The sequence below is a fragment of the Oenanthe melanoleuca genome, chromosome 1 (genome assembly GCF_029582105.1).
Source record: "Oenanthe melanoleuca isolate GR-GAL-2019-014 chromosome 1, OMel1.0, whole genome shotgun sequence".
Classification (NCBI taxonomy): Eukaryota; Metazoa; Chordata; class Aves; order Passeriformes; family Muscicapidae; genus Oenanthe; species Oenanthe melanoleuca.
The window spans coordinates 88,565,153-88,637,074 of NC_079333.1; the positions used below are offsets into that span (position 1 = coordinate 88,565,153).

At 41.7% G+C, this 71,922-nt stretch overlaps 1 protein-coding gene across 3 annotated transcripts; it reads left to right on the forward strand.

Moving 5' to 3' along the window:
• Positions 1 to 1,122: 1,122 nt before the first annotated feature.
• Positions 1,123 to 28,139, forward strand: IRS2 (insulin receptor substrate 2). 3 transcript variants are annotated; one of them, XM_056489340.1, is made up of 2 exons: positions 1,123 to 5,033; positions 25,581 to 28,139. In XM_056489340.1, exons 1-2 carry the CDS (start codon positions 1,525 to 1,527, stop codon positions 25,585 to 25,587), a joined length of 3,516 nt encoding a protein of 1,171 aa, XP_056345315.1. In that variant the 5' UTR covers positions 1,123 to 1,524; the 3' UTR covers positions 25,588 to 28,139. The 3 variants fall into 3 exon arrangements, with proteins under 3 accessions (XP_056345315.1, XP_056345325.1, XP_056345305.1); XM_056489350.1 differs by having other exon boundaries at positions 1,123 to 5,029; positions 25,574 to 28,139; XM_056489330.1 differs by lacking the exon at positions 25,581 to 28,139 and adding an exon at positions 6,244 to 11,536 and having other exon boundaries at positions 1,123 to 5,029.
• The last annotated feature ends 43,783 nt before the right edge of the window (positions 28,140 to 71,922 follow it).

A 71,922-nucleotide genomic window follows, 5' to 3' on the forward strand; every position in this document is an offset into this window, starting at 1 on the left:
TGCAGCCTCTTCCCTCCACCCTCGACTTCGGCCGTCGCTGCCCTCCCCACACCGCGACCGCCCTCATGGGGGGGCGAGAGCGCGGCATTGACCGCCCTCATCGGGGGCGAGATCCCGGCTCCCCGCCCCGCAGCCCCCTCCAGGGCCCCTGCGCTCCCCCGCCTTCCCCGCGCCCGCCTCACGCAGAAAGCGCGGGCTGGGCAGACCCCCGCCCCTCCTGCCGCGCCCCCCGGCCGGGCCCCTCCGCCGCCCCCGCCGCTCCCTCGCTGCGGCGGAGGGCAGAGAAAGGCGCTCATTGATCCCGGGCGCGGCCCGCCCGCTGACGAGCGTGCGGCTCCCCTGTAAACAAGCGGCACCTCGCACCCCCGCCGTTCCCCGCCCCGCGGAGCCCGCGGTGAAGGAGCGGGCGGCGGGGGGCTCTGGGGCCGCTCGGCCCCCGTCGCCGCTTGTTCCGTAATCACGGCGATGCCCCAGCGGGGCCGGGTCGTTTCCAGAGGAAATGCGGACGCTGCCCCCATTCCGCACTGGAGCGGAGCGGCCGGATGAATTAGCGCCGTTTAATGGGCACGGACAGCAGCGGCAGCCCCTGCGGGGCGGGGGCGGCGTGGGCGCAGCGGTGACACAGCGCGCGGAGGAGCGCGCGGAGCCGCCGCGCGCGTGCGGGCAGGGCTGACGCACTCGCGCGTGTGTGCGGGGGCGCGCGGGGGGCGCCCGGCGCTCGCGCACGGCCGGAAGCTCCGCCCGGCGGCTCCGCAGCACCTGATATGGCCCGGGCGAGCTCCGCCGGCGCCCCGCCGAGCCCCGAGGGACGGCGAGGGGCAGCACCGGGGCCCGCCGGGTCTCCCCGCCGTGCCCGCGCCCCCGGCACGTTCCGCGCTGTGTGAGCGCAGGGCAGCGCCGGGCTGCGCTGCGCCCGAGGGGGGCCGGAGGCTGTGGGCGGGAAGGCGGAGGGGCGGGAAGGGGGTGGGGGGCGAGGCTCCGCCGTCCAACGGCGTCGCGCCGCCTCGCCGCCGAGAGCCCGCCCCGCCGGCCCATTGAGGGCCGCGGCCGTCCTTCGCGCGGCCCGGCGGCCAATGCGGGGCGGTGCCGGCGGCGGCGGGCCCGCCCCGTCTCGGTGTGTGAGCGCCTCGGTGAGGCGGCGGTCACGTGTTGTTTTGCTCTTTAGTTGGGGCACTCGGTGCGCGATGTGTTACTTACGGCGAAACTCCCGCCGGCGCCGGCAGCAGCAGCGGCGGTCGGGGAACCTCAGCAGCGTCGCCGGTACTCGAGCCGGGGAGGACGCCGGGCGGCCGCCGGCAGCACCCGCTGCCTAGGGGTGACAGCGGAGGATCCTGCTGCGGCTCCGAGCACCGCGCTCTTCTGCGAAGGAATAACTTTATTTTACCTGCTTCCCTTCATCCTCCCTTTTTTCTTCCATTTTTTTTTTATTTTTTTCCTCCCCCGCGGCGCTCGGGCACCGGATCCGCTCAGCGTCGGCGACAGCAGCCGGAGGAGCCGGGCGGCGTTCCCGCCGCGGGGCTGGGGATGGCGAGCCCCGCTGTGCTGGGGCTGCTGCCCCCCCTGAGCTCCCCGCCCGGCCCCAACCTGAACAACAACAACAACAACAACCAGGGCGTCAGGAAGTGCGGGTACCTGCGCAAGCAGAAGCACGGCCACAAGCGCTTCTTCGTGCTGCGCGGCCCGGGCGGCGGCGGGGAGGAGGCGGGGGGCGCCCGGCTGGAGTACTACGAGAGCGAGAAGAAATGGAGGAACAAGTCCGGGGCGCCCAAACGGGTGATCGCCCTGGACTCCTGCCTCAACATCAACAAGCGGGCGGACGCCAAGCACAAGTACCTCATCGCCCTCTACACCAAGGACGAGTACTTCGCTGTGGCGGCCGAGAACGAGCAGGAGCAGGAAGGCTGGTACAGGGCTCTCACCGACCTGCTCAACGAGGGCAAGGCGGCCTGCCAGGGGTCCCCCTACCGCCACCTCGCCTCCCCCTTCTCCGCCTCCTGCGGCGCGGCCGCCGCCTCGCTGGCCGCCGCCGGCGAAGACCTTAACTACGGGCTAATCGCGCCGGCCACCGCTGCCTACCGGGAGGTCTGGCAGGTGACGCTGAAGCCCAAGGGCTTGGGGCAGAGTAAAAACCTCACCGGCGTCCACCGGCTCTGCCTCTCGGCCCGCACGATTGGGTTCGTGCGCCTCAACTGCGAGCTGCCCTCGGTCACGCTGCAGCTGATGAACATCCGCCGCTGCGGCCACTCCGACAGCTTCTTCTTCATCGAGGTGGGGCGCTCCGCCGCCACCGGCCCCGGCGAGCTCTGGATGCAAGCGGACGACTCGGTGGTGGCCCAGAACATTCACGAGACCATCCTGGAGGCCATGAAGGCGCTGAAGGAGCTGTCCGAGTTCCGGCCCCGCAGCAAGAGCCAGTCCTCCTCCTCCTCTTCCTCCGGGGGGGCCGGCGGGCCCGGCGGCAGCGGTGCCTCCGCCACCCACCCCATCACCGTGCCCGGTCGCCGGCACCATCACCTGGTCAACCTGCCTCCCAGCCAGACCGGCCTGCTCCGCCGTTCCCGCACCGACAGCCTGGCCGCCGGCGCCGGCAGCAAGTGCACGCCGTGCCGGGTGAGAACGGCCAGCGAGGGCGACGGCTGCCGGGTGGGCTCTGCGGCCGGCAGCCCCATGAGCCCGGGCCCCGTGCGGACCCCCCTGAGCCGCTCGCACACGCTCAGCGGCGGCGGCGGGCGGCAGGCGGGGAAGCTGCTCCCGGTGCTGGCCGGCGGCGGCGGGCTCCAGAGCAGCCGTTCCATGTCCATGCCCGCCTCCCACTCGCCCCCCTCCGCCACCAGCCCCATCAGCCTCTCGTCCAGCAGCGGCCTCGGCTCCGAGCCTGCCCACCCGCATCACCCGCAGCGCCCGTCCAGCGGCAGCGCCTCCGTGTCCGGCTCCCCCAGCGACGCCGGCTTTATGTCTTTCGACGAGTACGGCTCCAGCCCAGGCGGCGACCTCCGGCCCTTCTCCTCCTCCTCCACTGCCAGCAACCGCAGCAACACCCCCGAGTCGGTGGCGGAAACTCCCCCAGTGCGGGACCCGGGGGGCGGCACCGATCTCTACGGATACATGGCGATGGAGCGGCCCCCGAGTGGCCGCCTCTGCTACCGGCCCTGCCCCGACGCTGGCAGCGACAGGTGCCATCGGAAGCGGACCTACTCCCTGACCACGCCGTGTCGGCAGCGGCCCGCCGCGCCGCAGGTTTCCTCCGCCTCCCTCGACGAGTACACGCTGATGCGCGCCACCTTCGCCGGCAGCGCCGGCCGCCTCTTCTCCTCCTGCCAAGCCGGGGCTTCCCCCAAAGTGACCTACACCCCCTACCCCGAGGACTACGGGGACATCGAGATCGGCTCTCACCGCAGCTCCGGCAGCAGCAGCACCAATCTGGGCCCGCCGGCAGTGGGGGGAGGAGGGGGAGATGATGACGGCTACATGCCCATGACCCCCGGTGTGGCTGCGTCCTTAGGGCAGGGAAGCCGGGGCAGCGATGATTACATGCCCATGAGCCCCACGAGCGTGTCTGCCCCCAAGCAGATCCTGCAGCCCCGGCCAGGGGTGGGTAGCGGGTCCCCGGGAAATGGGAGCAGCTACAAGACCAGCTCGCCTGGGGAGAGCTCCCCTGACGATAGCGGGTACATGCGGATGTGGTGCGGCTCCAAGTTGTCTGTGGAGAGCTCAGATGGAAGGCTGAGTAACGGCGACTATATCAATATGTCCCCTCGGGACCCCCAGAATGGTCCCCAAGCTCCTTCCCTCACCCCCCCAGACTTCTTTTTTGCCCCTTCAGGGCATGGGTCCAGTGAGCCCCCAAAGCCCAGCTGCTATTCCTACAGCTCCTTACCCCGCTCATACAAGAGCCAGGGCTTGGCAAAGGACAGCGACCAGTACGTGTTCATGAACTCCCCGGGGAGGATGATCCCGGAGGAGGCGGTGTGTGGAGCCAGCCAGTTGCCTGCAGGCACCTTCGCCCCCTCCAGCCACTCGGTGCCTTCGCCCCTGCGGCACAGCCGGACCGAGAGCTTCCTCAGCCAGCGGTGCCAGCGGGTGGCCCGGCCCAGCCGCCTCTCCTTGGAGACCCTGCGGACGGTGCTGCCCAGCATGAACGAGCACCCTCTGCCGCCAGAGCCCAAGAGCCCCGGCGAATACATCAACATTGACTTCGGGGATGCTGCCGTCTACTCTCCCCCGTCGCTGCCTGCTGACAGCCCAGCCTCCTCCCTGGGCTCAGGCACGGGGCAGAGGCGCTCCCCTCTCTCTGACTACATGAACATCGACTTCGGGTCACAGTCACCCTCCCAGTCGGGCACGGTCTCAGTTGGCTCCTTGGAAGCTCTCTCTCCAGGTTCTTCCTCCAGCACCAGCCAGCCCAATGGGCGCTACCTGAAGGCGGCTGTGGAGGTGGCTTGTTCGTCCAGCCCGTCGGATGGTGCCGATTACACCGAGATGACCTTTGGCATGGCCACTACCCCACCTCAACCCATCGTTCAGAAACCAGAAAGTGCCCGGGTCACCAGCCCCACGTCTGGCGTGAAGAGGCTCACCCTCTCTGGGGTGGAGGCTTTCATTCTCTCCAGCCCTCCCCCAGACCCGAATCGGGGGGCCAAAGTAATCCGGGCAGATCCCCAGGGGCGGAGGAGGCACAGCTCAGAGACTTTCTCCTCCACCACCACTGTGACCCCAGTGTCCCCCTCCTTCGCACACAACCCCAAACGACACAACTCGGCCTCGGTGGAGAACGTGTCCCTCAGGAAAAGCGAAGGCCTGGAGGAGGAGCAGGGTAGCAGTCCCATGTGCCGGGAGACCTCGGCTGGCTTCCAGAACGGCCTCAACTACATCGCCATTGATGTGGTGGATGGCTCCCTGGCAAACTGTGACAAATCCAGGTTGAAAGCTAGGCACCTCCTGAATGGGGGCATCAATGGAGTAGAGATGAGCACCTATGCCAGCATAGACTTTCTGTCTCACAACCTGAAAGAAGCCAGTGCTGTGAAAGGTGAGTAGCTGTGTCTGACAGTTCCTGCTGTGCATGTTTGTGTTTACCATCACAAGGTTGTGTGTTGTGTTGAGCACTCTTCCTTTTGGCTTTCTTAAAGATCACTTTTATCCCTTTTTACATGTCCTGTTATAAGTAGTTTTGGAGGAACTTGGTGGCTCTTTGTATGAGGAAAAAGGTTTAATTTTGGAATATTTATTCATCTTTTGATACTACTGTGCTACTATTACGTATTTATACTTCTGGGTATCCCATGAGAAGCTGCTGTTTACACAGTTTCTATGTTTGGGCTGTATTCAGAGTTTTCTTAACTAAGATTTTGGAAAGGGTTTAGAAAATGTGACCTAAATAGTTTCTTAATGCAACTTCTAAATATTATTTAAAAATGTAAAATGATTAAGTTAAAAACAGGATTGTTTGAGGACATCAGATTACAGAAACTTGTCTCTCTAGCTGAGGAGGTCTGTAATATCAAATTGAGAAGGATAAATTTAATATCATGGTTTTGAAATACCTTATGTGTTGCAACAGTTTAGCAGCAAGTCATAGTGAGCATGGAATGTGAATTTAAAGAATGGAAATTCTTTCCAGAAGTCACTGTGTGCTTGAGCTATTGTATCCCATATTTCACTTAAGGGCCCAGCGTGTATTGGTGTGTAACAACAGTGTTCCAGTCGGGTGGCTCATGGATTGCAAATGTTGGGTGTCAAACTGAAGAAATCTGGAATTTAGTGTGAGAGAGAATTTCAATTTTCAGCATCTAGCTATTACTTTAATTAGGTGCTGGTTATTAGGTGCTGAGAAAAGAAGGAAAGAAACAAATTTCCTTCCTTCTCTTGAATAGTACTCCACCTTCTCTCAGTGAGTGAGGGTTTGTACACAACTGGAGCTGGTTGAGGAGGGCACAGACCAGCCAGTCTTTCAAGGAGGAAAAGTTAATGAGATATTTCTAAGGATTCTCCTGGATTTATGCAAGACGTGCTTTAATCCGTGTTTAAGGCTATAGCTGGGTGAAATGACAAGTATGTAGTATTTGCTTGGAGGTATTGTATTGCTTCTCTGTTCACAGCCCGTCGATAACAAGTGAGCAGCAGAAGCTTGGAAGAAGAAGATTGTAAACTTGCCGGGTTTTTTTTTCTTTTTTTTTTCTTTTTGTGTGTGTTTCCTTAGTAGTTAGTTGATTTTGAAGAAGAAAATGTTTTCTCTTTTGATAGGAAGTACAGGAAGATGGAAAAGATGAGAGATCCACGGTTTGCAGAGCAAGCTTTGAACCTAATTAAGACGAGAGGATTGTTGAATGCAATGTCAGAGTTTGAAAAGATGAAGGCTTATTCTGAATGACTGGAAGGGTTGAGGGCAGAGCCTTGTTTGTCTCTTGCTTTTAGTTTTGCTGGGGTCGTTTTCAGGATCCTTGTGGCTTGCCCGAGCCCGGTGCGGATGCTGCAGCCCCCGCTCTCCTTGGGATGGATGGCGGTCCCGGGCGCCAGCAGACCATCACGCCCCTTTGCTTTGCAAACGGATTTTTCGCAGAAACGAGGAGCTTGTCTTGAGGCACCTACAGCCCCGATTGCAGCTGAAGCCCGGTGTTGGGAAAGAGCTGTTTCCACAGCATTCCCCAAACTGCTGACCCTGGGGGGGCGGGCACCGGCTGCCGGGAAAACCCGGCGCGGATGGCGGCAGGCGGGAATGGGAGCGGCGGGCGGGAGATAAGGAGGGGGAAACGACCGCCGTCCTTCCCATCCTGTAAACAAAAGGATAATGCAGGGAACCCAGCCGTGTTAATGTGGTACACTGCGGAGAGGGCTCGCTGCTGCTGCTGCTGCCTGTGTTTGTCCAAGGACGGTTATAGGCTTGCCTTATTTTAATATTTAATCTGCATGTGTGTTTGTTTTTCCTCTTTCCCGTAAGCTTCTAAAGGCAGATCACATGGAGGAGTGGTGCGGGGAAGCTCGTTGGGATTGACCCTATCTGTAGGAGGTGGGCTGTCCTCTCCTGCACCTTGCTTCCCTGAGAAGGGTGCCAGCCTGTAGGGTGCACTCAGGGGTATGGGATGCAGGGATGCAGGGATGGATGGATGGAGCCAGAGTCAGGTAGTAAGGAAGAACCTCACCCCAGCAGCATCCTCAGCCAGCAGTGGGTTGGGTACCAAAAACGGGGCATCAGGTTAATTGCACTTGTGGCAGCCAAACTGGGAAAGTCACAGCGTGGGAAAGGAGAAACACATCATAAAGGACTTCATTGGCTTAAGTTTAATCAAATAATAAACTTCTGCAAATTTCCTAGTTTTCCTTTTGTTTTTCATTGGGATTTCACACTGAAGTTTGTTTATGGAAGGTCTTCTGCCAGTACGTAAAAAGGTCACCCAGAATTTTGCTAATGTATTTGAGTTTCAAACATTGTGATTTGGGAGGCTACTAAGAATTTAATGTTTTAGTGAGAAACATATTCTGTTTAAAGAAAACTGTATTTTGCACATAGACAAGACTATTTCAACAGCAGTAATTTGGGTATATTTGAGAAAATCTAATTCTGAAAAAATTGCTGATCTGCAGAAGAGAGCTTGTATAATCAGCATTGTTTATTTAGTTAGCACTTTTTTCAAACTTTGTTTTTAGCTACATTAGAAAAGTGAGAAGTTTTACTTCAAGAGTGGTTTCTAGTAATTTTAAAATGGAAAATCCACTTCTGTTTAATGTTTAGAACAGGAAACTCTGAGATACAGAGTATACAAACAAGCTTCTTGTAATTACTTTCTCAGAAAATTAATATTTTGATTCGTGCAACATACATGTAAAAAAACATTTATTGAGTTCTTCTTTAAGGGTATTGATTTGTGCAAAATGCATGTAAAAATCAGTTTGAGTTCTTCCTTATGGTCTGTAGCACTAGTTGTATTTTCATCTGGATAAATGTTTTAAGGGAAATAATTTGTATAATTTAAAGGTGGCTGGCTTTCACATGTAGTGAATTTCTCTGCTCTCAGTAACTTGCCTGTGTTGTAGGGAGTGCTTTGCTTTTGGAAATCTCTGTCCATATTATCCTGTCATGGTAAGAGCAAGCTGTTGTCAAAACAGAGCAGTTAAAAGGTTGCTTGAAGTTATCACTTCATTTACTTTTACTGTTCTCTAAAAATGTGCAAATGTTTAGGAGTTGGAGAAACAATTGCCTTCATCTGATACGTAAATAAAATTATACTGTTATTGGTGGGTTAAAACTTGTTACTTGCTGATAACTAACCTTTGTTCTTAAATTATGACTGCTCTTTGGCTTAGAAACGTATGGACTTGTGTATGGATTTCATTATTTATGGAATGTTTATATTCGTTTTTCTGTGAATTATTTATTCCAGTATATTTATGACAGATTACACTCAGCAATGATGTAACTTTTTATGATGGATCTTAGTCCTGAAGTCAAATAGGGGTTTTGTTTCTGTCTCAGTAGGGTTAAGATTTTACCCTTTGTGTGTAATCCTGGAATTCTTAATTTAGTTGGTGTATAGTAGGGAATTTTCCTTAATCTAAATCACCAGAGCGGGTTATCTTTAATTTTGTTTTCTTTTCCATTCACAAAGTGCTCTGTACTTTAACTTGTAAATGTTTTTAGTAGTTGCTCTAGTTTGCTAAGACTGAGCAGATAGTACATGTAATAATGCAAAAAACGTTGAGGATTCTTTCCCTCCTGTGTCAATTTCTTTTGCCTTGATTTGTTTGAAGAAGTCATCATCTGTAATGCATCTACAATCGTAATAAGGTGATTTTTGATAATAATGATCTTCATCTGGCACTCACTTTGTCAATTAGCTTTTAGTTTTGTGAGGGTTTTATGGTTGCACCTAAACAATAAAACAGCCTATCTTAATAAAACTCTTCCTCTGTCTTTCTAATGGCATTTTAGATTGTAGAAGACATAATAAACTTTATTTCCTTTTTCTTTGGGATTACTTTACACAATGAATTATATTACTGAGTTGTTTTTTTTACCTCCTCTTCATATGTCAACTGCCAAAAAGTTTTGGTTCTCAGAGCAACATGACAATGTTTTTCTGTTTAACAAAATTAATGCTAATTTTAAAATGACTTGTTAAAAGTATTGAAAGAACTATATGCTGTTAGAAATCTGTACATCTTTTCAAGTCTTTAAAATCGTTGTAGTAGTTTCTCTCACTGTCAAATTCTGTTAGAGCATCAAACTAACTGCAGAAGGAAGTGAGCTATTTTTAATAACTTACATAGCTTGAAGTTTTACCTCACACATAGAATTAAAAATTTGAAGTTTTCTTGTAAACACCTCAAAATTCACTTGCTGTCTTTCAAAAGGCACTTTGCAGGTATCCAGAACAAAATTGTTAGATCTAAACCTAGCATGCCACTTGTGAAACACAGAATGTAAACTGAAATAAACTATCTAGGATTAAATTAAACTTTTAATATTTTAAATTATGTTGATTATATGGGTGTCAGCTTGTTACAAGCAGATAGAATATCATGACATTTATTAGACTTTTTTTTTTTTGCTTTATACTTTAAATTATGTTTAGCTATCCTGCTCATAGAAAGAATGTCATGGTTACTTTGAGTCATTTAAGATAAATTGTTATAGACCAAATTGAATGGTGGGTTTGTTCTAAAATGAACCAGTACAGTCATTGCTCAAGGCAGAGGAAATGCTTAAGTTGGTGATTGCTTCTGATTACTTGATTTCTTTCAAGATAGCTGCAGAGACTAAGGTTCATTTGTAAGTAAGAAGAATAAAGGAGTATTTGAACAGAAAGAATATTAAGGCATATTTTATATGGTAGGGTTGAGTTTTTTTGGGTTTTTTGGTTTCTTTTTTTTTTTTTATGTTTTGTTTTTTAAGGAGAGGCTAGCATGTGTTTCTTTAAAGTTGATTTAGTTTTATTTTTAAATAGTGTTAAATACAGTGGAATGCTGAAGTGGTTTATAAGCTGAAACACAGCAAGCATCCACTGAAAACTTTAGCCAGTTACTGTATGTAATTTAACTTCCCTCTCTATTCAGCAGTTAAATGGCAGCATAGGTACACCCAAATATTTTCTGTCTTTTTCTCTAAAAGCATCATTAATATGTTTCTTTTTAAAGTAATAAACATCTTAAAAAGTGTTATATCTGTTGCTTTTTTATTCTGATTTTGTTGAAATAGAATATCCTTTTTATACTAGTTGTCTGTATGTTTTTTTTCTTTGTCCGTGTTCATTGTGTTAGTCATGGTATAGCAAATTTTGTGGAAGTTTGAAGTTGATAAACTATGTGTAATAGCAATTTAAAGTGTATATGTTGACTGATTTGTTAAATTGGGACGTGTAATTATGAGAGTTTCACAACTCTGGGTTTTTTTGTAGTTTCTTACAATGTTTGCTTAGAAGTTATCTGTGTATGCATGGAAATCAGTATTATCCCTTGAGTTTTTAGAAGATGGTGTGACCTCCAAAGTTCAGTTATGTTTTCTTTGTGTCTGTTGTCTGGCATGTAGTTATTTTTAAAGTTCTGTGCATATGTTTGTAGAGGGTCAAGTGTGTCAGCTTTGGAAAGCCAAGTTCAGCTCAATAGTCCCCTTGTTGCTGATTGTTGAAAACTCTGGCTCTTCAGCAGCAGAGTTTTCAAAGGAAAACTTGTTTGTTTGTTTTGTTGCTGTTTTGGGTTTTTTACACTTGTGTTTGTGTCAACTGCCTTTAGCTATCTAGCATGTGGGGCTTCTTGGATTAGTCAGTGTGCCAGGGCTCTGGAGAACCAGCAGCAGTAAACAGAAACAGCAAATGTGACTGCCCCCATTGTCTTTTAAATGCAAGGTACAAAGTACTGTGCATTTTCCCCTGCATCTCTGTCAGCTTTGAGGGAGCCAGGATTACTGGTTTAGATTGCATTTGCACTTTCCACACTAACAGGTAGAATGAATCCCCCCTCAGTTGCAGGGTTGTTTTGTAGTTAACACAAGCTTTAAGACTTGGGTATTACAAGTCTCATGCAAACCACAGAAAAATGAATGCAAAGATTTCTTACATCTTTACAGAGGGTCCCCTAAAAGTATTTATTGGTGTGTTAAAGTGCTAACACATCTAAGTAATATTTGAGGCTGGCTCAAAGACAGCAGTAGTTAGTAATCCCTGTGTAGCCACTTAAACAGTAATGAGCAACTTTCCTGAAGTATAGGTGAGCTATTTCTATGCTTATTTCCATGGAGTTATGCTATTACTTGGTAGCTGAGGTGACAAATTGGATACTAAACTGGGACTGTTTAGGAAAGATTTTCAACCTATGATGAGAAATCCTTTTAGAAATTAATTTAAAAGACCAAGGACAATACTTGGAGTTCTGTTCCCATTTTTGCTTTAAAAAGCACTTCAAAACATTGACAATTTTTTTAAATCAGTGATGATGACCTCAAATTCTGTACAGCTGTATAAAAAATAATAAGTTTAAAAAATCAAGTTCTTGCTCTCAGTGCAGGGCAAACACACTCTGGAAAGGAGCCTGTTACAAGGGAACAGTGGGGGGATACTTTCTGTAATAAACATATTTGATGGTAGTGTTTTGGTTTTTTTTTTTTGTTTGTTTTCAAATTCTCAATTGCCCATCTCAGTGAAATAAAAGTTCAGAATGTGTTTTTAATCTCAGTAAATCAATTACAAAAATAGTTAGGAAAAACAGCCCCGGCCACAGACCTAAGCCCCCACCTCTGATGGTAACATCTACACTGCAGAGGAGTAATGTAATAGCTTTATTGCATAGATTAGGAATGATTCAGTGTTTTGTTTACATTATTTGTCAATCTCTTCAGCATCCTAGAGGAGAACACTTCCTTCCTGGCAGATGGCAGCCCCAGGGCCATGCACCTGCCATTGCAAGCACTACACAGTAGTAATCTATCCCAGCATCGCTGTTGACAAGAGGCTAATGATTGGAGACTGCCTGCCTGACAGCCTAAACAAAATAGGAACATATTTGTCCTTCAGCAAGGGTCTGAGAGATCTTAGGTAGGACAGTCAGGACAGCATGCTGAAAAATTATAATGGGACTTGGTTTAGACCCCTTTGGTACTGTTTGTAGTATGAGCCACTTGTAAGATAACGATGCTTCAGGAAGCAAGCCGTGTCTCAGAGCAGGGATTTTCTGTTTCTGTGGCGGAGCAGGAGCTGGCATGTGTGAATAGCTCTGTGTTGGTGGGGGAGGTTGCTGCCTGTGCCGCTGCCCTCTGCGCGCGGTCGGGTGCGCTCGCTGGTAAATGGGGCCGGGAGCGCTGTTACAAAGTCAGAATGTCTCTAATTGCTTGAGTGGTGTCTTTGGTGTTTGCATAATGCATTCCTGTTTCAATAATTTGATTTGTAATTTTATGTGTTTTCGTTATGACATAAGACCACAGCCTCTATTTCATTTTTTGTTCATTTCTCTTACGTGTGCGTGCGCGTTGGCTTTTCTTCTTTGAAACTAGTGTGGGCGATGTTTCTAGGGGACACTACCCAAGGCAAGGGTATCTTTGAACTAGGCCAGGATGTTCTTTGCTAAATTTAAAAACTACCCAAATATTACCCAGAGTTTGTAGGGTATTAAGCAGGATTACATGACGCACGGATTAGACATTGTTGAGCAGCTTGTTTTTGTTTGAAGGGGTCAGAAATGGAGGCACTGGGGTTCTAGTGTGATGCCAAAATAGCAAACTTGCTGATAATCACAAACAGACGTAGTTTCTTAGAAACAGTAGAGCACTTTGGAGAATTTTCCAAGCTTTCTCCAAGTGATGCTTTAGTAGAATTTGTTTGATATGTGCTATGATAAATGTAAGGTACCAAACTCACTGTTCTATTGAGTTTCAATTTCCAAATCTGTTTCACAGGTACTTTAGAGTAGGCTAAGATCACCACTGTAAGTGCAGCTTGAGGCAGAGGACTTTGATTTTCTTCAAAGACAAATCAATAAATCATTCCAGTAACAGTGGGAAAATCACATCAATGAAATAAGATCTAAGCTGGTTTAGATTTGTCTCTTACATAGTGTCCTCTGAGGCAGTATATTATTTTGAAAAGTGTTTATGACTGTCATGATGTCTACCTCAGTAAACTGAGTGACATTGTCAGGGTAAGGTAGGGAATTGGAATTCTGAAAACTTTCTATTTTGGATTGGTTTGTTGGTGTTTTGGGGGTTTTTGGGTTTTTTTTGTGATTTGTTTGGTTGGTTTGGTTTTGCTTTGAATCTAGGCTTTTTCTCACCTAAAGTCGCAATATTATTTGAGCAAGACATAGGACAGTCTTTTGGGGGCTGGGTTAGGCTTAACTCTTATGTAGAAGGCAAGAGTGTTGAATAGTTGCTCAAGAACAAGAAAATGATGTTTTGGGTTTACTCTGCCTTCACTGATGGAGCTTTCATTCCTGAGCAATTAGTTCTGCCAAAATCAGTGAAATATAACTATAATATATAAATAACTATATATACACAAGTATAAATATAAATAAATTTATATATATAAACAATATAAATATATATATAAAAACTATATAATAATATTGTCTCTTTAACATAACAAAAAGAAAAGTTTTCATTGCTAGGATAGTATTGCTTTTTTTTTTTTGGATACCTACAGAAAAGTGACTTACTATATGGTTCTGTTTTAATATTAAAATGTCAAATGAAAATTCAGTAAAATAGGAGCTTTTAACTTTAACCTTGAATGATGTATTTTCATATAAATGGTAGATTGTGAGGGCTCTAAATAAATAAATAAATAAATAAATTGATGATACTTGGATGTGGAATGTTAGCAAATAGGATGATTTCCAGATATAAATGCACTGATGTATTTCAGCAAAGTAAGTGATTTCTAGTTTAGGTCCTCTCTTCCCCCACACTACTCTTTTCCCACCATTAATGTGAATATTCAGGGCTCAGTAAACTGAAAGGTTTGTAAGATATGGTAGCATGAGATAATATATCTGTTAATAAACAAAAAGGATCAGAACTTCATAGTGGTGAAATAATAGTGATTTTCAATAGAAGTCAGACTCAGCCCTCAGGAAGTAAATTGATGGACATTTATTTTAGTACATGTCCACTTGACTGTGTGAGGAAGTCGAAACAGCAGCTTAGATCTTGCAGCTTGAGTGAGCACAGTGGAACTGGTGTGCCTGAATGCAGAGAGAGCAGGACTGTGCTGTGAATGAGCTGTGTAGGATGTTGGGATGCCAGGCTGCTGTCTGATGGAGTCGTTGTGGGGTCATTTAGAGTCTTCCGAGTCTGAAATTATTCCTTGAGTCTGCTTCATCAGTCACAAACATGGCAAGCTTTAACTTGCCATACTGCCCATGTGGATGCTATCTTGTCATATTAAGAGAAAATGCTGCAATATTTTCTATTCCTCTCACTTCTCAGTAGACGTTTTCAATTTTCTCTGTTCTCATAGATTGGCTGTTGTCACTTTCATTGGGTGACAACATTTCAACCATAGTGTTTTAAAAACACATACTGGGAGTTATTTCCATGATATTTTGTGTCAAGTAGATTTGGGCTGGTATTCCACTTTGATAAAGTATTCTACTCTGCTGAAAAATAGCAGTGATTTAGTGCAGCTTATGCTGTATCCTTAATAAGGCATAGGAGAAACAGAATGAAGGTTTTATAATAATAAAAAAAGGTGCTGAAACTTTAGAACATGTTCCTAGGAAATAGTTATTTTAAGAAGGATACATAAGAGATTCAAAATCTCCACCCCTACTGGAATGAAGTGTATGCATCCTGTCTTTAGTCGGGTGTCTTAACCCCTTTATCAGGCACTCATTTTTTGCCTGACTTCTTGAGGGATTTTCCAGTTTGTTTTCTATGGGTTACCTGAGCAGCTGACGCTTTAAAACAGTGGACAAGAAGTCTTTTATTGAATCTTTATGTTAAATTTTATTGCAATCTTAATTTTATTTTTTTACCATGTAAACCCATTGTTTTATTGGGCTGTGAAGTGTCTTTATAGAAGTGTTTTGTGTGTGTGTATACCTGAGTAAGATCTTAATTTTGATTCTGTAGTCAAACATCTCAGTATGTCTCAAAATATATTAACTCATTATTTGCATCAGATACACATTACTTTCTTACTCCAGGTAAGAATTAACCTTATTTGTGCTTGATACATAAAAGCCTGTTGTCTCATATTTGGCAATTGTAAACTAATTCAGGAGCAAGAGGAACGTGTGTAAATTCTGTGATTTAGTTTAGGAAAAATGTAGAAAATAATTGGTACAGGATATAGTATACTGTAATTAACAGCCTTAGCTTCTGTCTTTCAAGTTTGAAGTTCTGTTTCTTCATTGAATCGTGTGCTACTGGAGGTTTTTTCCCAGTAGATGTGTTTTTCTTGGTATATATGGTGAGAATATTCTTTAACTTCCCTGTTTCTGGAATGTGGTAACTTTTAATTTGACAAAGATTTCCAAGATTTTTTGTAGCAGTGATGAGATATTAATAAGGAAGCTCAGAACCATTTCTCCTCTTTGTCGTGGACTGTCTTAGGTCCTTTTTTTGGCCATTTGTAACCACATAATATCTTTCTGGAATAGTAATAATTAATTGCTTCAATTAATTTTAAAGGTATTTTAGCTAAAAATAGCTACTGGAAATAAGGATCTCTAGTACAGTCCACAGACTCTTTTATACTGTAATTTGAAAAACTTTGATACAGAGAAACCAGTCATTTACAGCCTGTTCATGCTGGGTTTATTGCATATACCTTTTGTGGCCATGGTTATATGATTTTGTCAAAGACTTATTCCTGCTCTATAGGAAAGTGTGGTCTCTTGTCTCAAATGTAGATTGAATCTGAATTTTTTTTTAATGATGGTTGTTGGAGAGGCTGAGGTATCAAAGTGAAAGACACTCAAAATTGCTGTATCTCTTATTAGTGCCTCAGGTTGCTTGGTTGCTTGATGTTTTTCCTCCTTGTAAACAAGCAGCTTGTGTTTGCTGTAGAAATGTTTTGGTAGGATTGTTTAGCCTAGATGGGATGGGATTATTTGCAAGCTGAGGGAGGATATTACAATGGAGGCAATTTATCTGTGTTTTTCTTAATGGGTTTTGTGAAATTCAGCTGTGCTGGGATCCTGTTTTGGTCTGATGGACAGGACTCTAATTAAAAGGGAGAGGCTGCAGGTTAACCACAGGACATGAGAATCTTAAGGGACCTTCATGTATTTGTCATGAGTGAAGCTGCTTAATGTCTTCTGTGTTGAGATTGCAACTCAAGTGTCTCCAGTGTGTCCTAAGGGCCTGTGTTCCTGGTTTAGATTTCTAGGTGTATGGTGGTTCTCTTTCATCTAGCCAGTGCTGTTGCACTTTATGCAGAACTGTAATAATAACTGTGTAATCCCTATATTTGCACCTTAGGAGCCTACCAAAAGGCTCCTCTTCAAAGAAGGATCTGTCTTCTGTAAGCAGTCATTAAAAGGATGCAGATGCATTTTAAGTATTGAAGAGGCTGGTCAAAGCCAGACTTGGAGATCAGCACAAAAGCACCTCCTTTGACCATAGAGGGAGCCTATATGCATGGCATAAATGGAACATCTAACTTCCAGACATCTGCAGCCTGTGAGATCAACTTTGCAGTGCAGAGTCTTATTTTAAGGGAAAAGACTTGAAATAAGACTGATATTTTTGTATGTGGATCAGCTGGCATAGTTATGTATTCCTGCTTGACCTGGAGTGTGCGTTAGTTAGTTGATGATATATTGTACTTGTTCAGTAAATGTGAAATTAAAAGGGATTTGTGTTCTCCCTAGCTGTGCAGCTTCTGCACTGTTGGCTGAACACTATTCAGTATATTTCCTGGTCAATCCCAATATGTGATTTATGCAACAGTATCAGGGCCTTGGCACTTGCAAACAAATTTGGGCTTTTAAAGGTGCAGATGCCTCGGGGAAATACTGGCGTTCTGCAAAGCATTTCTTCATGGCAGTGCCTGTGATCTTTCTGTTCTAGAACATCATCATAGCTTTTTATAAAGTCTCAGCTACTGCATTATTTCTTGCAGGAAGTTATAGTTCCTTAAAAAGATGTCCTGGGGTGTTCATCACACCTATTTGAGATGTCCTAAACCGCTTTAAAGAGCTGGGATGCTGGCAGTAGGAGAAAATGCATGCAGGTTTTGATGTGCTGGAAAACTTCCCTGAAATTTAGGGGAATTCTCTGCTAAGGATCATGGGATTAGAGCCAAACTCTAAAGTATTCTATCTTAAGTCATAAAGATGGTTTTTAATCCATTTTATAGAAACAGTTGTGGCAACATAATACAATTTCAGAAAGCTGATAGTGTCAGTTATATAGTTGTGTGGTCAGATAAGTAAAATTTTTTTTTTTTTAGTGGTATATTGGTACTGGTGAGCCTTTTTTAGAAAAATAAGTGTAGTTGATTGCTTATAAATATATTTGCTGGCAACAAATGTGGGGAGCCATAAAATGAAACAAAGACCACTGTGTAAGAGTGGAGGGAGAGCAGGAAAAAACTGGTGAGACAGTAGAGTGCACCTCCATTTCTGTAAATATTTACTGACAGCTCTTATAATTACGAAAGAAAGTGCATCTTGCATGGAGCTAGTAATGGTGCAAGTAATTGACCCTAATTTTTTTAATCTTTTTAAAGAAATATCTTTGAAGCTCTGAGAAAAGTGCTGTGAAAGCACGCTGCTCTGAGAGCATAGTATTTTTCATACTTTAACAGGTTGGGTCTGCTGGGGGGATTGTGTTCGAGTGGCTGTTTTCAAGGAGACTTAGTGGGCTTCTGTAGAGTGATAAGTATTAAGGCTGAAAAAGGTGAAGATATTAAAATCAACAGGGATGGGAAATTAACCCTGCTGAGTTTGTGATTCTGGTTTAGAGAAAGTATTCACTGTGCCACGGGCTGCTAGTCTGCAGTACCAAGGAAGTTAAGAAGAGCTTGGCTCGTAGTCTTTAACAAGCTGGCTTGTCTTTATAGGTAAAGCAATAGAAAGTAAAGAGAACATTGTGTTCTCCATTCGCAAAATCCATATCTTGGATTTTGTATGCAGCTGCTTTTATTGTCAGAGAGTGGAAACTGGATTAGGGGAGAGTATAACCTGCTTCAGTGCAGCATTGTATTGCTCAGTTCACTAAATGGTTTCAGGGAGTGGTAATGTATTTTCATCATGGAACATGGTGGAACTTGTTGCCTAGCTTCATCTTTTCCTTACTTCTCTGTTGCTGGCAGATTCACCATTGACAAAGGTGAGGCCACAAAAGATTTCTAAAAAAAAGCATTGATAAAATTGGAAAATAATCCTTTAAAATCATTATCCTACTTCAGGTTGCTCAAGAGTTTGAAGTGAGGATGTGGCAAAAAGAGAAAGTGTAGGGAAAAGATTGCCTTCCTGTGCATGCCAGGTTGTTCCTCTTATGTCTCCCTTCTTTCTTCTTCTCTCTTGTGTATCTCCTGCAAGAAGATGCATGTCTCTGGACTTACCTCCTAACCTGGAAGTCCAAAAGCTGCAGTAGTCAGCTAACATTTAGTGAGTGACCCATCTAGTGTTGTGTTCATGTGCCAGGTGAGATGCCTAAGTGAGTGTATGTCACGCCAGGGGTCAGTGTCTCCTTGGTAAGCTGTCTGAAGGTCAGTTTCCAAAACAGGAGGGTGTTTGATGGTGAAAGCTGAGGAGAACCTTGTGTTTTACAACATGCTGCTCTCTGGAAAATAGATGTCTTCCTCTAGGATGCTCCTGTAAATCTGAAGCCTCTTTTGATACTGGGTGCCTAAGCCATTTGGCAGTGATGGAGGCAGGGATTAGTCTTTGAAAGAGTGCCTGGATGTAGTGATTCTGTCCCCCTCGCCACAATATTTGAGGCAAGACCACTGACCAGTGTTCAGTACCTTTCTGGCTGAAACAATATCTCAATCATCTTTTCCCCCCACCACCTTATGGCATGTCTTAACCATATATTGTTTGGTTGAGTGCTCTTGTTCTTTCTTACTGCAGCTGTTTTTGTGGAATAATTAGATATCCACTGTAATGGAAAGAGAGACTGAACATGACTTCCCACAATTTGCATGAGTCCTTATCCCTGTTTCTATGAATATTTAAATTTTTAATGTGAATATTTCTTCAATTTAACCAGTGGAAAAGATTGCTTTTTATACCAAGTGAGAGAGGGGAAAAAAACGTGCTTCTAAGCTCTTTGAGAACACTCTAAAATTGTGTTTTCAGGTATGTGTTTTCAGACTAGTGGCTCATGAGCAGTTCTTAGACTTTTGAATGGCAGTCAAGCTCTCATTTGTAGATCTGAACCAGAAGTCTGATTGTACTATTTTTTTCCACCTCACTGGAAATAGGACAACTAACTTTGATGGCATTTCAGTTGGCAGTTGTGAGAGAGTATCTAGCTCTGCTTCACAAGAACTCTTCTTCCTTGTAAATACTTGTTGACCTTGTTAATGACTACTGATATAAATTAGAATAGGCGCAGATATGCCTATGACATCCCAGCTGAGCAAACTTCCTAGCAACTGTAAAGGTGTATAAAAGTATATAATCTCTGTTCCTAAAATGAGTACCAAGTTGTATACCTCAGAGTTTAACATCTTTCAGAACTCTTATTCATCAGAGCCCAGTATAAAATAGGGCAGAAAAATTGTTGCTTAAAAGGCACTGTTTCTTTCTCTCCACTCTAAGGAGTTGGAATTGCTGGCTTCTGGGTTCTCATAGGGTGAGCAGATCAGAAATACAGAGGTGCACACAGAGTTTGGTAGAATTTAGCTGAGTATTGCCTAGTATGTGCCTTTGGGGCAGGCATGCTGATTCAGTTGTTGTTGTTGTTGTGTCTCCAGACATGGGGTTGGGTAGTTTAGTGTGTTAGTCACTGATCCCTTCCACCCTTGCTTTTTATCACTTGGAAGGTGAGCATGTTGTTTTGCAAAAATCCTGTCCCTTAAGAAACTTCCAGCCTCACTTTGTGTTCAAAGTGGTATTGCAGGAGTTCCCACATTGCTGGCAGGTGCACCTGGGAGAAGCTGTGCTCCCCTCTTGGTGTAGTGAATGGAGCTGTAAATTCAAGCCAACAGCTGCACTGAGGCCGTGTTTGTGGTGTTGGATCTTGAATCTGCACTGATATGGGAAAAGTGTGATGGCTGTAAGGTGAGAGGCAATTTTGCATGTATGATAATGGTCATCAACCAAGAGCAAGACTTGTTCCGTGATGGTTAAATGCTGTGTGTGTACTCTGGAGTGCCTCTGAGTGCCACAGACAAATCTCTCCAGTGGCAAATTTTCTATCTATCTTCCACATCTGCTTCTGTGTGTTTCTGTCCTTCCTACAAGCTCCCCGTGGAAGGGCAGAAGAACTAAACATTTTTATTTTCTAGCATATTGTTTGCTCAGAGAAAGCTGCTTGATTTTTGTTTCATTTCATGTAATGCTTTTGAATAGTTGTATACCCAGCTTGCACGGGAAGAGGATAATTGAACATATTTCAGATAGTACTATGTTGAGGGGTTTCTGTCTATTTTATTTTATTCCTAAGCATGGGATTAAATCCCATCTATACGAATTTATTTAATAGTACACATTGGCTGTAGCTCTGAAATTAAGAGATATAATAGCAGCTGTACTAAATTAATCCTGGGAAAAATGAGCATGTCTAGTTTCTTAATTTTAAATTGGAAGTGCCTGTATTTATTATAATTGATATGGAAAATGTATTTCTGGACCAGCACTATAAATTCATTATAATTGTTTGTAAGTTTAATCCTTTTATTTTCCACATAGTTAGTACTACATAGTACTACAAGATCTATAAGAACCTTGACAAAATTATATGAAACACGAATTACATCAAATTCTGAATTCAACTAAGCATAGCCCACATTCTCATCTGTACTTCTGCTATAGACTAAACTGCTTAAACTCCAGTGCAATATCATAGGTAAAATAAGTATTTATCATGCAAATATATGGCATCAAATACAAATAATTTTGGTTTTTAGTACCTATGGTTAAAAGTTGATGCTCATTAGAATCTTTGGGGGATTTGTCCATGACAGCAGACGAACATTTTAACCTCTTGACAGTATGCTTGGGCATGCAAACCCAAAAGGTATTTGCAGGTACTGACATGCAACATCTTTTTCCAGATAATCTAGCAGTTTGTTTCCCACTTTAAAAGTTAATCTTTCCCCATGGTCATATTAATGCAGTTCAAAGTGATACTATTCTAACCATTTGACACAAAAGTACTGTGAAGCCCATTTTAATCTAGATTACTGTGGATGCAAAATCCCGCTTTACTATTATAAAGAAATTTAGTGATTTTTTTAAAATTAATATTATTTGTAATGAAGAATCCATGTTGACCAGATGCTTGCTTATTAAAATTCATAAAACAAGAGACATATCTGAACAACATCATGTACTGTTTCTTAGTGGAATAACATATCAAAAGAGTCTTGTTACTTGGTGCAGCATGTTTCCAATTATGAACAACCATGACTTGTTTAAAAAATAAAAATAATGTGGCTTTTTCATTTCATGGTTTGACTTGTTTTTCTCATCAAATGTGGAAACATTTTTCTTTGCATATTATTTGTGAGCTTTTAGAGCATACTACTACATGTTTTCCTGCAAAGTGTTGGTAAAGTGAATGTTTAAGCTCTGTTTGAAACCTGTTCCTGTAAGAGTGTCTGTGCTCAGTTTATTTGGTAAGAGTAGTCCTGCTAAGTGGGGCATAGGTTCCCTGGAATTACTTGAGAAGAGCCATAGCTCAGCACGAGTTGTTCTGCTATCTTTACCTATGGTGTTAAGTACGGTATTCATTGTGTTGCTCAATGATAGTTGGAGCCAGGTCAGGATTTGTTTCCCACTGTGCACTTCCCAGTAGTGTCCCGGGTAGCAGCCAGGCTGCATCTGCATTTGGATGCTTGGCCAAGTCTGTGACCTTGTGATGTGTGTGCATGCAGTGAGGAAGCCCTTGGAGGCTGGCTGAGCAGCCAGACCACCTCTGCTGTCCGTGTCTGGTCAGCAGGAGTTCATTACCTTCAGGCCTGTGCTGTTCCTGCCCATCTGAGCCCCCTCTCTGCTGCCCTTGCTTGCAGACACAGCTGCTGTGGGCGTGGGGAGGGCACTGCCAAGGCTCCAGGCTCCATCCTGCGTGGTGCCTTTGACCCATCTCCTGCCAGGAGCCCAGCCAGCACTGTGCCTGGTGCTGGAGGAAGCTTGAGGGCTGGGAGGCCAGTGTAACCTGCTGGTGGAGGGTGCACTGGCCCTTTCTGGGTGGCCAGCAGCCTCGCCCAGGGCCATATGTCCTCTCTCAGGTGTCTGGTGTACCAAAGACTTGTCTGTGAGCGGGATTCAGTTCCTTGCCTTGTGCTGTCTAATGGCCTGGCCTGGTGCCAGCAGATGTACGTGCTGTTAACCTCCAGTTTGGTTCTATCAATGGGATTGTTCTTCCAGGAAAAGTTAGTTAGCAGAATCACAGCCTTAATCGCTTTGGCAGATGACATGGGGAGAAGAAACAAAGGGATGAAGCCAGAGTGATTTGCCTGGAGTCAGGGCAGAACCTGCAGCAGAGCTGGGGGTTCTGTGTGCAATGCCTGATGTGCTCTGGCAGTCACACTGCCAGTGGAATAAATTTACTGATTATGAATAACCAGCAACGTGTTTTGCTACAAGCCACATGAATAACTGTTTCTGCCTGTGTGCTTGTTAGCAGATGAGAATTATTTTTAGAAATTAAAAAAAAATGTATTTGCTGCTTAGTGACTTTGAAAATTAACAGGCAGAGTAGATCTTCTTTAATTGACTAACCATTGTGTTCTCTTCACAGTATATTTAGCAAGTCTGTGAGTATTTGGTAGTTTCATAGCAGTTTGTGTGTGTGTTTATTCTCTGATTTATTCCCTGAGAAGCACTGGTAGAATCAGATGACTTAAGTAGTTTGGAAACTTGACAATGATCATGCATGCTTTTCTTAATAAAGCCCAAAACCAAGAGGAAACCTCAGTATTGACACAGTGCTGGACTTTGTATTTTGACTAGTGCATGCCCATGGGGAATGAGGCTACCAAAGAATATGTTCATGCCCTGTAGGAATTTTGAGTTCCTGGATAAAGACGGTTCATACTGCTGTGACTTGCTGTGTGAGTGGAATGTTGACCTCAGGCTTGAAATAAATAAAAGATACTGGGGTAAAAATAAGCATGATATTGATTTTTTTTTTTTTTTTTTTTTTTTTTTGGTTAGTTTTTGGTTTTACTTTGACATGGAACATTTTTTTTTCCAAGTAGGCTTCCTCTGAAGCTGACATGGGTCAAGTGATAACAGTAGTTATTTTTCCTTTATGGAATCAAAGCTTATTCAAAATGTGATTCAAAGCTTAAACGTTTTATTATTGAAGACTATGTTTGGGGTGGTTTTTTTTAGTTATAGGTCATCATTATAGACTCATTGGATGATGTGTTTGTGTCATGAGGTCTTAGGCTTGTGCCCACACTCCTGTCATCCACCTACAAAACCATGGAAACTCAGTTATGGAAGTGCTTTGAAGCATCAGCCACTTAACCTCCTCCAGTTTAATTCTGACTGGACAGTGCCTGCTATACTGAAAGAACAACATCAGATAGACTCTTCCCTCATGTCTGCCCTAGACTGGCATACTTCTGGAACCATACTTCTTTGTATCCTTTGCATTTTTCACCAATTTCTGTATCTGAAGTTGAGGATTTTAATTTTTTTTAAATACTGTATTTGGCTTTCATGCTCATTCTCACTTTGGTGAATGGAAATCTATTTGTCGTGTTGGTTTCCGTTTGAAGGAAATAACACAGAGTTAGCAAACACAGAGTTTGAACACTTGTTTGCCTACATCATGCATCTGTGCCACTTCCCTGAACAGAAATGGGACAAAGAGGTTTAAGTGTTTCTCCCTCAAATGAAGAGGAACTCCCATCTGAGAGCTGTCCATCCTGCCCCATGCTCACCCATGCAGCCTTTGGGATGCTGTTGGCAGATTTGGAGTTCACCCCCAGATGCATCATAGTTCAAGTTCTTAATTTGAAACACCTGTCCAGAACAAACAATGAAAACTCATTTACTGAAGATTGAATGGATAGATTTGACTTAGTTTCTGATCAGAAGAGTGTCAGCAAGTGAATGGCATGGGGATGGGGGCAATGAGGCACTTTTGGTCTTGGCAAGCTATTAATTCATCTTAAGATGTGGCATGAAATAAAATACCAAGTCATATCCTAAGTATTTGATCATATAGTGGATCCAGTTGACTTCAGCAGGACTAATGCCTTAAGTAAACCTTAGCTGCCAGAGATTCAAAGCAATCTAACAAGTGTTACATATATGTAAGATACATCAGCCTTTGTTTTGGGTAAGCTTGAGGGAAAAGGCTTTGTATTGGTTTATCAGAACTTGTATGGATTGGAACTTGCACAGATGAGCGCTGGGCTTACTTTGACATCCATGTTTTGGATCTAATTTATTTTGGTTTTATGGTCCCAAAGGAATTAAAATCTATAGAACACTGACTTCTTGTATCAATACAGTCAAAACTATAGCCTTTTCTAAGTAACAGTGTTCCCAAAATGTTCCAAATAACTTCAGTTTTCAGAAAAACAGTGTAATACATCATGTAACTAAAATTTTCCTTTAAGTTGTAAACTTGGGGACAACATACAAAAAAGAAAATTGCTATAGCTATTAAATTTTGTTTTTTTTAATGGCCATGTTATCAAATTGTTTTAATGTTATGAATTATTAAATAATAATGTCCTTTTGTGAGGTAGGCACATACTATCCACTAATTCTTTGCAATAAATAAACGCTAAAGGAGTGCACTGCATTCTTCAAAATAGAATGGGTCTCATTGTAATCCGTTTCTATTTTACTGCATAATTCACCTTGACTGTTTAAAGCAGCTTTGTAGTCAGTAATTGTGAGAAAACTCCTTTCTTTTGAATACCTAAACATTTTTTTTACTTCTGGAATAATAATTGTTTAGTAAATCAAAGAACTAAATTAAAAGAAGGTTCTTTCTCTACTTTGCTTTTGTTTTTAGTTACCTTGACTTTAGGGAAGAAGTCAACTTGCTTTTTCTGAATCTTGTTTTTAATGTCTTGTTTTAATTTTGTAATATCCAGCTGACAAAAAATACAGAGTTAAACTTTTACCTATTTTCTCCAACCCCTTTTCCTTTCCACTGATGCAAAAAACTGTGATGGTCACAACTTGAGTGGAGGAGATTTTGTGTCAGGTTTTCCAACCCATTCTGTCCCCTGCAGTTTGCTGACCTGAAGAGCCTTAGCTGAAAGGTTCTGAAAAATGGAGTGGTGCTAGATTGGGAAATAATCCCTTCATTGCCTTTGCAATACCTTATGGTGCATACAAATATGAAAGCAATTATTGAATAGCTGTTTGTTTTTCCAACATGAAAACCTATTCTGAATAATCTGTGTTATTTTTTGTGTTGTCTGTATTGTGTGTATATATATATATATATATGAAATTGCAGCTTTGATTGACTTTCTTTCATTTTTCTTTTCAGAGTGAAGGAATTAGTTTTCTCATCATGACCTCAAACAACAGAGTACAACATTCAACGAAGCTGCTCGGCATATTTGTTTTTTGGTTTGTTTTTGTTTTTGTTTTTATTTTTTAATTTTTGTTTTTGGTAACTGAAGCTGCTTAACGTTTACTTTTTATTGTTGTTAGTGTTGGTCCTGACAGTAGTTTAACTGTTGTGGGCTAAACTGTACAATGAATCTGGGAGGAAGGGAAGGCAATCTACCTAACTCATTACCTGTCCATGGCATCTATGTTATCATTTTGCTGCTGTTTCGACAGGAGTTGGAGATGCTCTTTAAATCATAGGAACTTTTCTGCTGGCCTCTTTAACTAATGGCCAATGCCTTCATTTTCTTTTTCTTCAAGGACAGACTGTATTTATTCTCTGGCATATTAGGGGATTCTGTAACACCTGCTGAAGCAGCAAGATCTGGTATTTACTGGCATAATTTCAAGCCTACGACAGTACTACCTACCTCAGTTCAAAGTAAAGCCGGATTTGCAGTATTGGTGTACTACAGGAACTCCTTTTTCTCTGTGCTGAGTTTCTCAAGAACGGTCGCCAGCCTTACTGAACTTGCAACTTGTACAGCTGCTGCTGCTGCTGGGTTTTGAATCACTAGCTGCAGGGTTTACTTCTCAGACAAAGCCTAAGTAGGGCACTGAAAAGTCTAAAATGGGATGAAACTCTGTGAATCAGACTTGGACAGAGGATTCAGAGTAGTTAAAAAGTATGAAATGTATAACTGAAACAACATAAGTTAAAAACATCAACTTGTATTAGGGGTATCTCTGTACCTTTGACACAATTGTTTAATCCTCTCTATGTAGGTGTTTATGTAGGTACTTCAGATTGCAAAAGCCTTTTCTTCTATTTAAAAGCTCACTTTTGTCAGCTAACTGTTCTTAGCTGCATTTCTTGTAACCAAAAATCCACATAAGCATGCTAGGAATGCAGGGATGATAATGGGTATCTGGCAGATTCAAGAGCTAATGTTAACACAGTATTATCTTGCCATCTATAAGTCCTGATATTTGCCTTTTACCAAGAAAGCACCATTGTAGCTGCAGGCACTATTACAGGGAAGAAGAACCATAGCAGTCACTTGTCCTGAGTTCTTTTCAAGGCTAACTGTGCATCACATTCCCAGTGGCCTGAAAATCTGAGTGGTGTGGCAGCTACTGTCACAAAAGTCGCATACAGCTGTTGCACCAGACTAGCAGAATGTCATGTCATGCCACCTTGCTTCTCCTTTGATTGAAGTGTTTGTGTACATTTTAAGGGTACCCCGCCAGTGCCTGCTCTGATAGACATGTAAGTATTACTAAATTATGAGTTATGTGAGGCTCTTTCATTTTCTGTTTTTTTTTTTCTTCTTTAATCATTGTGCTTGGTGGAACCCGTACTTCACTGTTGACAATGCATTATCTTATTTTGGGATTTTTTTTTCTGAGGAAGACGAGAGTCAATGTCTTAAAACTACAATGAACGGCAATGCAGTCTTCCTGCTTACATGCTGAATTTTTAGAACTGAGGATTGTATTACAAGACAAAGATGAATGTAAACTAATTCCTTCCCTACTCCATGGTACACTTTATTTTTCAGTGTAATTTTTGGGATCTTAAATCGCAGCAATGCATAGGTTAATACAATATTAGATCTAAAATCAATTTAAATATCTGATCTGATGGAGTTTTTCTCTAATACTAATGCTAGAAATGGTTTTAAGACATTCTAAAATGCTGCTTGTTCAAGTCTGGAACTAAAAAAACCGGCATACCTTTGACATTTTCTTTCTGACCCCTCCTTGCCCCCCGCCAGCACTGAGTGTGGTACCTGCTGAATTCAGTGTTTTGAGCGCCTCTATTTTTGAATATCCCTCTGTATCAATTAAGAAATCATGCCACTAAAACAAATGGCTAAACTGCATACAGTAACTTTAAAAAAGAACCAACAAAAAACAACAACTTGACAAAATAAGAAAATATTCTCTATCCTGTATATTTCAGAAAGGCATATGCAATACTTACATTCTTAATTTAGTTTACAGAATGGAACCAAAATGTATAAATGTTATGTTTGCTAAAACTTCACGATGTATATTGGGTCTTTGTACATTTTGCCTGACTTACCTTAAATTTAAAATATTTTTTGCTATATAACCTTAACAGTTATTAAGCAGTGTTTTCTTTTTGGGTACGTATTGTTTCTGGATATCAAGATGTTAAATATATTTCTTGCTATTGTGATATGACAAGAGACTTAACTTATCTTGCTGTGTCTTCCAATGTACACGCTGTATATAAGGATAAATGTGATGCTGCTGGAGACCAGAATAAATGGAACTAGAGTAGTGTATTGTATTTAGTCTGTATTGATCATGGATGCTCTCCTTAATAGCCATATGCAATAAAATACGTTATTTATGAAAGGAGTAATGTTTTCATGTGCCTGTTTTCTCTAGGGGTGAAGTGGATTTTTCTGGTTGTTTACATGAGTTTATTCTCTTTTGAATGGCAACACACTTTCTGTGAATAAATCTTACTGCACTGCACTTAATTGCTTTCCTTTTAACTCCTGAAACATCATTAAATCATTTTAAATCTTGTTTAAGGATAAAACTGTTGGTTTTATAAAGTAAAGTTTGGGTATTTGAGGAAATAACTAGGAGAAGAAATCATCTTAATTTTTAATTCCAGTTTTAAAAGTGAGTGGAAGACTGTGGGAGTCCTTCTGGCAGCCTGTTTGGTGAGAACAGCCTTGCCCTATAGAAGCTGTATAGTCACTTCTCTGGTACAAGGAGAGTGGGAACCTAATGCTATTTGTAGTTGTCTCCTGCTGCTGGTTTGCATGCAGGGAGCCTGGGCTGCAGTCTGAGACACCTCAGGGTCACTGTAGCCTGAGCTGGTCAGTAGGAATGTCTCTTACCCCTGACATTAGACCCTTTTCAATGTTCCTTGCACCCAGGAAAGCGATAGGAGTGGGTCAGGCTCCTGCCAGGGAGTGTGGCAGTGAGGGGCAGGGGACAATAACAGTTTCATAAAAAGCTTGATGTCTGTTTTGCAGCAGCCTTGGTGAGAGCTCCTTTGCTGAAGCTCAAGAGTGTCAGAGTGACAGATCTTTGATAAGATGCAAGGCCTGCTGGTGCAAGGGCGAGACATGATCTCACTGTCTTTCATGTTTAAACTCATTTGAGGTGAAGTCCTGCCTTGGAATATGTATGTTACATTCTTCTGGCCACATCTGCCACTAAAGAGCTGGTACTTTCATGGTTGCCTGATATTTTGGGGATGGTTCAAGGACCATACTTGTACACCTTGGCCTTTAAAGGACAAATCCTGGCTCCCTGTGGTGAGATCTTTCCTCTCAAAGTGGCTTGAATGGAAAAGAGCAGTTCTCTTTCTTGCAGTGGTAGGATCATCCTGTGGCTGCTGGAGTGTCCATATAAGCCGCAAATTGCAGAAATAAATGTAAATGCTCCCCAAGAGAGAATGTTTGGTTCCTTCTTTCATCTGTCCTGACCTTCTTGTCTGTAGGCTTTTCTAGGGGAGAGAAAATGGGACACTGAGTTTTGTAGTGCCTACATCCTTGGCAAGAAAACCAATTGTTTCAGTCTTTGAAATTGCTCTGGAGAAATGCAGCTATCCAAAAGAACTTCCTCATTTTTCTGCTGTTAACAGGTTATGAGACTGATAGCTTACAATACCATAGAAGAAGAATATCTTTGATAAGACATATGGAATTCCAGTATCAGATTCTCTGGAAGCTACAATTTGTGATAAGCAGAAAATAAAAGAAACCTTTGGATACTTGCTTCCCTCAGAAGTTTAATATGATGTAGGATGCTTTGAAACAGAGCAATGTTTGCAATGACTTGAAAGTGGTGCTCTTCAGTCATTTTCCAGTGACTGTACTTCTCAAGAATGAGTCCATGGCTTCCAGTCTCCTTGAGAACCTGCATTTACTCTTTGTGGTACATGGTTCAGAGAAGGGTTGATACATGTCCAGGTGTTACCCAGCTTGCTTTCCATTCTCAAACACCATGGGAATAGGAAAGGGTGTAGGTCCTTGCTGTGCTCATTCTGAAGTAATCTGAGTGTTCTGGGGTTTGCTTTTGGGAGAGCCATTGCTGAATAGTGTAAAGGGAACAAATTTGGCTGGAAGTGCAAGCCATGATGCTTTGTAGGAGGCAAATCACTGAACAAATCTTTTAGTATATTGCTACAGCTTCAGTCTTTTCCAGATGGCTTTTCCAACTTGAGAAACTTCAGCTTCAGCCAGCTCTTGCAGAAATCAAAAAAGTAATAGGGACAGAAAATGCCATCATTCGTTTTTGAAAAGATAGGTCCCAGTTGGGCTTTTTTTTCCAACTTTTTTTTTGTTTATTTATCAATGTGATGTGTCCTATCTATTCGACTAAACATATGGTTTATAATGTTCAGTCCGGGGATGGGGAAACCATAGCCTGTGGGATGGACATGGCACATGACATTGCTTCACATGAGCTATGGCCTCATTTTTTTTGCATTTTATTAGGCAATAGTGTCATGTGTTGAATGCACAGCTGCCAAAACCTTTTTGAAAAGTCCACTTGATCTTCAGTATTTCTTTACAGGGTCTCCTTGTGTTTTCTCTTTTCAAGTTCTCTTTTCCCCTTTGCTAAAAGTGCAGCAGTAAAAATGCAGCAGTAAGTGCTAAACTGAATGTAGAAGGTGAGGAGCACTACTGCTAAAATACAAGCTCTTATGTAAGAAGAGGATGTAAACATCAGGCTATGTTTACATGTCTCAAATGGAGGAGGCAGAAGGTGGAGTTAGACACACCTTAAAACATCCATTAATGTGAATATGAGGAGGGACTAGATAAAGGAACAGGATTCCCTTTGCTGGAAACAAGCTTTCTGCAAATGGACCAGTTCAATCCAACACCCACATTTGACAGCAGTTAACCATTAGTGTATTATTCTGCCTTAACCTTTAAAATTTGTTACTGCTTGTTAAAGTAGTTTTCCTTCTCATTAAATAATGATCCTGTCTGAAAATGTGGGTGTACTGAACAATTCATTCATTGGTGTGAGTAAGCTATATTGCAGAGCTGATCATCCAGGTCTACCATTCTACATCAGACAAACTTCAACATGGAAGTTTTGCTCGGGCAAAAGGATCCAGACTTAGATCTTCTAATATGACTTAGATTTCTCTCTGCAAAAAGTGAATTAAAGTGTGTGAATAATTCAAAATATAAGATCGATTGATGAAGGGATGTATTAACTACATCTCCACTAGAATATTATTGTGTAAAAGTCTGACCTTAAAAGTGTAGAGTTAATATATGCTTTTATGCTCCTAATTACTTTAAAATATTCCTTTCACCAAGGCATAATGGCTTTTTGAACAAGTACACTAAATGACTGTGGAAAGGTGTTCTGGTACCCCCCAAAAGGAAAGTCTTCACGGCATAGTCTAATTATCTGATGTTACAATATATTACAACTGTCTTTGACAGAGCAGTTACTCTGGAGGGAAAAAATATTTCTGTATCATTGGCCTTTTACTGGCAATTTAGCTGATTTAGGTGCAGATGTTGAAGAGAGAGGACCATCCTGCAAAAGGACAAAGTACAGGGACAGGGACTATATTATGTCTTTACTTGGGCTGTGTGATGAAATTAGGTGAAGGTGTCATGGTTCATATACATGAGTATACACTTAAACAAGCTACCTAGATAAAGGAGAAACAAGAGATATGAGACAGCAATGGTGTCACATCTATTATTTTACTTAATCCAATCCAGAGGTAACTATGAGGCATTTACCCCTTACCTATGGAGCAGTGATTGCCTTAAATTATCTCACACTTGGGATCAAGTATTGTGACAACACAGACACTGGGGAGTAAGTTCACTACTGGTCAGCTACAACATGACCACCAGTTGTCCTTTTACTGCTGCCAATCTGTAGTTTAAATATCACAAGCTGTTGCACAAAGACAAACTCTGGAGCCCTGGTCCCAGTGGCCACACATTAGGAATATGCCACCATTGCATTCATGGTGATTTGCTGCAGCTCTGATTCAGACTCATTTGGGAGGTTGTTTATGTATTTTTGATCTATTTTTTTTAAAACCTTATGTCCTCTAAAGGCTGTTGTACATTGTGGTATAAGATTGCCTTTGAGCAGTACTTCAGAAGATGTAATTATAGTCAGTTATTTATCATGTCTATCAAGCTGTTCCATATAAATATCTTGGTTCTTAAGTGGGATACATGAAGAATATTTTTTTTCTAGAAGGCCAAACCTCACAATGACTGCCCATTTTCTCAAGGCTAGACTGCTTTTAAATGACTTTTTTTTAAAAAAATCTGGTTCAATGTGTCAATGGAAGCAGAGTGGAATTTTCACAACTAGTCTATCTGTGCTTTTAGCCAATGAATCAATAAAGCAATCCAGTATTTATTTCAGCTGCAGATAAATGAATGTTTCTCTAAAGGTTTCATAAAAGTAAAGGTTAAATTTTAAACTTATTTATCTAAGAACAAGTATTAAAGTGTTTCTACTTTGAGTAGAGTCTTTTCTTAGTAACAGACTTGACAGAAGAGGAATAATGTTTTCCTTCTTTGTCTGCGATGCATCATGTTTAATATCCCAGTGCTGGATTCTATATTATTTTAATCAAATAATGTTTTACTATTTCACAGGAAAGACAGTCGCTGTATAAACATTTCATTTTTTTATTGACTATGCCTGTATTTCTCAGATGGTAACAGACCCCAGGATTTTCCTGTTCTAAGGGAATAAAAACCAAAGGAAGTTTCTAATTTGGCAGCTGTAGTCTATTGCCTTCAAAGCCAGAGAAGAGGCACCACAAAAAAAACCCTCAAGACAGCATAATTTTCATTTTGAAAATTTGCTCTTTTGTTTTTGGACAATCACACTTACGTGATGTACTAGAGTGCACCATTACCAGGTCATGTCCATGATCTTTGCTCTTCATTTACAGGCATGCAGAGTAGGAGAAATATCCAGGGGCCATGGACAGAAGAACTTCATTTATGCTTGGACTTATCTTTACACTTTCCAGCCACTGAACTCCCTGACCTGTGACAAGTTACATTTTCCATGAATTCTGTTTTTCTACATTGTTACTGCCCTCAATTTGATATATAAAGCAGTGATACACCATCTCAGTTTGAGGTGCATCATCACTCTGTGTGGAGTTCTCCCACACCGTGCAGAAAAATGCTCTGCTTGTCCTCTTATGCAGCACTGGCACAAGGATATCAACAGATATTCTTGACAAAGACCTAATTATTCTTGTTACTGCACAAGAAATTTCATGCTTTGTGTACATTCAAATATAGTTCGTCAGGTGTCAATGTATTTGGAGGATGTTGGTTGATTGTCCTATTTTGTTAATGAGTGGGTGACTTATCCTCACGCACAGAAGATCTACAAGGTGATATCTCTGAATGTTGCCTGAATGATAATTCAAATAACCCTGCAACTTCTGTAAGCCACCAGGCTTCATTTTCCTGTGTCAGAGCCTGGAACACCGGCTGTGCCCCTCTCTTAGTGTGTCAGTGTAAATCTATTCTGTATTGCACGAACTTCCCTATATATAAAGTATAGTGTTTCTTTAAATAAAACTCTCTTTTACTTCTCCATTACACAAAGAGCTGTGTTACATTATCCTTTTCTCCGCTCTCCTGTAGCTCAAATGAACGCTGAACAGGCTTTGTCAGCCGCTCTGCTGGGCTGACAGGGATCCCCTCCTCATTTCCCTGCATGCCTCCCTGGCGAGAAGCCAGCACTTTGTTTACCTCTTAAAAGAAGACTCATTAATATGTTTTTCCCGTTCAAATTTATTTGTGTGTTGTTTACCCTGCATAGGCAATTTTGCTTTTCTAGTAATGTTTATTTTTTCTGTTGGCTAGGGAATATGGGAGGTTTGTTTTTTATCACTAATATATTGGCGAGCTAAGTAATTGTTTGCAAAATGAACCACATACAATTTGTGGTTAAAGGTTTGTGTTTTAAATTTTTTTTTTTAAGTTTCTGAACCAAGTTTGGCTAGCAGTTATTTTTATGCAGCCCCACAGAAGTCAATACAATTCCTTAGCTACAACTGACCATCATACTCAGCCTGCTGTAGTTTTCTCTCAAGCCTTGCATAAAGGATGTATTTATGTGACATATCCAGGATTGCCAGCACCAGTGGCCCTGCAAAAGGACTAGATGCAATGTGAATATTAGCAAATGAAGTCCCATATTTCTGAACTGCCAGGTTAAGATAACCTGACATTTAAAGAAGCAATGCTGAAGATACTGATTGGCATTAATATTACACTACTTCCAAAATTGGTGGTGCTATTTTAGCAGAGAAGTCAGATTCGGGGTTTTTGATGGTGTAGACAGGTGCATCAAACAAAGTGGTGAGAAAGTTTAATTTCACAACTTTCACTGCACTGTTCCACAGAGTGTGTAACTTTTTTTCTATGTTTTTAAATGATGAGTCAACAGTGAAGTTAGCAGATTCCCTTCCCTTTTTGTCACATGCATCAAATGATTTTTCAAGGTTTCTATGGTCAGTTTGTGTATTCTACATGGGCTGTGAAATGAGAAGATGTTACAGTCACTCTGCTCAGAGTGCACTCTGCTCTCTTCACTCTGCTGTTAGGGAAGGGAACAGTGCCTGGGGCAGTGAGACACGTAGGGAGCAGTGACCTGTGGCTGCCTGCCTCTGAGAGCCTGCCAGGTAGAGGGGACTCAGGGAGGCCAGATGTCCAACATATTGCAGGGGTTTAGAATGCTCCTCGTGTGGTTATTTAAGTGTAGGAGTTCACACAAAGCAAGAAGCATAACACAAGCTTTTCCATTCCACAGTCCTGGAGCTTAATTAAGTTTGTCCTACAAACTGTCATTTTGGGGTGAAATTATTTTAATCATTTAATCATGCATTCAAGGTCAGATCGAGAGAAGGAACTAATGAATACATTCTGAAAGAAAGACACTTTCCATTCAGTGCCACTCTGTCAGGGAATAGCTGAGATCAATTTCCTCTTCTTATAAAGCCATAGCACTGAGGCTTAAAAGATTTATGCTAAAAAAAAAATAAATCTCCTCCTTTAAGGATGGGAAAAATGTGATTGGCTCCCCCAAAGAAAGGAAGTCCTTGTCTAATTAACACTCCCATTTCCTTTCTTTTAAGGTAAAGCATTAGGCAATGATGGGTAATGATCTTTTGTTCCATATTCTGTTTCCACTTCTGCTGGACCAGTGAGTCAGGGTCAGCAATGCAGCATTTTCCACTGGCCTCACGACCACAGAAAGGAGGATTTTGAAAGCCAGCTTCCACATTAACTCCTCAAAAGAGAGACATGTTCCAAAAAAGTGTAAGATCTCTGTCATCATGAATACCTATGTTTCAAGTTTAAAAACCTGTTTCCTTGGTAACGAGACTTGTTAGGCTGGTCTGCTCATACCATGCTTGCAGAGGCCACCACATACCACACAAAGCTTATTGAGCCATTTAGCAAAAACATGTAGTGCATTAGAACTTTGCACTAATTTTAAGGAACTCCTGAGACACAAATGATATACTTTCTCTGCTGCTTGCCTTGTGCTGTATAAAATCTTCTCCTATGATGCCAGCAGGTGCCATGATGGAGGATGGCAATGGTGGCTTTGTGAAAGTCGCTCTTTCCAGACTCACCTCTCCATCACAATTCCTTCCTGCATTCCCCCTGAGCATGGTCAGCTGCAACACCCATCCACTGCATTTTTTCTGTCTAAGAATGCTGCTGCTACAGAAGACATTTTAAACTTGGCTATTCGTGGTGTATCTCTGTGCTGTTGTCACATAGCTGTGTGATGGGCATTAACTTGGATATCCCTGACTGGCAATTTGACTCCCCACACCCAGACAATGTACATTCATAGCATCTTGGTTGCCTGCCATTTAGCCCATCTGTTGGATTGACTCTTTGCCCATTTAAAAGTCAGTCAGACAGGGGTGTAGGTGCCAAGAAATGTGAATTGAGAAGGGGAGTCTGCATAACGCTGCTGGCAGAGCATCTTCAGTAAGAGCCTCCTCCTTTGTGGCAGCCATCACTGCCAGATGCCTCCCTACAGTGGGTTACAACTGCTGACATTTGCCTACCAAGAAAAGGATACACGAAGCGGAGAAGAGGAGGGAAGTGTTTCCAGGCTAGCCTTGGCAGCGTGCAAGGCAAGCTGTGCTCTTGCAGGTATTATCAGTTCACAGCACAAGTAAGAGACGCATGGAGATTGCAGGGTATTAAAAACTTACTCAGTAGGAAGGAGAGCACGTCATTAGTGTGCTAAGGTGAACCTGAGGTAGCCCTTTACACTTAAGGAGAGAGCCAATGACCCAGCAGAGTAGCTGCAGGAGCCCAGTAAAGGCATTTCTCCTCTTCTGTCTAGGAGACCTGTATGGGAGTGTTAGTCCTGCCTGGGGAGTGTTTCTGACTGTGGAGCAGAGATCCAAACATCCCTTAAGGCCATCTCTCTCTTAGCCACCATTGGGTTGTGCAGTGAATTAAGTCATCTGTGAGTGAAATTTATAATCCAAATCTGGAGAGTGTCAGGCACATGCATGTTTGGAATAATGTATGTAAATGCATGTTTCACTTCAAGCTTGGCTCACTGGAATTTCTGTATCTGTGAGATTAACTTGTGTATCTGTCTTCTTTGCCTGGACAGCCTTTCATTTCTGCCAAATAGCTGTTATGCTGCTGCCCTTTATTCCAGAAGCACAGGTAGCTCTTTCCATCATCATTATTATACTTGAATTTAGCAGAGAAATATCTCCAGTCTGTCAGTGGCTATGGTTCAGCAGTGCATTGCAGCCTAACAAGTATTTAACAGATAATTTTCTTTTCTGATCAAACTTAAAACATAAATAGATGTGTGAGACCAGTCTGAACTTCAGATTGTTTTATATAATTCTTTGTAAATTGATGAAAAGAATCATCCCAAGCCATGTGAACAGCTCTGTCTGATTTTAATTATTTTATTATGGTTCCAGACTTTTTTTTCAGTTTGTTGTTTGGGTTTTTTGTTTCTTTCTGTGTCAAACAACGAGATGGCTTTCCCAGTTACCTTCAAGAAATACAGTATGGCACAAGGAGCCCAGAATTAGACAGTGATGGTGTCTGTCTTGTGAATCTGAGAAAGAAGTTTATGGAAGGCACTGAAAGCAAAGAATTGCCCAGTGTTTTTATTTGAGGGCCTGTGTTTTTATTTGAGGGAGCTTTCAGGCACTGGACAAGATTATTTTTGTGATCATCCAACCCCTTTTCTGTTATTTTTTCTTCCTGATGTTATTTGCCAATGTCTAATCCCAGGCAGAGAGCCCCAACTTCTGCAAGCCTGGGCTAATGTGCTGAAGAAGTAGCACACCAAAAGTGATGTCTGATGCTGTGCTCCACTTTCCCTGATGTCAGCAAGTAACACTGGGGAATCTGGTGCTCAACATGTCATCTCTGAGCCAAGAACTAGGGACCACTGCCTGAGGGGACAAGAAGCAGATGTAGTGTGCCTACTTGTCAGTTAATAGTCAGCCTTATGTTGTAAAGTAACAACTCCACTTGCTCACTACAAGGGAAGATAACAACCAGTTAGAATACAGGAAAAATTCCAAACAAGAGCAACATTTCTCCCCCCATCCCCTGTTACAACACTGTTAGGCAGCTTGCTGCAATTCTAAACACACGTGGCATCAAGTAGTACCAAAATTATGAGGTGCTGATGCATATGTAGCTTTTGCAACACCAGTCTGCTGTTCTGTGGAGTGCTATCCACATGACCCATTTTCTATGCCTCTTTCCCCACCCTTATCCCCCCTGATCTACACCCTTGATCTGTAAGATGCAGCCTGCACAGCCCTCTGCCTGCATGGTGGAAATGGATGATGGGGAAGTGAGTGCCCTTGCTTGTCCCCAGCCATGTCACTGATCCATATTCCAGGGTGTTCTGGGGGGCTAGCATGAGTCTGGAAAAGGACCAGGGATTTAGGGATACAGGGACTGGTAGGGATAAGGTAAGCCATGTTTCCAGAAAAAGGAGAAAAGCAGAAAGCCAGGTTGGAAGGGAGGAGTTCAGTAAGGCATGGGCTGAGAGGAAAAAGTAGTTCTAGAGATAAAGGAGGAGGAGACAGGAAGAAGAAGAGAAGGTGCTGGTGGTGCAAGTCTCATGGTGCTACTTTCCTTGTCTCTACTCCAGAGTGGTCTGCTGGGAAAGTCCTGTTGTCTGGAAAACAGAAGTGTTAAATGTATACTGCAAGGTGCTGCCCCTGGGTTGGGGCAATCACAGACATGAGCACAGACTGGGAGAAGTCATTGAAAACAGCCCTGTGAAAGAAGAACTTGGGCGTTCACATAGATGAAAACCTGAAAATGAAGTAAAAATGTGCTCAGAGAGCCCAGAAAGCCAATTGTGTGCTGGGCTGCACCCAAAGCAGTGTGGCCAGAGGGTTTAGGGAGGTGATTCAAATGGCAATGTGTAAATCCAAGCAGTCCAATCCAGTAACTGCTTGTCAATAGATCAGCCATCCTGGGAAAAGAAAGAACTATCAGCATCACATAGAAAATACTTAGTATTCAGTCTAACTGGTACTAGGAAATATGAAAGTTGTAAGAAATGAAAAAAATGTAAAATACCCTCCTAGTGTTGAAGGGCTGCAGCCCAATAATAGTTCCAGTCAATGAAAGCAGCTTTTTAAAATTGCAAAGCCTTACTCCTCACTCTTCTTCCCTGTACTCTACAGGCAGTCTTGCCAGCAGACTGCTGCTTTTTGGTCCCAGAAAAATATTGGGTTTTCCCCCCCCCTTATTAAAAACAATCCAGAACTCAGCCTTATTTATTTAAACTGTTAGTTAAAATCAGATTAATTCTTTTGGCATTTGCTTTTCACTAGGTCTTTTTCAGCCAGAGATTGTGAGGGTCCTAACCTAGGTCTCTTCCCCGTTTTGGATCATGTGTTGTAATCCAGTGTTTGTAAAATGCATCCTTTTGAGTTATAGTGGATACCTAATGGACACTCAGCATTAACATAGCTAAAACCATGTATAAACCCATGATATATATGTGTGCTGCATGTTCTGCATATTTTCTTTGTGTAAACTTTGTGCCATCACTTTTATAAATATCCTGTGTAAGTAACAGTCTCTTAACACATTCACAGCCCATCGCTGTGGAGGATGAACAAAACAGGCCAGTGAATTTGGAGGCTACAGCCAGAAGGAATGACTGATGCCTCAGTCATTCCCAGCCAAGTTAAACCAGCAGACAGCACTGCCACTGGAACAGGCAGGTGTGCATTCTCTTTGCCCCTGTGCATATTTAAAATCATGGAGTGGTTTGGATTGGAAGAAGCATGAAAGATCATCTTGTTCCAACACACTGCCATGGGTTTCCCCCTTGAATTTGTGCAGTCCCTGGTGCCACCTGAGGTTTTCATGCAGCTGCACAGTGTGTTAGGCAGGGAAACCCACCCAGGAGAAAGCTGAGTCAGGAAAAGGGGCTTGGATAGCTCAAATGTGGGTCTGGTCCCCATTCTAGTCCACTGCAGCAACATGCGCCTTTGGAATGCCACATAAAGGGAGAGGGCAATGTTGAATCAGAAAAAAAATGGGATTGCATCTTTTGGCCTCCGTGTTGGACTGTTTCACATTTGTGAAATTAAAGTCTCTGAGTGGTTAAACCATGAATAAAATCTTACTCTGTCTGAAAATTTTCTCTGGTCAACGGTAAGCAGCATCCATTTCATCAGGCTCCTGGAATACAGGCAATAAATCTATTTATATTTTACTGTTTTTTTGTGTAAATTTATATATTAATGCTTGACTTCAGCAAGTCTTTTCCAGTCTGGGATAGGTTGTTCTCCCTTTGCTTGCACTCCAAATGGAGATATTAGGGACTGACACATTTTTGCACTTTTGGGGGGCATTCATTGTGTCTATGACAACAGTGTCCTTCAGCAGTCCCTGATGGAGTCCAGAGTGCTTCCAGGCATGGAGCCTACACTGTGGTGTTCTTGCATGTGTGTAGTTAGCAGGAGAGAGCCAGAGAGCAGTAGGAATGGTGATCTGGAAAAAGGGTGATCTGGCTGCTGCTTCTTCCTGCAGAGGAGGTTAATGTAACAGTCTGCAATAAAAGACACTTTTGCAGGTGTGTGTGGGGATGTCTCAGGCACTCTCTGGCTCTACCAGAGGCATTTATGAGTGCAAGCACAGCTTTTGCCCCATACTTAGACTACAGCTGTTTGCACAATGAGTCTGAGTGAGGTAACCATGTGTGAAGCAAGGTCCAGCATGACCAGCAGTCCTCAGTGGAAATATGTGCAGTTAGCACAAAAATTGAACTCGTCCAAACATTGCACAACTTCTCACTCAGAAATCCCAATTTTAAAAAAATCCATCCAGGTACCCAGATTTAGGGAGGGTTTTATGGGCTGTGTAAGAGCTTCAGGAAGTAGCAAAGGGAGTCTCCAGTCACAAGGGTGCCAAGGGTAGGTGGCAAACAGCCCCCAACAAAACCAGGCTGAGTGATGGGTAAGAGGGTGCCTGGTGCAGCTCAGCTGCAGCACAGGGATCTCAGGTTTGGAGGAGACAGGTTACAAGGCTAATGATCTTGGTTGGGGTCCTCTAGACAGCTCTAGGTGGACTGTACAGCAATGGGAGACTGTTTTTGTCCTCTGTCCTTGTTAAATAAGACCAACATATGGATATTTAAGGCTGGAGTGAAACACTTCTATTGATATGCAAAAATAGTGCCATAGTAGGATAAAAATACAAGTTCTTTTATCAAACAAACTGGTCAATATTGTGGTTGTGAAGGGCTGAGAATATATAAGTACCACTGAAACATCAGGAAGAAAAAGTGCTTTCCCATCTTTATAGCCTTTTCCACCCCTTTAAAAACGTCTTTCTATTTGTTTTCTTTTATAGGGTAATGCATTTCTTCCTCCTTCCCATTTCCCCTCTGGTCTCCCAATCTTTTGTTTTACTATGTGTTGGGAAACATTTCCTTTATTGTCAGTATTGCTTTCATTTGTAGTTCTACTTTGTTTTGCAAAATAATTCAGGAATTCTTGATCCAAAGGCATTTGTTTGAAAGCATTTCAGTAAAGCTTGTAAGGAGAAAGACATCTATTCTTCCACTGTTCATTTTCTCTATAATTTTTCTTCTCTCCTTGCCTTTGTCAATGACTACTAATTTGTCCATTTAGAATCCAAGGAAAAACCCACATTTTCATTTTTTGAAAAAGCCAGTGTTATTTTCTGTCCTTTGCAAGATGCCACTTGTGCAATTTCCTTCCTGCATGGAGGTCTGAAATCACCACAACAATGCCTTCTGCATCAGGGGCTCAGGGGCTCCTCTGCAGCAAAACACTTGAACAAACCCTTAAAGCTAAGCCCCTGAATATCCTCATTGAAGGAGGTGAAGTATGAATGTACCTTGAATGCACTGAGTTCTTGTACAAACATTTGGATAATTTGCATTCAAAAGTGAGCTCATGAAATTTTTACACCAAAAGTTGCTTTTCACTTGAAATTTCATTTCCATTGGTAGCAAAATCATTTGACTTTTCACAAGAAGAAAAACAACAAACTTCTCAAAGCCAAGCCTCCAATAGGAATAATTATTGCTTTTTAAAATTCTCACAAAACATGTAAAACTACAAAAATTTTAGCTGGACTCTTTTTTTTTTTTTTTTTTTTTTTTTTTTTTTTTTTTTTTTTTTTTTTTTTTTTTTTTTTTTTTTTTTTTTTTATTCAAGAAGGAAAAAACTAAGACCATTTACCCTAGGTCTGAATTTTAAAAATGACATAAAAATGAAGAGAAAAAAATGTGTGGAGTTTTGTCTGTCTCTCCTGCTTTGTGGTATATAAACCAGGCTGAAAGTTTTGAAGATTAGATATGGTGACTCCTGAGTCAGACTCCACTTCCCCATGTTCAGCATGATTGAATTTGACATTCAGGTTTGTTCAGACTGTTCTTTTCTTTGGAAGGGGAGTTTGCAATCCCTGCTCTTGGGTCTGTAAATGACTGTGTAAGCTGTAAAGTGCTGGAAAGCCCACCTGAAATATCTATTCCTTTTTACTTGGCACAGTCAGGTATGTGTCAGGGATTGCTGTGCATCCCTAGAGGTCCTTCCAACATCCCCATGTGGATTAGGGTATCTTGAAATCCTATAAAATGTCCAAGCAATGGGCCTGCCTAATAAAGAACTGTAAATACTTGCATCAGACAAATGCACTTGAAAATAGACAAATAACCTTTTTCTGATGCAGAGAATTAGTCAGGAAGTCTTCACATAAAGTCTGAAAGATCAGGCCCCATGTCATTTGGATTAAGATGTCACTGTGTGGTTCTCTGGGATGAAGGGTAGGATTTATATAACCACCATCTTCCCCTTGCTGAGGATCAGCCAATTCAAACAACCCACAGAGGAGGTTTCCAGTTAAAGAGGACTGCTTTTACATCTTGAGCAGCTGCTGTGGTTCGGTTCTGGACAAACCCAAACCAAACCCTATTTACTTTCACACTTGTTACCATGTTTCCAGTCTTCTTGGACATATTGGTGGGTTTGTTCATCTGTCAGCATAATGCCCAGGCAATTTGGCCAGGGAAGGAATATTCCTGCCTAGTGGGACCACCAGGTTTTGAAAAGTGCTGTTGTGCTTCCTCTGCTGCCTTCCAGAGTTGAGAAAAGAAGGGAGAGATGAAGGGATTTGTTCTCCTATTTCTGTGTGTATGAGCTGTGTAGACACATCCAACATAGTCATTGCAGCTCGTTTTCTGCCTCTTTTGGGGATGCAGGGAAGGGGCAGCCTCAAACAGCAGGGCTCTGGATTGACAATCACTCTTTTGATATTAAATGCTGAGTGGCTATCACAGCTTCAGTTTCCTGAGAGAGCATCAGGGTCCTTACTTCTTCCTGAAGAGTGAAATGTTAAATTTCATTCTTCAATTTTTTTTATTTTTTTTTATCTTCCATGTACAAATCCCTCCTGGGGTAACTCTGATAGCTTTAGTACTTTAAACAAACACAGACATAAGGAAGAACACAGCTCTTTATAGCTTACTCATTTTGCAATTCATATGGCCCTGACAAGAATTTTTTTGCTTTAAAATTTGGAAGCTGCATGTTAATGCACTTTATCCCACCTAGCTAGTTCAAGCCAGGTCTGACGAAAGCCACCTTTGAGTTGATTTCGTGTTTGCATTAAATGCCTGTTTGAACTTTGGTGTGGGTGGCTGACCTTTAGAATCAAAAGCTCTACTGGTGCAATGCAGCTAGAAGCACTAAAACAAGGGTCCTGACAGTAAATGAAAAGTGACTGGCTGGGCTAAGGTACACCTGTTGTGTTCATGCTGCCAGGACAACTCAATGCTCACATGATGTTTTGTTTTATTGTTCTTTTTTCCCTCTAAATCTCAGTTATCTGAATTTGCTAGGGGGATTTACATCTACAGCTCTGGCTTCAGAGGCACCTTGCATGATATTTAAAGTAACTCCAGTTCCTTTTCTCTGTAATGCAGGACCAAGAGAGGGCTTACACATTAAAAATGAAAAACTAAATCAAACAGCAATATTTTATTCTTTAAAGTAAGCAGAGCAAAGACTTTCAGTATCAGACACAGCAGCAACTAGTCAGATGTGTGCTGACAAAAGAGACTGAAAAAAATTTTCCTAACAGGGGAAATTATTGGGGTTTATTTACTTTTTACAGGGGGAAAAAGATAATTTTTAAAGGGTGCATGATACTACTACTACTAATAATAAATCAAACTTGTTTGCAGCAAAATCATTGAAGCTACTCAGGTTTTGGCCCTTTTCAGAAAACTACTGATCACTCTAAGTTCAAAGAGATCAGCAGAAAATCAGGTAATGCTCTCAGAATCCAGCCCAATGGCAGGATGAGACAGTGCTTTGGGGAATGCCTCCCTGATTTATCATTAATAAGCTGTAGGTGAGGAACTCTGGACTCACTCACAATTTTGCCAATAGGTAAAGATTTTTTTGCATAGTCACGTTAAGGCAATTTTCTGGCACTGCTGCTGTTTACCTTGCTTCTTCATGAAAATAGAGCTCTGGTTTGTTTCTTAGGCTGCCTGGATTCTGCCATCTATTTTGGATTTCCTAATGCCAGGCTAAATTACTGTGTGCTTGACTGCTGTTTGCTCCATCAAGCGTTAACTCCAGTGCAATGGAGTACAAAAATTGAGCATGCCATTGAAAACCAAAGTCTCTTCTATGAAAATGACAAAAAATCAGAACTATATTTTCAAGTATGTAACAGACAGAGATTTTAGTAACTTATCAATCATAACATTTTGTCACTGGAGCAGCTGATTTTAGGGTTCTTACTCCTTTTTTCTAAGACTGTTACTCTTGAAAAAAACTGGTCTATCCTTATTTTGAATCGTGTAGGTATTGCAAAGAAGACAAAACCTGCCTCAACAGCAGCACTGCAGTGACTTTTGGCAATGGCATCCTGCTACATCTTCTTGCTTTGGATCCATGTGCAACAAGTACTGCTGGGTTAAATATAGTTTAGGAGGAGTTGAAGGAAGTGCATGTTGTGTGCTGGAGGTTCTGGAAGGAAGAGGAGCCCCTGAAAGATGGTTCAATTTCATAAAGTTGCCTCTCAGACAGTATAAAAAATTATATCAGACCATGGACATATTTACAGCTTCATTGCATTTCCTGAAGTCCAGCCTGGCAAGGTTGGGGTGCAGCCCCTTGTCACCATCTGTTGAAGTGTCAGTAGAACAGACACACATCTGTGAAAACAACATCACACAGAGGAGTTTTGCTTACTAATGATGATCCATTTCTGTCTTATATACAAGAAACCTGACTGCAAGAGAATAACTGTTACTGATTGCAATGGTTATCTTATTAGTGCTCCTTTTTTTTTTTTTAAAGAATAATAGCAAATTTTCTTGACACAGCTGAGCCAAATTAATAACTGCTACCGTTGAAGGAATGGATTCCATCATTGTCCTTCTCCACTTGTCTTTTCATGCCCTGATTCTTCCACACATCTCATTTCTTTTCCCACTGACAAGCGTAATTCCCTTCCTATTTAAGCTAACTCCATCATTTGGGGAAGAAAATCCCAGTCCCACAACCCCACATTTCTGTTTCCACTGAGTATTCCTATCATTTTGATGAATGGGATTCACTAAACTTCTTGGTTGTCCCTCTGTGCTGCCAGACAACCAGCTCAGCTGGCTCAAGGTGAGTGACAGACATGGGTGTCCAGTGCACCTTGACAAAGGTGTGTAGGCTTTCTCTTTTCCTGTAGCAAATCAGATACTTGGCTCATCCTGTGGAACAAAGCCAACAAAGCCTTCAAAGCCTCCAAAAACTTCATCCCAGTGACATTCTCCAGTAATATTTTTCTATTATCAAAATCAGCTTAAGAGGTTCTGATTTTCCTATTCCTCTGTGCAATGTTTCTCCTATTTGTTTCTTAGCTGTGCTGATACAACTATTTGTAGAGATGTGTTGCAAGCTGGATCACTGAAATGTTCAAAATCCCTTTTCAGAAGTTTTTTGGTTTTTTTTTAAAGAAACTTCACCTCTGATCCTTCTGGTGATTGTGAGTGCAGCTGAAAGAGCCCAAGGCTGCCCTGAAGCCCTTTCAGTCACTGAGCTGCAGCTGGGAACCAGGTGGATTTGCAAAGAAGGGAACCAAATGTCCAGGAACAGGGAAGCAAGCAAGTACTTTACACTGCTTTGACATTAGAGAAAACAAATGTCTTAATTACCTGGATTTAGGTTTTGTTTCCAGTAAAGCCTGCAGGGAACACAACCAGGTAATGTTCAGCAGCAGATGAAGCAGAACTTCTAACCACTGATGTAAGTATAAATTTTTACAGTGAAAACGAAAGGATAAGGACATCAAGGTGACAGCTGTGTTTTCAGCTTTGATCATATAAATTTAGAACTGGTGCCAGCTGGGAATAGTTCAGCCTTTCCTGGGATCCAGCTTAAACAAAGAAGCAATTTTTCTGTGGGAGCTTGTGGGTCTTATTTATTACACCTGACTGACCTATACTTCAAAAAAAAAAAAAAAAAAAAAATATATATAATAAAGAACATTTTATAGGTTTAAAATGAAAAAAAAGTTCATCATCATCATGCTGTGATTGCTTGGCATAGGAGAATGTGAAGTACAGTATAATATTCTGCAAAATCCAGGTTAAGGAAACCTCCTATTTCCTAGTAGATCTTTGTCTAGTGTTATGTCCAACCTCAATCAACAATAGTTGATGGAGCATCTCATGCTGTAATTCATAGCTGTGATTTATGGCTTGTATAAAATGCCACTGTCATCTTAGATGTTTACATGGGATACAGATTTTTTGGTTTTAAAGAATGTTTACAATGAGAGCTGAGTTCTTTGCATACCAGGCAGGAGGGAACATTGTCTCCCCAGGATGTTAATGACTTGTTTAGGTTAAGTACATAGTCCCTAGCAAGTTTCTGTTTATGGGGAGAGGACTTCACCTGAAAGGGACCTTATTAACTCCCCAAGTTAAATGGGGAGAGCAATTAACCCTCAGTGTCACAATTATCAGTCTGAGTCAATTACAGATCACAGGTGTCTGTGATAGGGTAAAGGTTTGAGCTTGAATGAGAGCTGAGCAGTGGCCTACTTTCAACAATATTTTTTTCTAAGACCAAAAGACAATGGTTTCATCCTAAGAAGAGTGTGCATGGGAGAATTTTAGTATTTGAAACAGAGGTGAAATGTCTTTGAGTGAATCTAATGTACAGGCACATGTAATCATTATTCCCTATTTTATTTATTCAAATTTGAATTTAAACCAAGTGATCAGTGTGCCTCTATTTGAACCACAGTAAACAGCTGTTTTTCATAATTTTCTGCATCTATTTCTGTACCTATTTTTTAAGTCTGTCTTGGGATGGAGTTGATTCAAGGGTAACTAAAAACACCAAGGCATTTTTTCTTATGAATGTGATGATCCTTAAATCCTGGATTGTTTGTTTCTTTTCTGTGTCACTGCCACAGAGGACATATTTTGGACAACTGAAAAGTTAGTGTTGCTTTCCTAATTAATAAAAATGATATGAAGTATAGAACATCACTATCAAATAAAATCACTTTCAGTAAGTAGTGTCAACCAGCATTTCAAAGTCTTTCATTGATAAAAGAGAGTGTTTGTACTGAACTTTAGATGTAACTTGGAAAAAAAAAAGATATTTCAAAGAACTCGATCACAGATTAACCATATTCTTATAGTGGGAGAATAATTTAAAAAAAAAAAAAATCTCAGATGCATTAAATAAGAATAAGCAAGTAAAGAGGAATGCAGCACGGCCAGCTGTTATTAGCTTGTATTACAGTGATATGGAACATATCAGATCTGTAATTGTGTGAACAGGAAACAAAAAGGAAGGACAGTTGTTGTAGATGTTGCTGCAGGTGCATGATATTTAGGATGCATTCTACCTAACTTAACCTTGGTTCAGCCTCAGAGTTTCAAGAAGGTTTTAAGGCCTGTGCAGATGGGATTCTAATCAGGAATGCAGGTTCAGTGCCAGAGGGGATAGAAGTCTCCTTTGTTTACAATCAGAGCAGCTTTCTGACCTTCAGCCATTGAAAGCTCTCATTCAGCTTTGAAAATATGAATGTTCTCACTCCTGATGCTTTCCAGGCTTCTTATTTCTTGTTACCATGACTAAAGCTAAGCTGGGCACAGGCTGTTTACAATTGCTTCTCCTGCTTTGCTAAGCTGGCACCAATGCTGTTCTCTCAGACTCTTTCTAATGCTCTGATTCTGTGATTCTATCTTACACTATTCAATATACTAAGGTCTATTACAAGCATCAAGATTGAATTTTTGATCTGAACCTCAGCAAAATCCTTTTGGAAAGTTTCTGTGGAGTTTAAAAGTCTCTTTCTGTTTGAAGAGGTCTGTCTAGCTCTGTCTTGTAGAAAACAAGAGCTTCCAAGGAAATATAATAAGGTTTATGATTCTTATGAATGATAGACCCACAGAAGTGACACTACACATACTTGCCTTAGGGTCAGTGTTATGTAGGTAGAACTCAGAAAATGAGTGTCTGTGAGGCTATTTCATCTGTCTTAGATGTTTTTTGGAAGAATTTCTTTGTTTCTTTCCAAGGATGTGTGCAGTCTGCCACTTTGAACAGTTGTAGGCATTCCAGGGTCATGAAGACTTATTTTTCAAGCCTCAAAAAACCCACAAGTCATCACCAAAAGCTACCAAACATATAAAATATGTGCTACCAAAACTTCAAAGCAAGGAGGAAGAAAAAGCAGGTGCAACTGTGGAGTTGACAGGAGGTTTATTTTCCTAATTCTTCTGCTTTGACAAGGAGAGGGCACAAAACACTAAGGCTGGAGCCACTGAGGGAGAGTGTTTCTGCCACGGAATTACCAGCTCACATTAGCCAGCTCTGAGCAGAAATGCAAGAGAAATGGAGCAAAATCAACATTTTCCTGCAAGGCAGGATACTAACCACGTGGATACCCTGCTAGTTACTTTGGGTGGTACCTGATTTACATCAGGGTTTTAGCAAGGTGTAACTGGAGGTGGTTTTGCAGAAGAGGAGGTGCTAGAATGCTGTTGGTGGCTGGGGGATGTGTTTTGCTGCTGACTGCTCAGAATGGGGTCTACTACAGTTTTATGGTTTGTTCTAGCTGACATCTTCCTGTGCTTATAAATGTTCCATGTTAGACACCTTGTTAAGGTGAAAGCTTTTGAGTTTGTGGCCATAAATCCCCAGATGAGATAGGGATAAGGAGATTTAGCAAATAGAGACAAGACTGAACATCTAGGAAATAGGACCAGATGTAGATGTGAGAGTAAGAATACAGAAAAATTTTAGTCCTTTTAGATATCTTCCTGAAGAAGTTGTTCAGGAGAGAGTTAGCAGGAAATTACAGTATTGATAAAATTAAAAATTACTAAAAGTCAATTTTTTAACTAAAAAAAATATGGATTTTGAAATTGGTTTCTGTGTGGTTTTTAACTAATAGAATACTTCTGTCTTAATCCAGGGATGTAAACAATGAATGAAATTGATCCATCATATTTCCCCTTTAAACAAAAAGCATGATTTCTCAGTTTGCATGCTGTTGGGTTTTTTCCTCCCAAGGTCTAAAGAGCATGTTTGAAACAGTTTTCTATCTGTTACTAGTACTTTGTCCTTTTTTCCTTTCCCATAACTCACAATTGACCCTGAATCAGGTTCCAAGAACAATTTGTACTGTTGTACAAAATCAATAGGAAAGTTTTATTGCTTGTTTTCCTTTCTGCTTTATTTCCTTGTTCCTTACTGTGCTGCTATCCTGTGATTTTTATTTTTATTTGATTTTTGATTGGGAGGCTAGAAACCAACTTGTAAATTGTCTTGTTGTTTCATTTTCTACTTTTCTACTAAAGGAAAATTCAAAATATATGTTGTAAGGAAAATTCAAAATACTGCTTCTTAGAAAGATTTCGTTGTGGAGGTAACACAAAGGACTTCTTTCATTACTCCTGGGTAGGGGGAGGATGGTTGGAAGAAATGAGTGCAGGAGATTTTTCTTGCTTTGAACCTTTGTTCCACTGTCTGCATCCCTAAACAATACTCTGATAGGAAGACAGGCTTTACTGCTGGTTTATGAAGGACCTGTTCCCACATGTACAGAACATCTCCTCTCCTACAGGGTAAGAAGATACATTTCAGATATGCCTGAACTGAAACTAAAATTCTGGCAGTAACTGTGAATAGTCATCACTTCTGAGTGTTCATCATCTTACAAAGTTGGGCTCAAAGACACTTAAAATGAGATAAGGGAAAATCTTGGTCTTTGAAAGTCTTAGGGAGTTTTGCTGCTGCCTTGGCTGAAGTCAAAATTTCACCCTGAATATATTTAGCCTGTTGAATGTCCTACAGTCCACTGTCAGGTAGAAGATTTCCTCTCTTTCATTAGTGGCTAATGTCCCAAGGACTTGTAGATCCCTTCAGGAAAAGAAACTGGAATTGGAATGATTATGAGTTTGCCTTAGAGTCTCTTCATTTGGATTCATGGCTCTGCACTCATGTATTGAAATTCAAGAGATTAATCTGATTTTAAATGACAGGTGAGCATCTTCAGATCAGGCATATGGTACATCTCTATCTACACAGAAATTCTGCAAATGGATACTTCCTACATAATTAACATATTTCAATTCAGTGATAATAATTCATTCTAGAGTTCAGATATGTACTTGATTGACTTATTAAGATAATAATAATAATAAATTCTATAACTCAGGCATTGTTAGAGCTTAAAGGCAAGTGTCAGTTTGTTCCACACCTAGTGGGCTAGTTTTCTAATATATTAGTTTTCTAATATATCTCCATTATAATGAAATTGCAGTGGCGAGGCTGTAACTTGGGTTATCTGCCAAATGTTCTTATGCCTATTTACATTTTAAACTTCAACTGGCAGTGACACATATTAGGTATTTCAAAAATACTCACCAGATTTATACAGCACACAGAGAGAATTTTTAGTTTAAGATGAAGACTCTTGCTGAACACAAGGAATATGATCCTTATAATGATTCTAGATCTGGAACCTTAGTGAGGACTGTTGTCTTCACTTAGTGGGTCTTAGGGTTTCACTTTTCACTCCCCAGTATTATCCTTAATATTTAGTGAAAGAAGTTTGGTCATAAAAAACTTGCTTACAAAATTATCTGCCATTGTGAAAAGCTAGGTATTTTCTTCAGAATGGTGAATAAATAGTCTGCTCTTGATTTTACTGATACTGGGGTAAAGGTGGAGAAACTTTAGTGTGGCCATGGAATAACATTTATATTCATTCAAATTGAGGGAGAGATCAGAATCAATAATATTGTATTTTCCCACTGTAGAAAAGATTGCCAGTATTGTCAATATTTATTTCTATCATATTTCTTAAGGAATTATGCCTTGATCTCCTGTCTTTAGTGGTTAGTCCAATGAGCTCAATTAAATCAAAGAAAGCTTTTTAGCATTATGTTTACTAAAAATAGATCTGATTCATACAGCCTCAGACAGATTAAACTAAACTTCAGGTGGTGAAAGGACAGATTTCTCTGGCACAATGTCATTATTGAGATATTTCTCTCTGAAACTAAACTTACATTCAGGGGAAAAAATAGATATTTATTCTATGCTGCTCAGAACCTTAAAAGACATCCCTGTTGTCACCTCCCTGTGTTTTCTTGTTGGGTTTTTTCCTAGCTTCCCACCCACCTACAACACAAAAAGGATTAGCATCAAATAGTCTTTATTTCCCAAAATTGTTAATAGATGATAGTTTTGTTCTGCCTGACTTTCTTCTGATTGCATGTCAGCAAGTGATTGCAATTGTTTCACCATTCACAGATTTTTGCACAGTAGATCTTATTGTTAAAATAAGCAATTTACCTGCATAATTTTATTCTTGTTTTAGATTTTTAAAAATCCTTTTCTTAAGCTTTCCTGAAAAACACCAGTGTCTACAATGCTAGAACAAAAAGCATTCTCTTTCTCACAGCAGCAATTAAGCTGCTCTGTGATTAGCAGCAGGTTATGCAATAGAATAAAAGACATCTACTGTTTTGCCTTTTCTCTAAGGGCTGGTAAACTAACCTTTTATGCTATAAAGGACAGGAGCACTTTAGCACCTAATAATAAATACAAATTTGTGGTCTTAGGGAAAACAACTTTTGGAAATACAACTTTTTGTACTAACTAATATCCGTGAAACTTATTACTTAGTCCAAAGCTTTTTGAAATGAAAATCTTCTTAATGGAAAACATTTTTGATAGCTGCTGTATATAAATACCTGCTATTAATGTGCTAGCTCTGCTGTGAAACAAAATAAACAATGAGAAACTAGATGAAGCATAATTAGGGGGAAACAGGTATATCACTGTAACATTTATAATATTAGTGAACTAGAACTTAGGCTGTCAGACATTTAAGTGCTTGACTCCTACTGGTTTCAGTAGGAATCAGGCATTCAAAAACATTTTTAAATTATGAAATTGTACAGATACTGTAAGGAGTACAAAGGACATACAAGAAATTAGTATTTAACATTAAATTTTTACTTTGACACATTTATTCCTTTGACACATTTATTTCTTATTTTTAGCAGTGTTGGGCTAAGCCTTGGGAAAGGTAAACACCAATCCAGGAACTGCTTTTAATTTTTAAAATACATTCTTAAGTAAACTCTCAAGAAGGCCTCTGAGATCATCAGCTCCAAGCATTAAGCCAGCATTGCCAAGTCCAGCACTGAACCATGTCCCCAGGTGCCACATCTGTGGCTTTCCAATACCTGGATCTGCTCTTTCTTTTAGATCAAGGGGTGAAAAGCTGGCATCAATGGCATCCCTCTGCTAACACCAGTGAAACCTGCCCTGCTGTGTTACTGTCCCTTCTTACCTGACATGCCATCCTCTTCCTCCTCCTTCACCTCCCTAACTCCTGATCTGTGCCTCTGGCTGAATGTTTGCAGGGTAGGCAGGCAGTGAACACCTCTAACACTGTGATCTGATTCCACAGATAGTTCCCCAGGTGTGGAGTCCAGCTAAGATCAGTGAGATCATTCACATAAGCAAATAAAGATTTGTAGGATCAGGCCCTTGATCATCTCATCTCTTCTCTTGGGACTAATGTCCTTTCTCAACACTCCTCAGCATCTCTTTCTCATATTGTTTTCCTGCCAGTTTGCCCATTCAATCTTTCATTTCATCCCTTAGCTTTCTTGAAAGCCCCATCTGTCCTTTTACCAAATCCAAAGGTGAGGGTTTTTAAACAGTGAAAACTAAAACTAAGGTAAAATTATTTAAAAGGGTTGATCTCTCTTATGCTTAATTGCTGGAACATGATCTCTGCTCTGAAACCTGAAGTGTTAGTACTTGCTTTCTCCAGAGACTTTCTATCCTGAAATGTTCAGCTCATGTGCCACAGAGAAATATTATTATCACTTCAAAAATCACTTCTCTATTTCTGAACATCTGTACACACTTAGAGCATAATTTTTACAGTGGGTTGCATCATGTGATGTCAGAGCTTTAACAAGAAAAACTTCTTATTGGGAAATATGGAGAAAACACTGAAGAGCCTAGGGCTGCTTCATTTGAAGTCAATAGAGATTTGGCCACTGACTCCAGTGGGAGCAGAACTGGGTCCCAAGATTACAACTACAAGGCCCCAGATGGGCTGATTTGCACAAACACTCCTTATGAAAAGAAATAATAAATTCCCCAAAGCATTAGGGAGAAGAACATATGAATGCTTAAATGCTTCCCCCTGTGCCACCAGTGCATTTATGCTCTGTTGCCCCCACTCAGTCCTTTTTATGGTGAGCTGGGCAAAGGAGAGACTTCCAGCCTAGACAGGGCATAGAGGTGTCCAATTCATCCTGAGGTGTTTTTAGGGGAAAATAAGAAGAGCTGCTTCCCAGAACAGCCCATCACACTTTCAGGTAGGTACCCCATCCTTGCTCCGGGTATTTTCTCTGACATCTCCTGTGTGGTGTCCTTTGCCCTTGTGAATGGAGATGTGATTGGATTCTATAAATGCAAATCCAATGGGACTAAATACCATGGCAGATAATAGGAATTCATCAGTTATAAGCCACAGGCTTTGGAAACCTATCTAAATCCAGTTCTGCCATTTACCCTAATGTATTATATTTTATTCTGTTGCATTATCCCTGAATGGCTAAGTAAGCCTGTATGATGGCATTATTTGTTTCTGGCAAAATATTGGCTACATGGCTTGTCTTTCAGTATGGTGAAGGAAAAAATAAAAAGTACAAAAACTGTGAACTAGCTTTCCTGGACTTACAACCATTATATTCCCAATGGGCACGTTGACAAAGATCTTAATGGTTGTGAACCAGCTACTTCTGTACTCATGGCTATTAGAAAGGCTCCACTGAGAAGCCAAAGGAGTTTATAATGGACATGAAGCAGCTTTTTCTGAGTTCATGGCTATTACAGATCTCAGAGAAATGCTGGTGAAGTTTATCATGTTCATGAGCAGCATTTCTGTCTCACTGTGCCTATAAACTCTGCCGAGAAAGTGAAAGGGTCTGTAATGGTCACACATGAGCTATTTGTAGGCTCAGTACTATTACTAGCTCAGATAGGAAGCCAGAAGTTCACAAAGTGGTATTTCTTTTGCCTCTGGCAAACTCCATGTAGAAACTGATAAAACAGCTAATGTCTCTCAGAAAACCACACTCCAGTTCACAATAACACCTCTCAGAGTACTACAGTGGTGCAAAGTCTCTGCTCTGCTCAGAGCCGCTGTGGCAACTTGCCAGGACCCTGAAGGCTGCAACTCATTTATATATGCATTTACATAAATTTACATGAATTTTGTGTCAATTTGTATTCCATCAATGTTGCAATGAAACCTATACTGACGAGAATAAATAACATATAGCTAACTAACACCAGCACTGTTCTTCGTTTTTATTTTACTTATTTCACTCTAATTTTCTTTGCTTCCTTCTAATACCTGTCCTGTAGCTGAATTGACTTCCAGTCTTGACAAGAATCTCTTTTGAAGGATAAAGAAAAATCCTGTTTTATCTATGTTCAATGGCAGGGAAGCAGAGAGTTGTGGCTTTGGCAAATTGCTTATGCTGCACACTTAGCAATCTCCCCAACCACCAGTGGCTAATATACATATTAAAGAGGGCAGTGCTAGCATAGTCCCTTGCTGACCTCCACATGCACAGCCAGCAGAATATTCATGAGATTTTAAACATACACATTAAAAAATCCTGAAAATCAGAAGTAATAGGTATTTTGCTTTGTATGAAAATTACTACTGAGGCAGAATTTTAGAGATAAAAATAACTCAGTGGACTGATTTAGTTATTTAATAGTAACAGTCCCCCTTGTGACAGGATCTATTTGTATTTAGAGAAATTTAATGCCTTTATGCACCTCTGCTTTCTGCTAAGGATGCAGTTTGTAAAATGCTTTTTTATTCTTCAGCGCTGCTTTCAAGAAAGGTCACTATGACTTCATAAAATGATCTGTAGGAACCACAACCTCATATTCTGCTTTCTGCCATCCTCATGAAAACACTAGCTTTGAGATGAGCAGTCCCCCACTTGTTGCTTGAGGGCATGGCAATATTTTAAAGTGGAGACAGATTTAAATCTTGTGTAGTTTTGTTAAGGTCAGGAATCAACAAATTGCCTTAAAGACTCAGGATCACCCTGTAATTACCCAGCATGAAATGGCTCATAAGACTTGAGAAGCCTTGCTGGAGTGGGAGAAATCATCAGCAGAGCTACAGCTAACCCCAGACAGCTTCAGTGCTTGTCAGTGCTGAAAGTGCAGTTTATGTTGGCTGTTTGAAACCTATTTTTAGAGTGCTTTCAGCTCTCTGCTGCTACATTCCAGTGAGCATGATGCTTGTGCTGGTGGACAGCTACAGAAATGAAAGCTTTTTTTTTTCACAGAATTGCTCATTTGATTGACCAGGCATTCACATCAGGACCTGCATCACCAGAGTGCTCATAATATAAAACTCATATTTTAAATTGCAGAGAAAAAATATTAAATGTACTGAACAAGAATTTACTGGGTGAAAGCAAAATTTCTTGAGTCCAGGACCTTGTCTGGTAGTGTGGAAGTCTGTCAGATCTCTTCTTTTCCAGTGTGAGCCAACAAGAATAGTGACCAGACACAAGGAAAAGGAAAGCAATGTGGTTATCATATTGTGAGGTTTCCTGTGTTTGGTGTCTGGCTGCCTGGTATCAGATAATGCTATCAGCATCCTGATGGATTTTTATTTCATGACTTTATTTAATTTCTTTTTGAACCCATTCACAGCTCTGTCCTCCCACTTTTATGTTATAAGGAATAATGAATAAACATTTGTTTCCTTTCTTTGCAGAGTCTACAGGAGTGAAATACAAAGCAAGATACAGCCAGAGAGCCTTTAAGGCAACTGGACATACATGAGTCCATGGGACCAGACAGGGAGCACCCAAGGGTGCTGTGAGCTCTTTGCTGTCATTGTGAGGTCCCTCTCTGTCAACTTTGAGAAATCACGGCAGCTGGGGGAGGATCCTGGTGACTGCAAAATCCGTCCTTGTGGGTATTCAAAGCTCAGAGGTTTGGACTGGATGATCTGCAGAAATCCCTTCCCACATCTGGGATTCTGTAATTGTGTGCCTGTACAGAGGTGTGACTCAGGGAGTCTGTCAGCTTTTCAAAACACTTCTTAGTGCTCCTCTGATTCATTGCCTGGGTAAAAGAAATTCTACAGTCAGACAAGTTGAATTGTTTAACTGTAAATTACATGGACACTAGCATTAAATGGAACATCTAAATAAGTTGATATGCAGTGTTAGACAGAGCTTTGTGTAGATATATTGTTAGGCTCCTCTTGAACTCAAAATGATTTGCAGACATTAAAAGAGTCTCACAGATATTCTGTGGGGACAGGAGGTGTCCTGTTTGCAGTGACAGCAGGTAAAGAGAAGCAGCACCTGGCTGCATGGCCAAGACAGGGCTGCAGAAGTAGCCAGCTTAGGACTGGTCAGGGGGAAATCACAGTGCAGAGAGAGCAGGAGGAGAAGGCAGAAGCTTGTCTTATATGATTCTGTGCAATCTGCAAGCCATGAGAGGGTCTTCTGCTACAGTGTGGGCTTGCACCTTTGAAGGAAGAATGACAAGGAGGGGTGGGAGCCTCTGCTGCCTCCCTTTCTGCCAGCCACCAGCAGAGGCTTTAGGCTGCCAAGGAACAGAGACAGCACATCTCATGTGTGTCTTCTTCAAGTGTAATGCCCTCCAGAGCTCCAGCTGAGCCACTTCATGGCCACTGGTTTAGTCTGTAAAGAGACTGGCCTTTTCTCCTAAACCCAGCCCTTCAGGTGATGAGCTGTCCTCATTCTAAAAGAAGCCTCTCATTTCAGAGAAAGAGAAGATTGGATTAGTCAGTCAAATGATCATAGTGCAATATTAAGCAATGTAAGTGTTGATTAAATGTTGCTTTAAGTGCAAAATTCAGACTAGATAAATCCTTTAACAAAAAGTAACTGCCAAGCCTGGGAGAAATAAGACTCCTCTTTTTGTGTTGCCTGGAGATTACACTGAATTGAATGCTTTGAAAAAAATAATCTTGGATTTGGCTTCCTGTTCGAGATTGCTGCTTGAAACACAATATTTCTTCACAGCTCTGCTTTGCAATCCATACAAAAAATTTCATGCAAACAAGGAGACATATGGAAAAAAGTTGATTGCTATAAAAAGAGCGAATGTGTGATGCTGTCAGGTAGGTGAGGGTCAGTGAGTACTGGGTAGAAGGTGCAGTTTGACATGTGGGGTCCAGACAGATTCTTCTGTCACAGCTGAGATATTTTAAGAGCAGGTCTTTGCTGGAGCTCTCTGGAAGTCTTCAGCTGGCTCAGTAGCTTGTGCTAGAGCAGAGCTGCAGCTCCTTGCTGGGTCTGGAGCTGTGTGGAGAGGAACAGCCTCCCCTGCAGCTCCAGGCAGTGTCACAGGCAGGTTGGCAGAGGACAGGCATAAAACTGTGTGTGCCAGGCTGACATGCTGTTCAAGGGCTGGTTCTTCAGGGTGGGGAACAGAGAGGAAGTCAGGGAGACACCAGGATTGAGGCATTTGATCTAAGTTACCTTTGCTGAATGACATTTCATTTATCAAAGCCACATTATGGCTTGAAATCAAGGTCTTTATCTTGGTGACAGCCAGAAGCAGTTTGGATCTCACATAACTCCTCTAAAACCAAAACCTGTTACATTTCTTTACAGACTGTATACAGAAATGATCAAATCATTGCTGAAGTATGAAAAGCTAAGCTAGAAATTTAGTGGTCAGGAGAACTGTGACTACATTCTCCTCTAATCTCAGCTTTTGGTATGTGGAGTTTGCCACTTTCTCTATGTGTAACACAGGCTAAAACTTGCTGCATGGGAGCAGCACTCACTGCACACTGTATTATCTGAGACAAACTGGTCCTGTGCAGTGAAAACAGATAAAAGTGTCAGGGACCTGAGGCTGGGCTGAGGCACAATTTCTGTACTTTCAGTTGGCTGATTTATCACAGTCTCTTGTGGACTGTGACTGACCACAGACTCAGTGGCCAGATTCTGGCAAGAGGTGGGGCTATACCCACTAAAAGGCAGAAGAGTTTGTGGAAGGTGGAGAGAAATGATTTTGCATGGATTTTATTACCATAAAACACATCTCAACATATACAGAGGTGTCTCTGTCAGTTCAAGGCCTGCATAGAAATGGAGCAGATCACAAAAATCAGACTAGTGTGATTCCAAAATAAAATGAGGAAAACATTTACAGTAAGAAATATGAAAATACAGTAAATAACATTTTTATTCCTGCAAAGACAACAGAAATATTTTCATCCACTCCAATGCCAAGGTCACTGGATTGTGATGGGAAATAAAAACTAGCTTTCCAGTTTTGTGTCTAGCTAGAATTATGCATCTTTTTTGACAAGGCTTTATGTACTGCAAACACTATATTAGTGGGGTTTTTTGATTAAAAAGTCAATTAAGAACTCCCTTTGAAAGTTTGTTGTTTTAGCTTTTATGTTGGGGATGATTTTTTCTTTGTTTCCTTGGACTTTCTTTTTGGTTTGTATACTTGGTTGGTTGATTGGTTTTTGTTGGTTTTTTTTCCTGTGGCCAAGGATTCCTCACAGTCATGCAAATCCAGGACTGTTACTGGTAGTTCTTGTCAATATGCTACTGTAGCACCATGTTATCACAGAAAAAGTTGTGCAAACACAACCAGGTGAATAATGAGATTTAGCCCAAAGTTATTGTAACTTTAAAGTGAAAAAACATGCTTTGTATGTGCCCAAGACTATAAGGTGAAGTATAAGTTTAAATAAAGACCTGTTTATAGATTTTTTGGTAAAAAATGTTGCACTTACATGAAGAAAATAAGATGACTTTGTATGAATTTCTGGATTTTAGGATAAATGCTTTGCATTCACAAATTATGCAAATTATGGGTAAGTACTCCAGGAACCAATCCAATATTCTACCTTGAAATTCTATTATCTTTTTTTTTTTTTTTTTAATGGCTGGGATGTTTATTCCAACTTCTGCATCAGAAAAAGTTTTTATTGAGGTATTTAGAGTTAGACCCACTAAACTTGGTGAATGCTGAGCCAAATGCAGACTAAATGTTTTTCACACCAAAAGAATTTTTATGAATCAGTTGAAGTGAGCTATTGAAATAAATTAATTCACTCCATAATTCACATTTGAAGTAGCATGCTGAAACCAAGGGTAACTGCATTGCATATATGGAGGCAACAGAAATGTGCACTGAAGAAAAGTGTCTTTTAGAGTAACAAAATGTTTAGGTGGTGGGTTTTCCATTCATGTATTTGCTCTTTAGTTATCTTTCCAAAGTGGGAGTACATAAATAAGTAATTTTTTTGTTACTTTGTTTTTGGTTTTTGCTTGTTTTTTGTTTTGTTTTGCTTTATTGTATATTTTTAAAAATAATTGCAGAGTTATTTCTCCTTTTCCCCTAGAAAAAACTATATGTTCTCTGTAACAAGAATTTATGGTGTTTAGTGTTTTACAGGATAGAGCCCTCTTGGCAAAATGCAACAATCAGGATAGTTCTCTACAGTTCATTACTGATAGTGCAATGAAGTGCTCTGTTTATTTTAGACCTCACATCACACTTGTCTCTAAAATATCTCAGCAGCTCAATCTTTGAACTTATCTCTCTGTGAAAAGCAGGATTGCTTCTTCTTATGCATGTACTAGTGCTTTGTCAGGGTAGCTTGTGATGTGTCAAGATATGGAATTTCCAGTGCTTCCCTTAGGAGACTGTTTTACCCCAGCCAGTCTCCCTGGCAAGTGGATCTTGCCTCAGATCCGGGCTGACTGATTTCAAGCTGATACTCTGAATTGATTCTCCACTGTTAGAAAGCTTTCTGGAAATCTCTTGTATGCAGCCTGAATGCAAAAATTCATTTATTGGGTCGAAAAAGCATCTTGAGCAGCATCTTGTGCTGAATGCCCCAACAACATTCCTAGGTCAGGAGAGTATGGAAATTCAATGAGTGGTGACTCACATGCCCCCGAGCTCCCATTCTGTCAGCAGATTCCTTTCTTCTGCTTAGCTGATGTAAACAATGAATCTGTGCTGGGTTACCAAAGGAGAATTTGGCACTGCAGTGTTTTTGTCTTCCTAGATTTAATATTAATTTCTGTTTGTTTTCTTCCCCTTTTCTTAGATCTTCTCTTGTGGCTAAAACCCAGGAAGCAGCTACCCATCAGTAACTTCCAGGGAGGGCAGCTGCTATTGCACTTAGTTTGAGGCACAGAAGCACAAGAAATATGAACACTGAGGGTTGGGGAATCAGAGGTTGCCTCCCACATCCAAGATCCAAGAGCAGCATCCCAGTCCTGCCCCAAGGGAGTCCATGAATGGGCAGCATCTTCCATTTGTTACTAGGAAAAGAAGTGTGGGCAGCTGAGGATCAGAGACCTAGGGAGCATTGAGTGCCTTCTCCTCCTGCCCCAGGTAGCTCTGGAGCAGCCTCACTGTCTGCCTGGCCCCTGTGGAAGGTCAGAAGCAGTGAATCATATCTTCTAGACTTGCCTTGGTTCTGGACATAAAGAAATTAAAATAGAAAACTGGCAAGCAAGCTGTGCTGTTCTGCATGTTTGAGCATATTCAAATGAGAGTATTGCAGTCCTGGCAGCACTGCTAAGAGATCAGAGAGGATTACTAAGTATTTTGACATAATAATAGCTAATAAGCTGGGCAGACTCAGACTGACCTGATCAGTAGAAAAGGTAATGGGATTGCTCTTTAAACAAATAAATAAATAAGTAGAGAAAGAAAAAGAAAGAATGAAAGAACAAAAGAAAGAAAGATAAAGAAAGTTACTCACATTGCTCATAAAAGAAGACATCAGGCTTTGGGAATATGCGACAATAACACTCACACATAGATTATATTTTTAGACAATTCGCCAACAATTTCCCTGTAAAATCTGAGGAATGTGGAGATCAAACTTGGGAAGTTCCTGTTATTAATATATGCTCATGACCAAATAAATCCAGTGATGAGAGAGCTCTGTGCAGCAAACTGGTTTCAGCCTGCCCTTTTAGTGCCTGAGCAAAGCAGGAGGTGTGTGTTAAATTGTATTGATCACCAGAACTGAAAATAGTCTGGCAGGATTCACTGTCACTCTGCAATGCTGCTGACAGATGTTATTGATTGTAGTTCATATTGTTTACATGTTTCTCTGAAACTGTAATTTTAGCACAGTGGGACAGAATGTCTTACTACACATGGGACAGTCAGAATGAATGGCTTCATGGAATTTTTAATTACTTTCTCTTTTACTCTCATCAGTTAATAAAGGCAGGAGCAGTTTTGCTACTGTCAGAAGAGACTTTCAGTGTTGTTTGAAGATGATGACTACAAAAAAGCCAATTAAAACATTTACTTTTGTGAAGAAAATTCTCATCATGAGAGTGTAGACTTTTTTCCCTCCTTGCCCTTCCACAGGGAATGAAATCTTTTTAGTGGTGCACTGCATGGGGCATTCCCTTTGTGATCTGAATGCACTGTAGCTTCTTAGAGATGCATTCCTGCATCCTTGTGCAAATGAAACCATGCTGATGTTTCCATCGTGCCACCCAGAAGCTCTAAGCTGACAGTATTGATATTCTCCATTACTTTTACTATGCTCAGTGTGTCTATTGTCAGTATGGAAAAACATCTTACCTTTTGGTACCTCTATGCCACTGCTGCCTCTTCCCAATACTGTTGTGTCTGAGCATCTTATGATCTTCAGCATCTCAAAGCAGCCCAGCAAAGTGCCAGTGTCCCTGGCAGAGAGCTGCAGCACAAGCTCTGCCAGCCAAAGTGCATGTCTTGGTAAGGATGTCTGTCCTGCTGGGGTGCTGGGGTGCTTCCTGCCCCATTCTGGCCCATGGACACAATCAGTTGCAGCACTAGATCTGGCTGCCAGAGTGCAGCTCGTGGCATGTGTAATTCCTTACCACAGGCATGGTGTCCTGTCACACCCCTCAGACCTCTGCTCACACAGGGGTTCAGGTTGCTACTGATGTAAAGGAGTGCTGGGTAAGTAAAAACTAGTTTAAAGTTAAAACTGCTGTCATAAATTGGGAGATAACTACTGGCACTTGTGCCAGTCACTAGTACCATGATGGTGTCTACAGAATGGAAAAGTAATGGAATAAAATTGCTAATACAGTCACCTAGGCCACAAAACCTTGCTACTAAACTTCTTGCCCTGAGGAAATGCAAATAAATGTCCTTCTGCTTACTGAGATGCCTACAGACAGTGCAGGCTGTGGCAACACAGGTAAATGGCAGGTGCATTTCAGTAATGATCTTGTTCATGATCCCACCAAAGAAGAGTGGAGACAAATACATTCTAAAGCAAATAAGAGGGTTAGGTTGCTATGATTTAGTAGGTTTTCTCCAGAACAAAGAGACTTTCTGGAGCTTCAGTGGAGTATCATTTAGACTCCTAAGCTCTCTGGTGGCAATTTGCAGCAGGGGCTTGGCTTGTGTTCATAAAAGTGATTAAGTGGAATGGAAGGTATCAGCAGTATAGTATAAACCTCTTGTGAATAAGATCCAATAAAGCATTTTAGTCCTACTGTGCTGACTTAGTTGTGAAGTCCAATATTATTCAGAGGGTTTAGTCTTCATAAACTGCCTGTCCTTAGTACAAAAGTTCATTAAAGAGGGATAGCATTAACACTGTTTTGCAGCTGATCCACAGAAATAAAATGCAAACAAAATACAACTAGCCAGAGCTTATTTTCTCAGCTGTATTCTGGTGCTTTTTAATTTTGGAGAAAATTGAACTGAGCAGGGAGATTACTAAGGTATTTTTATGTGAAATCTGTCAAGGTATTTATTAGGACAAAATAAAGTATATATTCTTTTCTGCAGTTCTGAACTCTTATCTTTCCTAGTTGTTTTACACTTATATGACGCTTTTTCAATGCTGATAAACACAATAAATTTCAAAATTACTTAGTAAGGTATAATAATTCTTTTATTTTTGCAAGTAGGGTAATTGATGAAGATAGATTTTAAGTGGACTTAAATTAGCCAATGTGTTGGTGATGAATTCCATGTTCTGAGGGTTTGGTCCTTTTTTCTTAGTGATAATGGTATCAATACAGATTGAAAATATGCCAGTTCAACAAACTGAACTCCCCAACTAAAAAAAAACGGAGTAGTTAAAGAAATTATTTACAAGTTCCAAGCTGTATCTCCCCCTACTCCAAACTCTCTGAAATCTGCCCTCCTCAAAACGGAGTTTGACAGCTCCTACATATATCCTTCCACTTGCTTTGCTGTGACTACTTCACAAAATGCCTGTGGGAGCCAAAGAACAGTTTTTTTAAATATAGCCATGCCTCTTGGTCATTTATTGAGTTTACTGATAAAGGTTCCTGCTGGGTCTTAGCTCATGCACTACAAAGATGTCTCATGTAAGGATGTGAGGAACAATCTGGGACAGGTCTGAGATGGGTCAGTTCCTGGTGATGAGGGGAGGGTGTCAGAACAAGCAGAGAGTGCTGAATGCTCCTCAGCTTTATGCCTTCTGTGGCAGTGGGCTGAGTCTGCTGGCCCAAAGCTGCTGCCTTGCCTCTGGGTAACTCACAAAATATTTTCCTTCTGCAGCTCTGCAAAGTTAGCTTTGAAGATATGTCTATTTTTTGGCTTTTTACCATCCTGCAACAGCCAAAATGCCCATAATTTAATTATGTGCCACCTGAAAGAAATCCAAATAAACCAAAGAAACCCCACTTGTTTGGAAGAAAGAACAGATTCTGTATTACAACAATATAACAGCACATACATCAACTCTTCAGTCCTCCCAGATGATTTTGTCTCCTAAGGCTCTTGTTATACTCTTCTGCTCCCTTCCCAGAAAAAGAGGCCACAGACAACTTATTTCCCTGTTGTAGAGCAGCCTTTCCACACCTTTGCCAGTCCCTGTCTTCATTCTGCAAGCATTTCCTGGGGTACTTCTTCAGACAGATGGCTTGGAATTGCATGGAACTTCCAAAATACAATGAAGTCATGGATTTATGCTACTGAGTATGGAGGACATGGGGATTTTCCATAGGTGGAGATTAGTATTGAGGTGCAGATTTACCTGATGGCATGTCTCCAACCCTTTCCTTTTCACTCATTACCCATCCATCTGCTGCAACACTTTCTGATGTGGCCTTTTTTTTTCTTGTGCCAAATAATGTGGACAACAAATCAAAGACACAGCTGTCTGGATTTGATAGTCTGTGTTGACATTTCCTAAAGGAGGACAAACTGCTCTTGCTGCTGACCTGGTCAAAGATTTCTGGTAAAATAACATGAACTCAGCAGAGATGGCAATTCACCCTATTTTTTCCTTCCAACAGGATGGATTTTTTCTCCCCCATGCCCTCAAAAAGCAGTAGCTTGTGGAGGACAACTAAGGGAGCAGGGACCTCGGGCTACCTGGTCCTGATAAAACAAGTCTGCCCTGCACTGAGTAGAGGTAATTCATGCAAGTTTTGTCCAGTGCAGTCACAGGTGCACAGAATTCACATTGCCCCCAGTTTCTTCTGCCAGGAAAACCTGGCAGAACTGGGTTCATTAACTGATTTTCTTTTTTTTTTTTTTTTTCCCATATCACATTGTCCAACATTGTTAGATGGTACTGTGTTTCTAAACAAGTGACTGTGAAATTTCTGAGTCTCACTAAATCACCAGTTTTGGAAGGAGCTTTTTCTTGTCCTTCTGGGGATGATTTTTGCAGTGTATCAAGAAGCATGAAAAGGCAGAAATATGCCATTGCAGATCCCACTATTGCATCAATTTTCCAAGAAAGTGCTCTAATTCAACTGTGTAGTTTTTAATTATATTTACTGATATTTTCTGATACATATTTCATTATTCTAAAGGCTTCAATAATTTGAATAGAGTATTCTGTGACTAAGGAATCAAGAGGTGAAATATATGAGAGAAAACACAAAAGCTGCCAAAAGAACTGAACAAATCACTTTTTTCTTTATTGTGATTTACAAAGCAAGCATATAAGTTGCTTTACTACAGAAGCTGAGCAGCTTCATTCAGCACTTTGATGTGTTCATGCTAATCTGCTATTCTGCTCTACAAATTTGATGTGATTTCAGAAGCAGATTTAATTCTCAGTTAATTAATGTAGGTGAACATGAATAGCATTTTTTTTTCCTGCACTAAGCAAAGTTGCTGAAAATAGGTGTCTCTGCAGGTTGAAGCGAAACAGCAAGTGCCTGAAAAAACAGACTAAAGGTGAAAATGCAGCCAGGAGCTAAATCTCTCTGTAGGGTGTTTCTGTGCTCCTACCATTCTTATTTCCTCCCTGATAAAGCTTTGAAATTCTTACAATTTCCAGCTCTCAATGTAGATAGCATAAAGCTATTAATGTAAACTCTGATAAGAGCACCAAAACAATTGTACCAGAGGAATAAGGCAGCATGTCTTCTAGAGTGCAGAGTAAGTGCAACCTTCACATGTTGGATTTATCAGGACACAGTGAGGTATTTAACAGCAACACATTCCTGCTCTCTGTCTCTCTTATGTGCATGTTCTCATACACAAATACCTGCAAAAGACTCCTCAAAGTTTCCATTGATCAGCCAATGCTTGTGAGAGTGAAATAGTTTTTGTTAATATTTTTGGGGGGCAATTTATTGTGGCCTTCTCCACAGAATAGGATAGTTCAGCTCTACAGTTACTGATACCCTGTTTTGATTTGACATTTTATTTAAATTTATATCTGTGTCATTATATCCCAGTGTTACTCTGTTGAAAAAAAAAAAAAAAGGGGAAAAAAAATGGAGCATAGAAAGGAGGAGTAGAATAAGAGATTCAAAGGAAGAAAACTGCAGTCCTTTCCCCCATACCATTTACATCTGTTCCTTTTACTGGTCTTATTTGGGTCACATCAATCCTATGCATCACTACAGCCTTGGGGAAAAGTGGCTGGAAAGCTGCCTGGCAGAAAAGGACCTGGGGGTGAACATGAGCTGGCTGTGTGGCCAAAAAGGTTAGGTGGCCAAGAATGCCAAGGGCAGCCTGGCCTGTGTCAGCAGTGGTGTGGCCAGCAGGAACACCTGAGGGAACTGAGGTTGCCTAGTCTGGACAAAAGAAGGCTCAGGGGAGACTTGTCACTCTTTGCAAGTCCCTGAAAGGAGGCTGTAGCAATGTGAGGGTTGGTCACATGAAACAAGCAATTGAGGACAAAAAGAAATGGCCTCAAGTTGTACCAGGGCAAGTTTAGAGGGATATTAGGAATTTTTTTTTCACTGAAAGGTTTGTCAAAACCTCTGGAGCAGGCTGCCCAGAGAAGTGCTGGACTCACCATTCCTGGAGTTATTTAAAAGTCATGTAGATATGGTACTTAGGGTTTATTGGGGCCTTGGCACAGTACTGGGTTAGTGGGTGGACTTAAAGTCCTTTTCCAACCTAAATGATTCTATCATTCTGTGATTCTATAGTCTGGATTGTGACAAGAGTTTTTCTACTTTCCCTTCTTCCAGTGTTGCACTGTTTCAAATATTCCTCAGTATCTCTTTCAATCAGCATATTTCCTTAGAGTTTTGATGGCTTTCCTTGGGCTTTGGCTGCTGTGTGTGTTTTCAGAGCCAAGAGGTGCATTCCTTTGAGTGCCCTCCTTCTCACAAAGCAGAAGAGTTTACACAGCCTTTGATGAGGAATGGCAGTAGTTGTACTGAAGCTTTCTGGGTGTTCTCCACAGAACAGGAGGCATGAATACAGCTGCTGTCCTGTTTTTAGCAAGGTAACAGCCCTATGCCCACCTGTGTCAGCAACATCAGGCAGACACAGCCCTACCAGGAAAAGCTGAAAAGCCTGAGCATCCCCACAATGATGCTGGCTAGACTGGCTCAGACCCAGGCCTGAGGTGTACCCTTCCTCTGTAACATCTGCTACTGCCTTGGTTCAGGGTAATTACAAGGTATACCCCTTCTAGCTGGCAGGGAGTTGTAAATTGGGAATGGGTAAAAAGTCCCAAACCTGACTGTCTGGTGTGGTGACCCTGTTGGTAGGGCTCAGCCCCATCTCTGCTGGGACAGGGAGACTGCTGTCTGTATGCAGAATGTGCACAGCTATGCATGGGAGACTTCATGCAGAACAGCTCAACCAGACATCTAATCTCGCCTGGAGGGAGGAATGATTGTACAGGGTGTGTGCTCATTCTTCTATTCATTTAGCTCTGGGTTTCTGCACTAGTGGGTAGGAATAATTCTTTATATTCTGTTCTTTGAATAATACTAGAAATCCTGTCACTCGATTTTGTCATGTCTGTTGTTACTCTATAAACATTAGGAATTTCAAAACCAGACATGCAACTTGTAACAGTTTGGATATGTGTGTGCAGATAGGTCACTGAACATGCACAACATTGTAATTTTAAATTTGTATTTTATTTATCAATGGTTTCTTAGACTTTTAATGTTTTTGTTTTGTTGGGAATTGTGGCAAGTTACAATTCCAAAAAAGAGATAGCACTGACATTTCTCACATATGATGCCTGATGTGACCTCATAAATCTTTGTACCTCAGTAGTGATAACAGTTCTCCAGGTGTAAGTCTTCAGTGGTGGTGTCTAAGCAGAGAAGTGGGTATGTTCTTTTTTCCAGCCTCAATATCTCTGGAGTAGCCCTTTTGGCTCAGGATTTGTGGGAAGGTTGATCAGCTTCACAACATGTGGGGATGCCCCATGGTGGCATAACTCTCCTTTCTGCCTACAAACTCAAACTGCAATCTCTGCCTCCAAATCCAAACTTTCTCAGCATTTTTGAAGCTGGGATAAGGCTTGGGGTTTGTTTCTGTTTGAGACTTTGGAAGTTTTTCATCCTTTCCTTTGAACTCTGCTGACCCCATCGGTTCAAAGTGGACACCTTGAACATGAAAGCCTTAAAATTCTAATTAAAATGGCTAGCAAAGGAATGTGAAAAATCTCAGCAAGACTGTGAAGCATAGATTGATAAAACATGGATTTAGTTTGTAATTTAAAAGGCAGGTTCTGTTAAGATTAAAAACTGAACCAAGTTCATGCTCCCTCAGACTTTGTGCTTCCACTTCCTTTAGTTGCAAGGACCAGGATAACTGAGCAGGAAAAAGGAAACTGTGCAATCCTCATTTAGGTGAACACAAACCTGTTCCTACATATCTTATTTGCTCAGCATCATGTCAAGGCTTGCTCACAATTACTTGACCATCCCAGAGACCAGGCAAGACCATTTCTTTCTTCTATCTGATGGAGGCAATCATAAAAACAATTCCTCTCACCCAAAGCAGGAATTGCTTTGTTGCACATCATGGCTCAAGGCAGAGCCACCCTATTTCCTGCCATGGACCAGCCTGGCTGCATTGCTAAACCCTACAGATGAAATTGCAGATTAAAATCCTGAATGTTTTAGTGGGTCACTGAGGCAGGGTTTCAAGATGCAGCCTCCCTTCTCTGTGGGACACAGTGGGGTGAGGAAGGGCACACTTGCTCTCCCCTTTCCTGCTCCCAGGCTCTCCTTTGTGGGATGGCAAGGAGCAGGAGAAACACCTGCCCTCAAGCCTTCCAGAGCCTTCTGCCTTGCACACCCCCTGGCAGACAGGAGGCTGTGGGAAGCTCAGAGAGGTGGCTCTCAAATGAATGCTCCCATCTGAGGCTGGGTAGCCTCAGTGAGCAGGGTTATGAGAGAAGTAAAAGCTCTCTGCCCCTGAACCACCATTTTCAAAACATGCTTTAGTGTTTCACCTGACATGTTGCAGATTTTCATGTGACACACATGAGAGTTATCTCTGAATTCATGACTGCTTTCCAAAGCCACTAAATCTGCTTAATCTACATGAAAAGTGTAACCCTCAAAATCCCCTTGGATGAAATCTTCCTGACACATTGTGATTCCCTCAGTATCTTCCAGAAGGCATTGGACATGCCAGCAACCAGTCTAGATCATAGAATCAGACATTTGGCTTGGAAGGGCCTTAGAGATCATCTGTGGGCAGGGACATCTTCCACTAGACCAGGGTTCTCAGAGCAGCATCATGTATCCTGGACTGGCATCAGTGAATGATCTCATCATGTCATCTGATCTATGATGACCAAGTGCCACCAAACTGCTTTTCCCTCCTCTTTTTCCTTCCTTTTTTGTCTTTTCTAAACATGACTTGGACAAGGAAAAGCTGCATTTTGTTCAAGACTGATCTTTGGATTAAGGCAGGATTTGGATTTTTGAATTAAGGCAGTTTCTGATTCCCCATGAGAAACCCTCATGGGTGGCTGGTGCTTTTGGTCTGCTGAACAGTTTGAAACCCTGGGTCAGTGCTTGGTTCTGACACCATTGCATTTAATCTCTGTTTTCAGAGCATGCTAGTGCTAAGGGCAGTGTTTGCTGCTGCAGAATAGGGACTCAGCACACAAATCTAATGTGCTGCAAATTGCTCTGGCCCCCCTATCTGATGCTATACATTTACACTCTTTAGTCTCAGAGGTGTTTGCATTCATCTTACTTGCCTTTTTTTAGAGGTGGCTTGGGACCTACCAGAAAATTGCATTTTACATGACTTATCTCCACAGACTCACATTACACTCTGGCTCTGACTTATTTGCTACAGGATATCAGCAAATTTGGAAGTGCCTAGCCAAGTCTTCATGACAAAATTGTGTAGGGTGGGCAAACAAAGTGCTTGGCACTACTGGGGATTCAATGCTGAAGAGACTCTGGGCTTTAGGAGCTGAAGGGAGAGACTAATAAACAAGAAGGCATCTGAGACTGTGGCCATGAGCTGCTTCTCTGGGAGAGGGGTTGGCCTGGGCTCTTACTGCTGCTTCTGATGCTTTTTAGCTGATGACATTTGATTAAAAAATGCACAAGCAGTGCTGGGAAAGGCAGCGCCTTTGCTTTCTCAACTGGCCTCTTCTGTCTCTTTGCTGGATAGCCAGGCTTAGACTGGCTGGATGGAAAACAGCTGTCCCCTTGCCCTGCCTCCATGGGGCTGGGCAGTCTGTGGGGTACAGGGCAGTGCCAGAAGTAAGATGCAGTCAATTCCACATCCCAGTTTAAGGGGTCTAGATCCCATCCCAGACCTGGCTCAAGTGTGAAGGTGACTCAGAGCACCTTCAAGTGAGGCAGGGAACCTCAGTGGTAATGGGTGAGGAGCATGTCTGGAAGCTTTGTGGGGTTCCTGAAAGCAAGTTTTGATTTAATGGACAGAATTCACAGAATCACTGGGTTGGAAGAGACCTTCAAGATCATCAAGTCCAACCCATGCCCTGACACCTCACCTAGACCATGGCACCAAGTGCCACATCCAGTCTTTTTTAAACACATCCAGGGGTGGTGACTCCACCACCTCCCTGGGCAGACAATTCCAGTACTTTATCACTTTTATTATTTGCTTGGTCCTGCCACAGGGAACATCAAAATCCTGTTTCCCTGATGAGGTGGCTCCCACCTGGGTTTCTGTGAGGTGGGTATTACCCAGTTGCAAGGTCAGGGCACAGCCAGGGCATGTCCCTACATCTGGGGACACAGAGGCTCCTCTGTCTGTGGACAATAAAGCTGAATAAGGCTGCCTGGGCAGTGAAACTGCTCATTTACCTTGGAGGAAGACTGCATGACTTCATCAGCTGTGGGAAGTCATAGAATCAGAGAAGAGTTTAGGCTGAAAGGGACCTTTAAAGACTATCCAGTGTAATCCCTCTGCAGTGAGCAGGGATGTCTTCAATGGGATCAGGTTGCTCAGAGCACCATCCACCCTGACCTTGAATGTTTCCAGGAGAGGAGCATGTACCATCTCTCTGGGAAACCTGTTCAAATCTTTCACCACCCTCACTGTAAAAAAGGGTTAGCCTAGAAGGAGTATGTTTAAGCAGGACAGAGGAATTTGTGCCATTGTCTTCCTGCATTTCATGACACTTTTTTATTTCCTTGGGGCAGGCACCCTACAGAACAGCAGACAGCTGTGTAAGCAATTGAAATCTCAGCTTTCAGCAGCAAGAAAGGGAGAGGTTTGCCACTCTCAGGAAAATATCCACTTTTGTTTTTCTGCATTGTTTTGATGTTAGTGTCCAGAAAGCAGAGGTTTATAGTCTGACTTTACCCTTTCCTGCTGGAATTCAGCCTCATCTTGGCCTGTTCTGCTTCGGTTCTCACTTTCTCAGCTAAAATATGGCCCAGCTTTCCATTCCCAAAGCAGGATCCATGTGCTCCCAGTCCTGTCAAAACACCCTGCTGGAACCTGGGCACCCAGAAAGGGAAAATCTCAATCTGCCCCAGTGCTGAAGAACACACCTAGTACAATAACCCATACCATCTACTGCCTTCATTCAGTACTCTGACCTGCTACTTGTCATCATGACCCTCCTACATCCTTCACTGACCTGATTAAATCTGATGAGCAGTGACCTTCTGAGGAACATGGCGAGCTGTTTGGAGGGTTCTGTTGAGAAAGAGGCAGAGAAAATGCTTGCTCTTGGAGTCTGGCTTGGGGTGCTTGGTGCCATGAGTGCAGTGGCTCAGGAGACCTTTCAAATAACCATCTGATGTAAGATCAGGTGAACAACATCACCAGGGCATTGTAAAATCAGATCTCATGCTGGTAAGACTTCTACCAGTCAACATGTTAGGCCTGCAAGTACTCATTCCTTGTCCTTTATTTAAAAAGCAGTCAGTGCCTCTGGCCATTGCAAAGCTGGTCACCACAAACCAGCATCTCTAACAACTGTTGTTATCAGATATTGGGTTTGTAGTCAATGGTCTTGATGATCCTGATTCTACCTCTCTACTACATGCATATTTAAACTGTGTATTAAATACACATGCATTAAATAACTTTACATCTTGGGTATTACATTAATTCTTAGTGAAAAAAAAAATTCTTTCTATCAAAACTCTGCTCTTTTTAGGGGTGCATGAATGATATGCAGAGATATGTGCCTGTACTAGGGAGGAGGCAGAGACCCTGACCTACTTATTTAAAGGGAACAGATCTGAGTGCTGATCTCTGAGAAGGGCTCAAAGGTCCCATTGTTACACCCAGCAGCAAGAAGCTGGTGGTTACAAGGAGAGCTTGAATCTGCCTTTAGTGCTCCTCAGAAGCACTTGCTGATCCTTCCTTGTCTGCATGGAAAGTCCAAGATCCTGGTGTCCTGCTATCCAAAGGATAGCTAGTGGATCTGCCCTGTTAGTGCTCTA

Excerpts from the sequence above, each read along its gene's own strand:
- IRS2 (XM_056489330.1), top strand. The coding sequence starts at position 1,525 with ATGGCGAGCCCCGCTGTGCTGGGGCTGCTGCCCCCCCTGAGCTCCCCG. Across the intron at positions 5,030-6,243 it reads AGAAGCCAGTGCTGTGAAAG|GAAGTACAGGAAGATGGAAA; the intron begins GTGAGTAGCTGT and ends CTCTTTTGATAG.